The following is a 60948-nucleotide window of genomic DNA, read 5'->3' as shown; positions in this document are numbered from 1 at the left end:
CTCTCCTTTCTGTGGAACAATTGTGCAACTTTCTTTTTTCTTAATATAATACTGTATTAAAATTAGCTTCAAGACTAAAAAGAGTCCTCTGTGTAGGAAGGTAGCTACCTTCCTTCCTAGCACTTCCCCTGGATCTTCCACTGGGATTTTGTTCCTGTTCGACGCGGGTTGCTCGGGTGTTTGCTGCGGCGTGTAGCTGTGCTTTCCCTGGCTGATCTCCCCTCTGCTCTCCCCAGCAGTGAGCATGCAGAGCTCAGAGGGTGGATCAGACCCAGCTTCTGTGGCACTTCACACTTCTGCACCAGCCCAAGCTCCAGTAGTGCAGCCAGTGCCAGCGTCTCAGCAGGTAACGTATGCACAGCTGGGAATGCCGTTTCCATGGAGAAGAGACCTGTCTTACTGGCAGATGTATTTTAATCCAGGGTTTTTATATGGGGGAGAGGATTGTTAATCAGCTCGTTGCGGTAGTGGGGAGAACCTGTTCCTGGACTTTGTGTTGATAAAGGCTGTAGATATTTCATGTGTTAGCCCTACGAATATGCAAGCTTTAAAACGTGGGATTTTTTAACTTAGCTACCCAAGGAAGTAATTTCATGCCAGTTTGGTGTTTGCTTCAGTATAATACCCTGTTGTCATTATTTAGTGTGTCAATAAAATCAGGAGAAAATGAAACTGTCCTTAAAGGCATCCCTGCAAATAGGGTACCGAGCTCAACAGAGAAGAGGTGGAGGGAGCGCTGGTGCGGGGAGAGGGTGGAGGAGCCACGTGCTGGTATCTTCCTTTGGTAGGTGGATCCTGACGTTTTAAATTGGGGAGGGGGGGTGATTCATATACATGAATACGATGCACTTGGGAGGTCTCTTGATAGGAGAGAAACGATAGCTTCAGCTGATGAATGAAAACTACCTAAAGCAAAACGGGAAGGGTTAAGTAAAACTGGTTCCTTTTTATGCCATTTGGGGAACTATCGAAAGAAGTTTCTGTTGCAGGAAGCTGGAGGGATAAGACGATGGGTGGGTATAACTTAGCTACACCCTTCTCCAACTCCCAAGTGAGCAGAAGTAGCTGCCATTGGATGCTGATGAAAAGGAACGATTAAAAATTGTGAATTGGTAGGAGCATTCGATTCACCAGGAGACATGGACATTCACATTGTGTGGTTCGGTGCGTAGCTGGCCAGCCCTCTGTCATCTTTCAGCCTTCCCATCTTCGATTTCTCTGGGTGACGTTTCTCGTTCGTATTGCAATGATGTGGCTATTGCTGATCAATAGCATCAAGGATCTTAGGGCTCATCAGTCATTAGTGTGAATTTGACTGGGACAATACGTTAAAGAAGTTTAGAAAACCCATTGGCTTTGGATTATGAAATTACCTGTCCAGCCTTTGCTGGTGCTGCCACCATGACACGGAGTATTGAGTGGAACTCCATGGATTAAGGAAGACCCAGATGATTGTGGAAGATTGCTGAAGAGGAGGAGTGTCCGGAGCCTTCCCTTCTCACCAGCAGCACAAAGAAAATACTAGGAATGAACTACTGGCAGCGTGACTGGTGTGAAGCTGAAGCCTTTGGTGTTGTTGATCACTGGTCTACCTTTCAGTGTGAGAGAAGGCTGTATGAACAGGATGGCCTCACCTTACAGGTTGGGGATGATTAATTTTTTTGGTTGGAAGGTAGTAGGAGCAACCGTACAGGCTGTGACAAATCACACAAGTAGCTGAGCTGGGCAGCTGTGCCAAAGGAGGAGATGTGTCGTTTGGTAAAAGCAATGACAGACAATGGGTAAAAAGTAGGAAAAAGGAACAGACCTTCCTGAGACTTTGATGTAGGCAGCATTGCCAAGGCCTGACTCGAAAAAGGGCTTTTAATGCTCCCATCGTGCACTGGTTACAGCCTCTTTTGGAGAGAAAATGGATGAAGTGACGGGTGGTATAAGTGTACGTGTCCGTATCGCTAGCTCAGCTGCAGGATCTCCAAGGTATCCAGACTTGCTGAAGGTCAGTCTGGGGACTGGTGATGTAAAGGCTGCCTAGAAATCTGGGCAATCATCATATTCCTGCAATTCTGCTAGAATAGAATTTCTGGCTGGTTACAAAGGGCACGTTGAGAGGGTGTCAGAGGGCTAAAAATCGTAAATATATATGTGTAAGGTAGCCAATAATTGTCAAGGTCTCTTCTAGGATTCATATGGGATTGTTTTGCAGCTTTTTGTTCGGTTGGCCCAATCTGCTGGGTATTTTTAAAGCCTCAAGCCACAGAGGATGACTGTCTCCTTGGAGAAGGTCCTCATCAGTTTAGAAGGCCATACTGATATTTGGCTTGAATGTTTCCTTTCTCACTCTCATGCTGGTACCCAGGCTCTGTTCCCAAGGGCCTCACTGAATCACTTCTTTCCATCCACCACCTTCCCGTGCTTGTTTTGCTGGATCTGCAAGGTGCTTAGCACTTTACGAGACATGTGTCCAACCTCAGACTGAATGCCGAGCGTGACACAAAGAGCAGGGGGACGATGGAAATGACAGTGGAGAGGTGGAGGACAGAGTGACCACCGCAAGGCAACGCAAAGCGTTTTTGTGCCCTTGGTGGCACTGGAGGGAGATGCAGAACCATCTGAGCTTTGGGGCTGTTAGAAACCGTAAGGGCTGTGGCACCTCGGAGAGTGCAATTTCATGTTGCGGGAGGCAGAGCGTGGTTTGGCATGGCAGCCATAAGAGAAGAAACTTTGCAGCCCTAGGAGGAAAACGTGAATGTGTGAGGAGCGGTTCTTGTTTAGCTGTGACTGAACCTCATGTTGAGCTCCTCTCGTCAATGAGCCGTTTGCTGTTACTTCCTTGCGTGGAGACTTAAAGATGGTCCATGTCAGAAAATGTGGATTCAGCTCTCTGCTTTTCCCAGGTTTAGGGTACTGAGTTCAGGCTGGTGTCCGGTGCAGATTGCCTTGGAAGGATGGGAACCGCAGGGACACTAAGTAAGGGGTACTGCTGCCTCTGGAGTAGGAGGCAAGCTTTCCATGAAAGTTTGAAAGAGAATACCTAACTGACCTGTGTTACAGACTGAAAGTAAGTGTATGTTACTGTATCTTCTTCTTTCAGAGGGTTTTGGTCCAAGCAGCAGGCTCCGCTCCCAAAGGAGCGCAGATGCAGCAAATCTCTGTTCCCAGAGTTCAGCAGGTTCCACAACAGGTAATATCTCTGGGGTGAGACACCACGCAGGGACCCCCGTGTCAGCAGGACCCCATGTCCCACACGGCATTTGAAACTGTGCCAGATAGCTGCTTAGAGAAACCCATGCTCTTAATTAAAGAGTTGTGTGCAATTAGAGAGCTGGAGATCACTGTGAGAGCAGCCTTCTCCATCTCTCTCTTCCTTTCTTAGACTGATGGCAAAAGAAACTCTCAAGATATTTAAAGTTTAGAAAGAACCTTTACTGTAGCAGGTGTCTTTCATACATTGGAAGATTTGATGGATGCTTTTAATTGCCATTTAAAAGCAGTCCTCCTCTGTAAAGATTTTTTTAGAGGCAAAGTGTTTGGGACTTTTTTTAATTACGCAAATAAATGTACTGACTGCATGTGGCTTCATAGAAAGGTTAGGTGACACAGAGCCGTGAAAGTGCTTTTGTTTATCTGAACTTTGCCTTTTGCAGTCCTTGTTTCCTAAGAGACCAGGCATATGTGGTGCTGCTTCATGAGGACAGTGAGTCTGGACTCTCTTGACTTTCTCCTTGAGCAATTTTTTTATTTGGTTGCTCAGTTTCAGAAAAAAAACTTGACAGAGGGCAACTACGTCCCTCCCAGACCAATGATAAAGGGCGCTGGGGTGCAGATGGACACTCTCAGCCTCCTCTGTGAAGGAAAGGCTGCGGCATGATCTCACCCTTATTAGTCAGCGGAGAACCAGCCCTGAGACATGTGTGCAGAGGAAACCCAGCTCCATTGTTTCCACTGCTCATGGAGCAACTATTTTTTATTTATTTTGATTTGACCTTTTAAAATAAATACATCCTTTGGGATTCCTAAGCATGTGGGGTTTTTGTTTGTTTTGCTTTTCTTTTTCTTTTAAAAAGAAAGCCTAAATGTCAAGGTAAGGTTGAAAGTTGTTTAAGGATGTAATGTGCAATTTCTCCCGCTGTTCCTTGGCAATAACATATCCGTAACTCCAGTTTATGACGCTTGTTTCAGGTGCAATCCGTGCAGCACGTATATCCATCCCAGGTTCAGTATGTGGAAGGAGGAGAAGCTGTTTATACCAATGGAACCATGTAAGAGTCTCCTGTTGGCTGTAGCAGAGCCCCTCTTCCCCTCCCGGCTGGGTTGAGCCCTTCGGTCCTCCCAGGCTCCTTCCACCCCGCCGCTGCTGTGGCACTGCCCGCTCTTAGAAGGAGGAAGAGGAGGAACCGTTTCATGTGCTACCTTGTGTGCGCGGGGGTAGTTTCAGCCAGACTCCGGCCTTGGGGGAGACGTTGCCCTCATGGAGGGACTGTTCTCCAGGGAATCCCGCTACATAAAAGGGTCTGGTATTTGCCTCTGCCCGGCCCATTGTGTGGTGAGGTGGGGCGCCTTTAGGAACCGCAGCATAACTGCTAGAGAGTGAAAGGGGTTTTCTAAGGTTTCCTCTTCCTCCTCTCTGCTGTGCCTCCCGCTTCGGGCCTGATGTCCCTGCTGCTCTCAGCCCTCCATACCGAGGTCGCCTACAATGGCTGCAGAGCGATGCGGGGCTCTGCTCTCGCTGTGGCTGTGGGCCTTTGCTCCAGGGCCGTCACAGGACTAATTAATATTGTCGGGAGTGACTTTAACAGCGCAGGGTTCAATTTCAATGGAGCAAATCCCACCGACAATGGAGACGAGTTTTTTTTTAAAGGTGGTCCAGATTGCGGAAACTATTGTCCACGGGATTAGCTCTGCAAGCTCCTCTCTCCACCTGAGGTGCGCTCCACCTCCTGACCCTGTTGTTCCTTTGACAGACGAGCCGCCTACTCCTACAACACCGAAGCTCAGATTTACGCCCCCAGCAGTGCAGCATCCTATTTCGAAGCGCAGGGAGGTGGAGCTCAGGTGACTACAGCGGCATCCTCTCCTACAGCCATTCCCTCTCACAACATGGTGGGCATCACCATGGACATTGGGGGAAGTCCGATCCTCTCCGGCTCGGGAGCCTATCTCATTCATGGGGGGATGGAAAACACTAGACATTCTCTGTCACATACTTCACGCTCCTCTCCAGCAACGGTATGTAGCCCTGCAGGTGTTGCAGCTCGGGGGCCAGGAATTATTCCAAGGGAACTGAAAAGCCTTCAGAAAATAAAACTTCCTATCATTATCACTGTATATATGTCTGTATAATGTGCCATGCAAATGCAAGCGAGAGAATAGACACTGGTGTACTACAGGTATTTTTCAACGGGAGTTTGGGATGTATCTCTTGCTGGTGGGCAGAGGCTTGTCAAACTCTCTGAGTGGATCGCTGAAATTATGTAGCATGGAGATAAGAGAAAATTCTAGGGGATTTTGTCTTTTTTTCCCTGAGCAAAATGTTTTGGCTTTCCAATTTAAAATAATTGTCTATATTTACATTTTCTGATAAGTATAACATCTGAACATGGGGCTTGGCTTACCCAAAATAAAGAAATATATAAATATATTTTTAATTATGAAGAGACCTGAAAAATCCATTATTAACACAGTAGATAATTAGCACATAAGGTATGTCAAGCTGATCATGCCAAATGCACAGTGATTGAAAAGCCTTCATATATATCTCCTACACCATTGTGTATTCTGTCCGTGCCATGTGTTACAGAAAATGTGTTTTAGGAATAATACTGATCAAACAGAAATGTTTTAAAGGTCTAATATTTTTAATCATGTCCCTCCAACTGTCATTCGAGGTGCCAGGTTGCTAGGAGCACAGCTGTACAGCTGTGTGGGACTCAGGGGGATGCAACTATTAACCAAAACCAGCTTTTCTGCAGCTAGAATCTGCCAGGGCTTTTATCCGAGAATCTACCAGCCCTTAGTAGCAGCTGCAGCCAGGAGTGGGTGGGAGCTCCGCTCACCTTCCTTTTCAGACTGACTTCTGTGTGTTTATACGTTTGTATGTAAACACAATTACAAATGTAGGTGTAATTCAGTGTATATGGCCAGATTTTAAAGTGTGAACAGCACCACCCAGGGAGAAAAGCAGGAGCCCTTTGCTCCTGAGTACTCTTGAAGATCTGGCCGGTTAGGTTGTACTTTCTTTTCCGACAGAGTTTTAGAGTACAGACCTCACGGTTTTTTGAATCTTTGTGCCTTGAAAGGTTGCCTTTGATCCTGGAGTAAATGTGCTCTGTCTTAGGTAGAAGTAGGGGAAAAGTCCTTAGTTTTGGGTGGAAGAGAAAATGGCAGATGCATCTGGATTAGCTGGGGGTCGTTTCTTGTGTGAGAATTGTGCATGTGTGTATTTTAACTGTTCATAGTTAAAAACGACCATTGGACTGTCTTCTGATTTTTGCTCAAGCTTGTTATTTTGAAGGAAGTAGCTGCTGATCTTGTCACCTGCGTGGGACTGCATCTTGCAAAGCACAACATTACTCTTGGTTGTGTTTTTTTTTTTTTATTTCCATGGTGATGGGCACAATGTAAAAAGCCCGAGTAGAATGTGTGTCAATAGAAATGTCCCATGAACAGATTTAGTTTGTAGCTGTCTGTCACATGAGATAGAGCTGTTCAGCAAAAAAAGAATTTAGGAAGTGACCTTTATGAAAATGCATCTGAAATAAATTCACTCTGTTGCATGTAGGAATGAACTTTCTGAAGGTATTTTAACAGAAAATGTCTGTGGCTCTTGTAGAGGGGCTCAAGAGTGTGAAATAGTGCATGGAAGACAGTATAGGGATGTGCCTATGTGTGGCTTTCAGTTCTTCCTGCACAGACCAGAGTCGGAGGGGGATAGAGCAGAGCCATGGTAACTGCTTTGAATTTCACATAATCATGGGTGAACAGATAGTGGAAAGCTTAAGGAGAGCAATGACTTAATGAAGTCAACAGGTAGGAACATTATTTTTTGTTGCAATGTCTTGCTTAAAGAGAGAGTAGGAAAGACTGGTGTTAAAGAGGCCGGAGAGGCTGTAGTCCTGGCAAAATGTATTTGGGGCAGGATTGAGAGCTTCGTGGGGAGAAAGAAAAGAACAGCTCATGCAGATGTAGACAAGGAAGCTGTAGCGTTTGCATGTGGCCTTGGGGGTGTAGTGGAAAGGGGATGGATGTCAAAGTGGCCAGCAATGTGAGGGCTTGGCAAGGCAAGAGGCAGCTGCAAGGCATGGGGAAGCGAGAGGGCTTGGAGGGTGTTGAATGCTTGAGGCAGAGCCGACACTAGGACCTCGGAGGGGAAAGCAAGGAGAGTATCTTAGAGGAAACTGGGAACAAGGTAGCGCTTCAGAACTAGGAATGGTGTAAGAGCTGCCTCAGGAGGTTGAGGGATGTTTAGTAAAGACTGTATGTACAGTAAAATAAAATCTTCAAATATTTAAAGAAACCCGTACTCCATATCTGCTGGAATAATGATGTTCTGCTCAATTTAATGGGCTGAAACGGCACATGAAGCAGTCCCATTCAATGTCTGTGCCAATAGAGCGCTATTAATCTTCATTTAAATTAGGCTATACCAAGAGAGGAAATCCTTGAGACCTCCCATAAGGGTCCTCAGAGCTCCTCACTTTCGTGCAGGGCTGTTTAAGAGCTTTTAGTCTTTCCCCTGTAATACTTTTTTCTGCAGATGCAAGTGGTCCATTTGTATGGGACGCTTACCAAAATGCCAAAAGGACAGGCGGTGTTTTCTGCGCTTGCCTCAGAGGTGTTGCTCAACGGGCACCGCGCTGCTCCTTGAACAGAGGAAGGAAATGGTGTCTCCCTCTAACACTGACTCATTTCCTGAAGGCTGCATCAGCGATCAGTCTTTGGTTCCTCACGGCACATCACGGTGTGCTGCACAGTTTTCTCAAGAACCACTGACATATAGTCTTAGACTGACCCTTTTTGAATTCAGTGGTAACTGCTTGAGAAGTGCCACTTTTGGGTGGAAACAAAGGAACATGTGCTGGAGGGGCTTGGACAGACATGGATATGGCACAGACTGTGTCTTTGGTTGTTGAATGTTATGTCAGAAGTTAGATCTGATTTGCTCTGTCCTCCCACCTTTCTGACAGAGCTTGGTTTTGTAAATGGCTGGTTTTATCACGACCTTTATCTTCACCATGCTATGAGTCAGTGCAAACTGGAGTGCAGGGAGCTAGCTAGTGTGTGAAGGAGGCCATTGACGATCATTGTGCAGATGCTTTGTGCATGTGCCCGCAGATGAACGCACAACCATGCATGTTAAATGAGGACAGATGCTAGAGGTAGCTGCTGACTACAAGTTTTACTGGCTGACGTGTGCTGCCTTGTCCTGCCTGCACTAACAGGTCACAGACTACAGGGTTTTGAGAACATCTACTGGAGAGAAACAGTGGGTTCTGCTCCTGCCACTCCCTCAGTGTGGGAGGGGTTTTTTAATTTGTTTTGGGGTTTTTTTTTAACTTCCTCACTTGCAAAAAGCTTGTGCTCAGGACCACTGGAGCTCTGGGACCAGCAGCCATCTGCTAAGTAGTTTGCCAGAGATTGCCAAGGGAGCCCCAGTAGCAGAAAGGAGAAGACAAGAAGGGTCCAGGAGAGGGTCAGGGCACAAGGCAGCAGCCGTAGCTGGGTTGAGTGTAGAACAGAAGCTAGACAGAAGGAAGCAAAGGGACTCTTCAGGGGCCAGAATGCCTCACCACCGCTCCGCTTGCAGAAGCTCTGAGATCAATGGAAATGAGCACAAGCAGTATCAAGATATGCCAGCCTGTCTTTGCGGGAAGAAGCTCACTTAATTGAAACCTGTCTTCTTCCTTCAGAGTCTCTTTGCAGTTTTCTTCAGTAGCAAAGAGCTCTTACCCATTCCAGCTTCTGCATTCTGTGTGTCAACCCTCCTTGTGTCCCTGTTTTATTTAGTTGCCATTAGTTTTTTGTCAAGATGTTAAGAATTAATAATAACTGAAGTCATTACTTCCAGTTTTCCTTGAAAGATCTGGGTAAAATGCACCTTCTCTGTTGCATATCTCCTTTGACCTGCTGCAGCGTAGCTGTCTGGTGGTGTTTTGGTCTAGGCATGAAGGGGAAAGGAGAAGGAAAACTGCTTCTCTTTTATAAATGGGCAATGCATATAGTGGAAGATCAAAAGCCCCCTGGTCTCGCTCTTTCACCCTAATAGGGATTCTTGCTGTGTTGTTAGTTTGCATGCCATACAATAACGCCTCTGCAGCTTCATCCCATAAGGACTGTGCCTCATCTGTTTGCCTCTTTTTCACATGCTTTTTGATATAAAGCATTAATCATTCAAATATTAATAAAGAAATAATAATCCTGGCTGTTGCTAACTTTCTGATTTCCTTTCTTTTTCTTTTTTCCTTTTTTTTTTTTCCCCTGTGCACATTTTCTTTAGCTTGAAATGGCGATTGAAAACCTACAAAAAAATGAAGGGATTACATCACACAAAAGCAGTTTGCTCAACAGCCATGTAAGTTACAATCGGAATTTACAACCTTTTTCCTGCTTTGGTAGGAGCATTATTTGTAGCCCTTTGGTGTATTCAACAGCACGAGCCACTCAGAGCAGCCTGTGATTCAGCTGTGCTGCCCAAAGCAGCCCATTCCCAAGAAACAAGAATCTGCAAAAAGTGCCAATGTTAACGTTTGTTTGTGAGATGCTCTGGATTCTGTTAACTGCCTCTACCCTGTGTTTATTTATTTCAGCAATGGAAATTGCTGGCAATTAGATAAACACATTTGAGGAAGTTCTTTCCTTTCACTGGAATTGAAAAATGGCTGGAAAATAACTTGCAATTCTACAGCAATAACTTGGCATGACTCATGACAGATATCCCTTAGATAGCGCGTACCAAAAGCCTGCTCCTGTGAATGCCTTTATTGCCTCTTTCTGTGCCTTGGAAGACCATTACTGTTACAATGCTATGCTAAATCCATTTGCTGGACCTCTCTCTTCTCACTATGCCAACAATTTCCCTGCTTTGTGTGAAGTTCCCACTATTCTACTGGGCCTTCTGCATCATGGTTTATGGCTCCCATGCAGTAATGCTTAACGGTGAGCACATGCTTGCGTGAGATTTGAAGGGTCTAATTCAAGTCCTGTTGAAGTCATTGGACTTGTCTTGACTTCATTGTGTTTTGGATTAGGCTGAAGCATGTTCTGCACGGATAAATCACAGTGCACAAAGTGGTACTTCTTTATTCTAACAGATTTCCTTTTTCTTTGTATTTGGGGGCAGATCTGTTGTCATTCTTAGGTCCTGCAAAAAAAATCTTTGCCCTCTTCACGCTAGAGAAATAGCCTGAGAAAATGAAGGGAACATTAAACCTAACGGTCTGATTCTCTTAAGCTGATGTCGAACTCCAAGCCAGGGCTCTTGGCTTCTAGAAATTGAAGGTTCCTTGTTGTAGCTGGGGAAACACAAACCTGCAGAATCAGGCTGGTAGTTCCTGTTGTGAGCATCTCTGTGCATCCTTCCTGTCCCAGGCTGTGGCTGTGCTCGCACGCCCGTGCTATGCCCCGAGTGCTGTGCAGATTTGTCTAAGGATAATGTTGCTCTGCAGAGTTTCTCTTGTTCGTCCCAGTGCAGAAAGGGGCAGAGCAGAGCAGGACAGGGCAGGTCATGGTGTGGTATTAAAGGAGGTTTGAAAAAAAAGCAGGAAAGGGGCAAAGGAAAGAAAGCAAAGATAGAAAAGAGATGTCATCTGACCACAGGCTGCGCAGGATGGAGTTGCGGTCCGATCCAGCCTCTGATCAGATCTTCCACACCCTTGTCTTGCAGGGTAGAAGAACTTAATGTCTCTCTTCTCAGATCACGGCATAAGGCTTAAGTTCTCTTACAAATTCTAAAGCAAATAAACTACTTCCTGAGCATGTGTGTACACATCGCCTCTCCGCTCGTCCCTGCTGAAGATGTCGGCCCAGGCACAAGCAATGTGCTGCCCTGGGCAGCTCCAGGGCTGGGATGGGTAATTCCCTCTGCCAAGGCACAGAGCCTGAGCCAAGGAAACTTGAGGGTCCCTTGCTGCCCCGTGACCCTCCAGTGTCCTTGCTCTGCCTTCCTGGAGCACGGAGCGATGTCTGCAGACATGTGGGAATAACGAGGAGGAGATGGTACGAGCAGTGCCTGTAGGAAACGCAGCACGTTGCAGAACCGCACCAGGCAATCTCTTTCCAGAGCTGGAGGAAGGTCGGTGCTGTTGCCCGGGGAGGCTGCGCAGCCTCTGCCTGGGGAGGCTCTCAGGGCTCGACTGAATGAGCCATTTGACTGCGCTGAGGGACCTGACTGACCTTGGAAGTTAGCCCTGATTTGAGTGGGAGATTGGACTGGAGTCATAGAATCATCATCGAATGGTTTGGGTGGGAAGGGACCTTTTAAGTTCATCTCGTCCAACCCCCCTGCCATGAGGATGGACATCTTCAACTAGAGCAGGTTGCTCAGAGCCCCGTCCAACCTGACCTCGAATGTTTCCAGGGATGGGCCATCTCCCACCCGGAGACTGGAGACTGCCAGAGGTTGCTCCCAGCCGCGGGGTATGGGACAGCCCGATGAACGTGCAGTACTGAACCTCTCTGCTCGTCTTCCCTGGCACGTGCAGTGGCACAAGGGTTTCTCCCCTCCAGGATGTTTCAGTTCCCACCTCTTTATGTTAAAAAAACAAAACAAAAAAACAGACAGAGGATTACCTATCCCAAATGCTTGTGTGACTGACACACGATGTTGTCAAGCTTGCACATGAGAACCAGAAAGTGAAGCAGCAGGTGACTGTGATTTGTCAAGGCTGAAAGCAAAATATGAGCTTGACAAAAGCTAGTAGCCGAGGAAGTTGTGAGATAATGCTAATTGCACTATTAGTTGTGACTTAATTGCTTTTAGTCTTAAGATTGTAGAGTTTTTCATTAAGTCTTCTGTCCCTCATTTCAAACTTAGCATTTTGCAAAACTGTAAATTCTTGGGATAATGGTTTATTTTGTTACAGTCAGCAGATGTTTCATGCCAGGAATCTTTGGTTTTTTTTTTTTTTAAAAAGGGAAAACAAAAGGTCTAAAAGTATCTCTGTCAAGAGGAAATTTTTTACATAATGCTGTTTAAACAAAGTCAATGTGAAATGGAGCCACACTTGATAACTTAATTTAGCTTCAAAAACCCTCTGAGAGGTTATTTAAGTGCACTTGAAAGATCAAATTTGGAAGCCTAAGCTAATGTTAATACCCCAGCGACACATGATGTTTCGAATGAAATCATGTCCATCTATTACTGTTACTGAAAAAGCTCTGCTCACAAGTGTACTCCAGAGTCGCGGGGTCAGAGGATTCCTTCTTTGCCAATTGTGAGCTTGCAGGTGATGCAAAGAAATTTGAGAAAAATTACTACAATTTTTGTACACGAGTGCCTAAAGGTAGGCACATCAGGAAATAGTTGGATGCTATAACCTGCCCGAGGCCCTGCGGCTCCTAGATATCCATAGCACTCATAGGAGGAGGGGGAAAATGTATTTTTTCCCCACTGCCTGTAAAACAAAAACCCAAAAAAACCCCAAAATAAACCCCCCAAAAACCATTGGACTTCTTCCCTGTGGGTGAATGGCTCTGAGGTAGGTGCTGATGGAGTTTTTCCCCTGAGGCAAGGATCTTACCCCAAAATGGTGTTTAAATGGTAACATCTAAAATGAGACTGAACAGAGAAGTAGGAAAACTCTTAAAGGGTGTAATTCTCCCTTGGCTGGGGGAGGAATGTAATGACCTAATGAAGGATGAATCTCCTTCTCGGTGGAGAAAGGCGGGTGATGCTGGAGCTTGTGCTCACGTACACGGATGGCTCAGGGCTTAACTACGCAAGGGACCAGAGCTGACAGGCACTTGTTCTAGAAAAGAGGCTTTTCAAGAAAATATATCTTTTTTGATGAAACTTTAATTGCAAAGGATCCGAGGGGTTGAGCAGGGAACTCCTGGCGCTAGGGAAGCATTTCTCCCCGGCGCTGAGCTCGGGGTGCTCGGCGGGCACGCGGGTGGTCCAGGGTCTGTCCTAACTCTGAGCTGGGCTGAGCGGGGACTTAGAAACCGGCTCCTCTTAGTCTCAGATAAAAACACCTTAAATATGAACCACAAATGTGTGTCTTCATTGGTTTCTTTTTCATAGAGGTGCCCATAAGAAAACCTCTCCAAACCTGGACCTTCACAAAAAATAGGGTTTTTCTTTTCTCAGACAGCCCTGTGTATCACTTTTTCCATCCTTAAAGAGCCATCCTTGATTCGAACAGGACCAAGATTTTTGCTAAAGATTATTTTTAAATCAAAACAAACAGTCAATAGAAATAAAGTTAAAGTAGAAATGAAATTGAAATGTTCCCCTGTAGTGCCTATAACAAATAAAGCGGCATATGGCTGCACAGTGATTTTATTGGAACCTGATCATATATAAACAGAAATGAAACTGTAGAATATCTTGTCATTGTCAGAACTGAGCAAAATTCAAAAAGTAAACAGAATAAGGGATATAAATGGAAAGAATCTTGAATGTTCTCATTTTAAGTGCCCAGTCTGTTATTACTAATGGAGGAAGAGCAAAAAATCGTGTTTTGAAAATTGTTTGTATTCTGATAGATTTCTTTTTTAAGCTCTTTTGTGCATTTCATAATAGATTTCTAATTCAATAGTGGGAGTTCATATTGTGAAACTCTGTAGTGTTTAAAGGAATATAAAAAGACCCTTGCAGAAAAAGAAAGCTAAAAGATGAAGGTAATATTCTAGAAATATCTGGGATTAGACTAAAAATGTCCAGGATCAAATTTAAATGAGAGGGTTTTACCTATATCTGAATTTTACATAGAAACATGCAACTTTTTTTTTTTTAAAGGCTTGGAATTAGAACAGGTTTAGAAAATAAATAGCTGATCCACATTCAGTATCTTCCATCGGATAAATAATAAATCGTTAAGAAAAAAAAAGAACCTTCTTAATCATTAATCTTTTAAACACAGGGGATGGACCAAAATTAGCACAGATGTGGAGTACTTAAAAACTGAGCTCCTGCTGGTCTTTTATGTCAAAAACACCGGGCTCCACTTTTGTTAGAGAGAGCTTAATGGGCGGGGGAGGCTCAGGGCTACAGAACGGCTTTTTGGGGCTTCCCAGGGATGTCTCTTCTGGCGGTGAGAGCACGAGGGGCTGCGGATCATTAGCAAACACCACCTCTAAGGACTGGAGGGTTTGGAGGACAGAAAAATCTCTGGAAGAACATGTCAAAGAGTGTCTTAGGTGGTGTGTAACTGGAGGAGGGTGGGAAGGTGACAAGCAGCTCTGTGAAAAGCAGGACAGAGGGCAAATGGCCAAGGGGTTTTTCTTCTTCCAGCTGTGGCAGCCCCTGGTCTGCTCCAAAGGCCACCAAAACTGATGGATCTGGTCATTTGAACTTGCGGTTGCTTTGGATCAGACCCAACTAATGAATGAAATAGTTTTAACTGTACAGCTTTGGATTCAGCTCATTTTAAGCAGCAGAAGTTTAAATTTGGATAGGTGAATGACAACCACAGAACATACGTTCATAGGTGCTGAAAAGCCTTTGTGAAAGAGCAAAGTCGGATATGGAATACATAAACTGAAAATAACTCAATGGAGTGAGGTGTCAGAGATGTCATTGCACATTTTCAGATTGTATTTTCACAGAGTTATTGATATAAAACTGGAGTAATATAGTGGTGAATTGGGACCCCAAAGTTTCACCAATAGAGAAGAGTAGGGAAGAGCCAGATACTGGAGTATGAGTGGAGAGGACTTAAGCATAGGCCGACTTGTACATCCATGTGCATGGTTAAATCCCGCTGATTTCTAGACTAAGCTTGTGCTTAATTCCAATATGTGCTTGAACTGTTTGTTGTAAGGAGATGATGCAGCTGGTATTTTGGCATCCATAACCTGAGTCTGTTTTGTCACCGATCTGGTGTGAATGCAGCTGCTTCTGGTGGAGCCGTGCCTCCTACGCGTGTAGGGATGGAGGTCTGGACGGAGAGGGAAGTCTTGAAAATGTTAATCCCAAATGACCCTAACGACAATGAAAGGGTTCTTACCAAAGCTATTGATTTTAGTCCATTTGTACATCTGGTTCTTTCAAAAATTCACTTAATAGAACACTTACTTTATTGATGCTGAAGTCATTCAGCCAATTAAAGGAGATTGGGGTTTTTGTCTTTTTGCATTTTAATTCCTGCGCTGACATTGTGTGCCAGGCCTGCCCTTTCAGAGCGGCTGGGCATAAATAATTTATATTAATTGCAAACTTTAATCAACAGAAATGTCAGAAGAAGTTCAGACAGTAAATTTTGAAAAATAGATGGACCCCCTCAGATTTTTCAGGTTGCTTTGGTAACCGTTAATTTTATTGTTAAGGGAACAGTTGCAGGCATGCCAGTCTTCAAATTAATAAAGACTTTGCAGCATATTTGCTTCCCCTAAAATTTATTCCTCTTAGGCAGTATTTTAACATCTTTATTCTTGGAAAACACGAGTTCTTACAGCTTTATTTTGGCTCTGCAGGAATTCATCCGAATCCAAGGTGGACACTGAGATGGCAGGCGGACTATGCTTTAATGCTCTTGCAAAATCTGACAGCATTTTTGTTTGGGTTATTAGCTTTGGGTTGCGGGTTGCTTTGCTTTTATAAAAATACAACTGGCATAAGTTATATAAATTAACTTCTATAAATTAACTACCCAGCGTTAAGTTCTCTTGAACTCTTAATGTCGGATGGGCTCTCCTGACATTTAAGTGTTGACACTGTTGCAGCCCGTTCCAGCCCTCTTTAGACTTTCACGTGTTCTTTATTTAATTATGTTTTCCATACATAAAGCTCCAGTGGTTGCTGGACAACTACGAGACGGCGGAAGGCGTCAGCCTTCCCAGGAGCTCGCTCTACAACCATTACCTGCGGCACTGCCAGGAGCACAAACTGGATCCAGTGAATGCCGCTTCCTTCGGAAAACTGATCCGTTCGGTGTTCATGGGGCTGAGGACTCGACGCCTGGGAACCAGGTTGGTATGAATCTACATTTAAATAAAAAAGCCCACCTCCTACAACTCCTTTCACGCATGCTAAGAACCTACCGAGCATCATTTAGCAGGCGCAGGTCTTTCTTCCGAGATCTACAGAAACAACCAACCATGATCTTGTGGGGAAAAATCAATTGCTAATCTGAGGCACAGAAGTAATTTCCATGTGTTGGGAGGCAAAGCTGCTTTCTTACCGTGGATCAGCGGTGTGAGAGGCTTGACGATACAGTTAACTTCAGACACGCTCCAGGTCTCTGGTGACAGTGCCTTGTCCAGCCACACAGTGGAATTTGGTCTAAGTCCATTTCCTAAGGAGTCTAAGAATATTTTATTTGAACTTAGGCTTCTCCTCATTCCATTACTGTCTCAAAAAGATTAAGTAACTCGGCTTCATGATTGCTGCTGTCAGCTGCAGAGCCCATAATTCTGGTGCAGTGAAACGGTTTCTCCCCTTGGGTCCAGTAAAGTTCCTCCATCACGGATGAGAACAGAACCTGTGCCCGCATCTTTGATGCAGACAAGCTGTACAGATGGAAATGGCTTATTTCTTAAATTCCCAAAGCACCAGGCTGAATCTGGTATCAAATTTTTTCTTTTAAAACATCAAAGATCCATATGATGTTACAACAAAAGCATAACGTAAGAAAGTATACTTGCTGTAATTACATACGTGTCCTTCAAGGGAGCATCCAAAGTATCTGCGCAGCTTGCGCAGCTGAGTTTGCATTTTATCCCAGCTTCTAATTTCAAAAAAGTAGCCAATACACTAGAGAAACAGTAATTGCTCTGATTGTGTAAGATTTCGTAATAAAATTCAAGCTTAGATATTTGGGCTTCTAAACGAGAACAAAACCAGATGTGTCCCAGGCATTCCACAGCTGGAACGTGGAGGCAACAGTCGTAGGAAGAGCAGCAGAGAGTTTGGATTTCTGTAGATTGGTTCAAGTGCAAGAGCTCTGAAATAATTTCTTTACAGGAGAGAAATTCTTTAATCCCATCAAGGATTAAAGAAAAAACAAACAAGCAAAAAACCCACTTAAAATTACAAGTGTGCAGGCTGGGAAGGATACAGTAAACCTCAATAAATATGGAAATAGCTGTCCACCATTATTTTCTTATTCATTAATTTAGATTATAAATGCAGCTGTCATTTAATTTGCAGGCACTTAAAATCACTTAAGACATGGCCAAAGCATACTTCATACCTGAGCACTCAGTGTGTGTAAAACCCTTTGGTACAGTGACAAAGGCTGAACGATTCAACCGTCCCCTTGAAAAGAGAAAATTCCCCCAACAAGGAAGAAGGGGTTAATTCTTTGACAAATATTCCTCTTTTAAATTTCTCTATGTAATTTTCCAATGGGAAACATAGTTGGATTTAAGGTGCCTCCAGTCCCTGTCATAGTGACACAGCAGATGAATTTTAGGCATCCCCAATAAGGGCTCTGGAGACCCTGCTGCTGGTCTCCCCTGGCTTGGTCTCCTCTCCCACTGAGGACTCAGCTCTACCGCTGTTAGTGACAAATTGGCTAAAGCCAAGCTGGACATACTGTCGTCATGTATCCATGGCTGCAGAATTGTCCTTCTCGCTCCCAAAAGCAGACGCTTAGGGATTGAAAAATTCCAGTTTGGTGGAAAAACTTTAACTGACACATCTGTCTAATGTGATGGAAAGACATTCGCCTAAGGAGCATCACAGCAGCTTTACTGACCACCAAAGGAAAAAGAATTACAGTCTCTGTTGCTTGCAAAAAGCTTTCTGTTTTTACAAAACTACAAAAATAAGCAACTCCAAGAACAAAGCCACATCAAAGCCTGTTGCCATTTCTGTGAAAGTGCTGGCAGCAGAAAGACATTTTTCTTATCATAGTTGACTCTTCAGTCAGGCTGGTTTTATTCAAGTCTAGATAAAGATGCAAGTTTGTTTTTATGGAAAAAACAAATCCTTAAACCCCAATCAAATGGCAAAGTGTCCCCTGAGGTCTTTCTGTCATTCTGTTTAATAACACTTTGTATTGTAACACTTGTCTCTTCTTCTCCAGTTACCATGGGTTACTTGGAACAAACCTTGCCGGGTTTTAAATGTGGATGTCACTGAACTTTGCGACATGTGGTTTTAAATTTTATAGGGGATGATGGCATTCATTAGTTCATTAGTTCAGCCATTCAAACAGCGCTTGGCAGCAAACTGACGTGTGCTGTAAGAAGTAGGGTGTATTGTCAAAACAAGCCTAAGAGTAAATTGCAGGGCTACAACATCCCTTCCATTGACTGGCTTACATTGAGCAATTTCGATGCTGATATTTCCAGGGGAAACTCCAAATATCATTATTACGGCATCCGTCTAAAACCAGAGTCTCCGCTGAACCGTTTGCAGGAGGACACCCAGTACATGGCAATGAGGCAGCAGCCCATCCACCAGAAGCAAAGGTAGGTGCTCCCGGCGTCTTGGGGCTCGCTAGCGGTGCCCCGGAAGGGTCCTTTCCCAAAGAAGGCGGCAGACCCCATCTTGGGACTTGGCTTCACTTGGGAGCAAAGGGAGCGTGTTGGGACAGTTCAAACCCAAGTGTTGCTGAAGTGCCAGAGCTGAGCTGTGGAAAAGAGGGCTGCAAGTCACTGGCTGCTGAGTAGTGGATCGGTCCAAAACCACTTCTGGTAGATGCCCCATCCCTGGAAACATTAGAGGTCAGGTTGGACGGGGCTCTGAGCAACCTGCTCCAGTTGAAGATGTCCCTGCTCATGGCAGGGGGGTTGGACGAGATGACCTTTAAAGGTCCCTTCCCACCCAAACCCTTCTATGAGTCTATGATTCTATGAAACAGCATTTATCTGCCTATTCTGTTTGCCAGCAGCTTGATTCAGCACGCTGCTATGGGAAGTACCACCGTATGTGCCACTTTTCACTGCCTCCCTCTGACCGAATTGTTTTAGGACCTCAGCTATGGAGTTATTTGTGCCAAATCAGTGTAAAGGACTTGGGGGCTTGTGTTGTGCTTGGGTCGGTTTTGGGGTTTGTTCAGGGGTTTTTTTGTGCAACAGTGCAAGTTAAATAGTGCTGTGTTTAGCCTTGTGTCTGAGTAATTTTGAATATAAAACACAACGTGCAAAGGAATTTGAAATTGTCTCCTAGAAGCACAGACACTTCTGGTTCTTGCTGGAGTGAAGAAGGAGCGGAAGAGTTTATTTCTTCAGCTCCCAAACAGAAAGTAAATGCAAAAGTCAGCTCCCGAGACAGTCTGCGCTCCAGCACCCACTTGTGCTCTGCTTCTTGTTTTCTTTTTTTATGTCACCTTGGGCAAACTTCTTAACCCCTTTACTTCTGTCTTGGGGAGTGTGTTTCAAAAGGAGGTTTTCATTTTCCCCCTCCACTTGAGTAGGTGACATAAACGGTCACCCCTCAAAATGCTGACCTTCAGCGTAACCTCATGTATTACATATAACACAAAAGCCTGCATGACTGGGTTGCAAATGTTGTATACGTGTTTGCTGTTGCCTGTGTAAATCCCAAGCCACACTCTCAATTTAGGTATAGACCAGCGCAGAAGATGGATGGCATGGCAGAGAGTGGGTCCAACAGTAACCCGCACACTACGCCGGAGCAATCGGTTGCTGCTCAAAGTCAACATCATCAGCAATTCATAGGTGAGGAGACTGCTTTAATGTGTTAGATATCTTACATCTAGGCTTATAATTTGAAGAGGAAGGAAGGTCTTGTCCAGCAGGCCCCATCTGGTCTGCATTTGTTTGCTTTTCTAATAAATCTACAGTATTTTTTATACATATAAAATATATATATTTTATATATAGTATATATTCTAGTAAGCTCTTGTAACGTCACACTTGCTAAGTTTATTTGCTAACTCCTGTACCCCCAGGAAGGCTTTTTGCTTGTACCATCAAGTCTGTCGGTTCCCTCTAAGTATGTTTTTAATCTGTCTGGTTTTATCCAAATTGGATGGAAGGAGTGGCGGTTCTGAAGAGCCTTGCTAACACAGGCAGCCGGAGGGAGAAGGGCGATTCTCTTCATTGCAAAGGCGGCAATATGTATCCAATGAGGTTGATCCATACGGACCTTGCCCTTGGGAGACAAGCTCTCTGGCTTTGCTGGTCATGGATCTACATGTGTCCATCATCTCCAGTAGACATACCAAATCCTGGCCAGCTCTGAACCTACTCTGAAATACAATTTCTCCTGATATGTCTGCTGTCCAATTATATTTTCCATTGTACTTTCAAAATACCAGAGAGACATTTTTCAGGCTTCGAGGAAAATCTAATGGGAAGCGCAGTAGATGAGGACAATGTATTCTTGTTTCTTTTATTACAGAAAGAAAGAAAACATTTTGCTTTCCACACTGAATAAAATGAGCTGCAGTGGTTCGCTTTTTGCCCAGTATAGCGCATGAATTGGGAAAATACATGCTTATCGGTCTCATTTCTCCTGTTTCATCCCCAATTGAAACATGAAAGACAGCCACCAGCGACAGCAGCACCTTGCACTCATCTGTAGTGCTGCGTAACTGAGTGCTCCTAACTCTCACTGTCTTTCCCAATCTTTTTTTTCCCTAGATGTAACCCATGTCTTTCCGGAGTTCCCAGCCCCTGACCTAGGGAACATCCTCTTACAAGAAGGGGTTACCATGAATGATGTGAAAGCTCTTCAGCTTCTTTACAGGCGACACTGTGAGGTGATTATTCGGAATATTTTTAATTGATTTATTAATTGATGTGGGACATAATTCATGTGCTCATCTCATATCATGCTCTTAGGAAAAGCTAGAATATAATAGGGAATGCTTCATTTGCTAGGTATTACAACTCAAATATTGTGCTTAATGTTATTTTTTTCATTGTGTGACCTGTTTAATGTTATGTTGATTATTGAAACAATGCCCTTTCCATTATTTTTCTTGTAAACTATTTAATCTAAATGGCAGCACATGAAATTTATGCTTACACTGCGTGACAAGATGCTAGCAGAGCAGCTAATGAGTTGTGTTCTTTGCTGTTAGGCGACTTTGGATGTTGTAATGAATCTTCAATTTCATTATATTGAGAAACTCTGGCAATCCTTCTGGAGTCCTAAAACACCATCTAGTGATGGCTCCACCGTCCTGCCATCCAGGTACACTGCTGTGCTTTGATTATTTCTGAATGCTCCATTTTTTGGTGGTGTTTTGTCTTTTAAAAATGCATGAAGTATTTTCAGCTTCATTAGGCATTTTGAGTGCTTTGCAGGACTTGAAAGTATTTACTTCCCTGCAGAATCGTTACAAAGAATGTCAGAAGTGTTTAATATCGTAATGACCACACAAAGGTCAGACCCCCGAGGAAAGCATCTGCTCTCTTTACGTACATCTGTGTGCCTTGTACCTCCTGTAACAAGTGCTAATCCAAAATGCAGAGAGCATTTGGATGGATAAGAACGGGATGATGCTTTTGTAAATGGTCAGCAGGAGCAGACAGTAACAATTCCGTGCCGTTAGGTATCGGTCTCGAGTGACATCTGAGGCTCTGAGGTTTTAGCAATATCTAGACTGACTGATTTCTTTGGATGGCTATCCAAATCTTCAAGTGCCTCGTATTTTGAGGCAGATAATGGCAAACGAAGCTGCTCTGATCTTTGTACTCTTGCCTGGCTTGTTGATATTGCCTTTTCTTCATCCTTTATGCATTGGTAGTCTGCTGCCAAGAGACCGGGGAATGGAAATAAGTGAAAATAGAGAAAATTGAAAAGGTGAAGGTTTCTTGTTAAAATCTGTATTAAAAGTCTGTACTGTCCACTTCTACAGATGATATAAGGACTTCCAATACTGACATTTTATATTCAGAAGAAAAATGGTAGAAGTTTGAGTAGTAAGCAAATACCCCATAATAATCTGTAGAACATGGCCCTCTTGTCCTCAGTAGATGTTACCCAATGGATGTTTTCTCACAAAGAATCACTTCAGCTTTGTTGGATTGTTTCAAAATCTCTTTTACTTAAGGGTATATCTCCAAGGCATATTGCAACACCACAGAGAGAGCTGTGCTGGGCTCACTGGATACTGGAGACCGCATTTCTGCAGAGCGCTCTCTAAACTAGCGTGTCCTGCTAAGGCTGTGTGCTCTAGTACCCCTCCACACCACTGCTAATAATCAAGACGGGTAGATAAAGCACTCCCTCCCCCTGCTTTATACATATACAAATATAAACCCAAAATATTATCAAAGTGGCAAACTGAAAGCATGATAAAATGCAGAATATGGTTCCACTTAACAGAAAGCTTAGGTACTTGATGTCCAGTGTCTCCATGTGAGTGTTCTAAGAGTATGCCTGTGGAGTTCATTTGCAAAAACCCCTCAGGCAGAGGGTATGAGTACTTCTTTATAGTATGTCCAAGGCTTGGTTGAATGGTTTTGATGTAATGTGTGGGGAAAGTCCCTTGCAAATTCCCAGTTCCCAGCACAGTGTCCTAGCGGCTCTGCTTTGCTGCTCTGACAATGTGTTAAGGCTTTGGTTTTCTCTGCTTGCTGTTTAACCAAATATCTTATGCCTTAATCGTGCAGAAAATAATGCAAGCTTGATTGCCCTCATTCAGTTAGAGGCAGTATGCTCTGTTGTCATTAAAACACCAAATCTTTTTCCTTCTGAAAACACTCAGCATTTGAAGGTGTTAAACACCTCGAAACCATTTGTAGGATCTGGCAATACCGGCTAATCTGCTCAAAAAACATTTGCTGCAAACATTTTGTCCCCACTGCTACAGCTGAGGAGGTTTAGAGCAGAGGAGAGAGGTATGAGGGTTTCGGAGATAGCTGGGTCTCTAAGGAGGCACCAGCTAAGCCTTTGCTTGCTGAAATGACTGTACTGAAGTACAATTCCCATGTACACATGAACATGAGTGTGTGAAAGGCAACTGAGGCTAAAGACGGAAGAACCAAAGGCCAAGCACCAGGAGATACGGATTTGCGGGAAAACTGTGGTCAGAGCGCTGAACCCATGGACAGAGAGGCGCTTGCAGAGTCAGCAAAGACTTGTACAAATGATCAAACATTTCCATTTGAAAGAATCATGAATGGCTTTTTTCTGCTGAAAACTGGGGTTAGAAATCGAGAAGAAGGGTGAATACACTGAATGCAAACCTGCTGCTAATGCTGCCTCCCTCCTCCTCCTCCCACAGCGATGAAGAACACGAAGGAACCCTCCCAAAAGATAAGCTGATCACTCTGTGCAAATACGAACCCATCCTCAAATGGATGAGAAGCTGCGATCACATCTTGTACCAGGCTCTGGTGGAGATTCTCATCCCAGACGTGCTCAGACCGGTGCCCAGTGAGTATCCTGCAGCATGGTCAGGAGGACATGGGCACGGGCGGTCCCAGCTCCTGCTCAGCTCCTGCTCCTCGCTGGGCTGAGTCATGTCTGACAAACAGCGGTCTGTGACTCACTCGCTCTGGCTACCACTTGCCACAAAGATTTCCATTGTAAAAGCTGATTTAGAGGTTTTTGTTTTGAATACAAGCTAAAATATTATGGCAACAGCAATATTCCTCCTGCAGCGTTGCTCTGCATCGACGGTACTTTGTGGCCCCTGGAAATTCCCATGCTTTTTAAAATTGGGTTTATTGCATATCACATCACCCGACTTTGGCTAGGAGTCAAGGTAAAAGCATAAGCTTAACGCACGAGTAAGCACGGCTAATCCTTGAGAGATGTTTCCTTGGAGATCGTATCTTTGTTTATGTAGGACCATCCTGTCCCCTACTGCACCTCCCGGAAATTTGGGGTCCACCTTCATTTGGGGGATCAGTGATGAGATATCAAGGGGTTTCTCTCTGATTTGGCTCCTCAGTGAAGCGCGTGCGTCAGTCTCCCCAAGGCCTCAAGTCAGCCCTAGACTGGGTTGAGCCATGTCCCTTTGAGCTGCTCTTGTCAGTCTACATGCTGGGGCACATGTGTGTCTTTAAAGGGCTTATTTCAACATTTGGAAAATGCTCAGAAGGACTATGAATAAGAAAAAAATAAGAATAAGAATAGGAATAGGAATAAGAATAAGTTTGAGTAACAACATAAGAGAATAAGAAAAGTTTGAGTGCATCTGAGGACCCAGTTGATTTCCTTGATGCGAAATCAAGATCACAAGTAACCAGATCAGAGGCTGTGCTTTCCACAGCAGTCCTCAGCTAGAAAGTGATGTCCAAAGATGACATGGAGCAGCCTTTCTAACTCTGCGGACTTCTTTGCAGGCACACTCACACAGGCGATTCGTAATTTCGCCAAGAGTTTGGAAGGGTGGCTGATGAATGCGATGAGTGAATTTCCCCCCCAGATTGTCCAGACCAAGGTAAGCAGAGGGAGCACGGTGCAGCTCAGGGGTATGAACTGAGTGTGTGTGTGTGCGTGTGCTGCAGTTTTCTACTGTGATTGGAAATCGCTGCTGGGGTTTGGCCACGTGTACTCCAGACTAGCACAACGTAATGAATAATTATGAACCAAAATCAGCAAGGAGTGGGAGGACAGGTAAGGCAATTCCTTTGTGCCAGCAGCTGATGATGCTCTGTCCATTGAGCCATTCCTATGTCCTGAAATTGTAGATAAAACTATCTGGAAGAAAATCTCTGCACTGGGATGAAGCTGTCCTACTAGAAAGTACAGGACACTTCATGGACTGAATGGCATTGCAGAGATTGCACCTAAGGCTCCTACTCGCCCTCTCCGAAAGCCATGGATTCTTGCAGCCTGTTCTCACCTTGCTGGTCTCGGCTGGAGGCAGTGTGTGAAAACCTGTTAAAGAAAAGAAATGCAGAGGCTGGTTTGCAAGGTGCAATAGATGCTGCAGAAGTGCTGCTCCGGAGTGCTCGTGTACGCTTTAGACAGCAACATGGGTGGGACTGCGCAGGTTACCCCAGCTGATGTGTGCTTGAGCTCAGCCTTGGGAAGAGTTTGCCTTCCAGCCCCGTGGCCTCCTACTCGCGGTGCCCTGCGTACTGTGTTGCAGGTCGGAGTAGTGAGTGCCTTTGCGCAGACGTTGCGGAGATACACGTCCCTGAACCACCTGGCTCAGGCCGCCCGTGCGGTGCTGCAGAACACTTCCCAGATAAACCAGATGCTCAGCGATCTCAATCGGGTCGACTTTGCCAATGTGCAGGTAACTTATGGGATCTTTTCCCAGGTCCTGTTGTCTAGAACTGAGACTCTATAATGAGGTTGTCTGCTGGTAACCAGCATCTTATTTCCAATACTTAGAAGCAATTAAATGAACGATTTAACGGGTTTGGTATTACTTTGCCAGGTAAGTCTGCCATCTCACTGTGAATAGTGGAGAAGGTACTAAGGAACTTCTGTAAGAAGTAGTGCTACCAACAATAATACAGTTCTAATAATAATATTGTAATGTGGTCTGGACAGATCGGAGGAGACATGATTCAGAGCTGGTTTGGAGTCCTTGTCTATTAGAAATGAAGTTGAATTCTTGGGTTGGGATGCACCAATCATGCAGGCTTGGCATGAGTAACTGTCAGCCCTTCTTCCCGAGCAGGAGCAAGCCTCGTGGGTGTGCCAGTGTGAGGAAGGCATGGTACAGAAGCTGGAGCAGGATTTCAAGCTCACTCTGCAGCAGCAGAGTTCTCTGGACCAGTGGGCTAGTTGGCTGGATAATGTTGTTACTCAAGTCCTGAAGCATCACGAAGGCAGTCCCAGCTTTCCCAAGGCAGCCAGGCAGTTCCTGTTGAAATGGTCTTTCTATAGGTACATTTTCTTTCTCATTTTGGAGATATTTCTGCATCAGGCTTAGGGCACATAAATAGCTCCTTGAAAAGCCAAAGCCAAGTTCTTTACTCGCATGAAACCCTGGTTAATTGTTGCTCTGCTCAGTTCTGGTACAGAAACGAGTGTTGTGTCTCCTGTATCCTTTCAGGATGAGGGTAGGATGCTCCATCGACTAATCCCTTAAAGTGCTTTGATACTCTTGGGTTAGAGGTAGAAACAGAGCACGGTGTCCCACAGTACCTTCAGGTTTAAAAATTCACATCAGCCGTGATGCAAGTGTAAAACACAACCCAAATATTTTGTTTCCCGGCCATTTTCCAGCTCCATGGTGATCCGTGACCTCACCTTGCGCAGTGCTGCCAGCTTTGGTTCCTTCCACCTGATTCGCCTGCTCTATGATGAATACATGTTTTATCTGGTAGAGCATCGTGTTGCCCAGGCAACAGGGGAGACGCCGATTGCTGTAATGGGAGAGGTGAGAATTCGTTATTCCCTAGAAACAAACCCAAACTAAGCAGCGCTTGAAGAGACATGAGTGGTTCACAAACCACACTGTGTCCTGAACGTGTTTTTATAACCGCTTTTGCCAAAGGATTTACGGCATTTTTTGAGTGCCTGGCACAAGGGTCCCGCTCCTTGAGCGTCTTCCATCCTGGCTCACTAATACCTGAGCTGGTGGGTTTTGGGGCAGTTGAGCATTAGCTGGGCTTCGGAGGCCTGGAGGAGGGCGGAAAAGGATCTCCCCACTTCTCTCCATAACCTGTGGGTACCAACCCTGACTTTGGGGTTCCCGCCAGGGCGAAGTCCCATCTAACACAAAAACTAAACCAAGCAAAAAAAGGACCAGAAGTTCCTTTCCCTGCAACTTTCAGTGGTACTGTTCACTGAACTTCTTCAGGCCTCTGCAAGCTCCAGAGTTACATGCACACTCAGCCACTCTCTCTGTTTTTGACTGGAAGAAGAGAAATGATGGGTTGTTTGTGTTGTGTGTGTGGGGTTTTTTTTTTAACAAAACAGACAATAAACCTGGTGCCTGGCTTGCAGGCAGGTCCTCTCCTGCCTCGCTGAAGCCACTTCCAATTTTTCACTCTGAAACACACAGATTTAAAAGGCCCCGATCAACCTGTGACAGCAATATAGAAACTACTTGTTAGATTAAAAGTGATCTTGTTTGCCTCTTGAAGCTCATAACTGTTTTCTTCCTTCCATGGAACTCACGTAGGGGAGCCAGACAAATCAATTGCATGCCTTTTGCTTTCCCTTCCCCTCCCGTTAGACCCATAATGTTGCCCCAAGGCAGGAGCGCTGCGAGTTCCCACTATTCCCTGCAAAACTTCTGTCTTTATTGATATTAAAGGAACACTTAAGGCAGAGAGTGGCTTCCAGCAAAACCTAGCTGTGGGAGACTTCCATCCTTCAGGTTTTGCCTTTCCTTCTTCAAACTCTTGCAGTATTTCTGTTCTCCAGGAGGAGGCTGATTCTCCCCAGCAAAAGAGGATGGATTGTGTCCTTCCATTTCCATTGCTCGCTTTATAACTCCTGCTCTCCTCAGTTCCTTCTGCTGCCCAACTTTGCATGACTTGTCAGCATTATTGTTACAGCAATTATTGTTACAGCAATTCAGACCTTGTCACAGAGCGAGACAACACATCTCCAGAACCCAATATATCCCCAGCTCTCTGGGTACACTTGGCACCGTGGCCTTGCAAGCCAAAGCGCTTTCCTGATGTGAATGCAAAGGCTTTCCACAGAGTTGCAGAGAGGTGGAGTGATGGTAGAATCCCAGGAGAGATGAATAGCTGGCATGCCTGAGCAGCTGCCCGACAGATGCAGAGGGCTGGAGAAAAGGCACCATCCTTTGGTCTGTGGCAGCACTTGGTCGTGACTTGGGAGATGGAAAAATTTCTCCCTTCGTTCCAGAGCTCGATCCTGCCCTGGATTGTTGTGTGTGGTGTTTGCCCAAGGGTTTAAATGGCAGCGACAGACTTTTCCCCAAAACATGTGGTTGGTTTTGCTTTCTGCTCTTCACCACCGGCACTGCTGATGCTTGTGGTTTCTCCTGAGCGCTTAAGCTGCTTGTTAGAATTGCTTGGAAATAGATGCCAACTTGCAGGTCTGGTGCCTCGGGTCTCCGTAAGCCTCACTTACCTTGTAACTCCTTTTTCTTTCAGTTTGGTGACCTCACATCCCTGTCCCCAACACTGCTGGACAAAGGTACCTCCTCTCCCTCAAGGGCAGTCCTGCTGGGTCGGGGATTGAATTGCTGTGGGAGGGGGAACCTCGTGCTGACTCTTCCACCTTGCTCTGTTGGGAAAAAGGACCTCTTCCCCTCCGGTCCCCACTCTAATGTAGAGACTTGTCCTTTGCAGATGACATTAGTGACTTGGGCAGTGAGGTGGACACAGACTCCCGGAGCGTGGGGGAGCCGCTGGTGAAACGGGAACGCAGCGACCCCGGCCACTCGCTGCAGGAGATCTGAAACGGGGACTCGGCTCTTCTCCAGCTGGACGAAGACATCTGGAGCCAGGTTTGATGGTTGCAAGCCTGAGTCTCCCCGTGTCTGCATTATTAGTGCCTCTTAGTTTCTCTTTATGTTTACTTGTGTTTGAGGAAGGGCTCCGGGGGTGAGTCCAGGCGGGTGGTGGGACGGGGCTGGTTTGTCCATCTGCTTTCCCCCTGCCCACTGCCAGCAGCACGACTGCTGGCTGGAGGGTGAAGGTCCAAAGTCTACTGCCGAGCGATGGAAGCCTCTGTGGTCAGCAGCAGATCGGATGTGCGTGGCTAGGAGAGGCTGTCCTCTCCAGCCTGAGCGAGGCGGGCAAACGAGGCTTTCTCTTTCAGGGAAGGTGGTTTGGGTTTCTTCCCCGCTTCTCAGACTTCACTGTGATACAAACTTGAACCAATCAGTGCCCAAGAAGAAGGAAAAATACCTGACCCTTCTCCTCCAGCCTCTCAAGACAAGCTGTCCTGGCTCTGACTTTGCCAAATCATTCGTGCCGGGGAGTGCAGGACAGTACGTCTCTCTTGTACCCGCCTGGGGAGAGGGCTCCAGGCTGCACATCCATCTGGTCCCAGCGGAGTGGTGCACGTCCATGCTCTGGGACTGACACGTGCGCACTCTGGGACTGACACATACATGCTCTGGGACTGACACGTGCACGCTCTGGGACCACAGGACATGTGTTCCCACCTGCTCCTGTGTCTCCCCAGCTGGGTTTTTCACCACTGATCTGCGAATGCTCCTGGGACACTCAAGATACCAAAGGACTCTGAGGAAGTGGCAGCTGGTCGCAAAGCGTGTTCGTGCCCCCCTGCGCTCTGATGCCCATGGGCAATCCCACGGGCAATCGCATTGCCCGGGCAATCCCCATCCTCGCCAGGGTATCCAGGCAGAGGGGAACTGGTCCCATGTCCTGGGTTTTGTAAAATTCTCACCTGATGTCCTGCTAATATGTTGAAGGTAGGGTGCAGCTGCCCGCAGGGCTGCATCCGGAGCATGGGCGAGAGTGTGCGACTGCAGTGCCTTAGGGTGGGCCGGCGTGCCCGCTTCCCCCCCCGTTCTGGGCGAGCCGGTGCAGCGGTGCCTGTTGCTCAGACTGATAATAAAACAGCCCGTCCCATGTAGCAGCGAGGGGCTCTCTCGGGCCCCGGCTATGCTCAACACTACCGGGGTGTTTCCCCTTGCTCTGTTGTTTCGCCCTCTCCTGCAGGGTCTTTGCGGTGGCGGCTCCCTCGGGGCTGAGCTGGGGGAGCTTCTGCCCCAGGGGGGGGTTATTCTCCCTTTCCGTGTCCTGTGGGGTCTGGGCTGACGCGGACTACAGGGCGGGGGGGCGGGGAATCTGTCGTCAAGCCAAACTGCAAAAACAAAGCCCTGGGGCAAATCTTTCTGTGAATAAAGGCCGTGTCACAAATAGCTTTTATTATTATTATTATTTCTAATGATACAGTATTTGATGTGAGCTGTTCCAGGGGCCTCGTGTACATTTGCATATCAGAGTATATTCTATCCAAATATATCATTTACTCATTCTGAATGGTACTAAGGTAGCTGTGACACTTGAAAAACTATTGCTAATGGAAAGTAAAAAGAAAGCGTGTATAGTGGCACATCTTTCCCTCTTACTGTCCCGTGCTGTTGTCTGTCAGGGTGATGTTTGTCTGTAAATGTCTCAAATCGAAGTAGCAGGAGACAAGTGAGAAAGCTGGATTTATTTGTAAATAACGACAAGGAATACTCCCTGGGTCAGAGTCAGCACTTCAGATCCTGCTGATGAGATAAGATGGTCTAAAAAAACAACTGAGCAACCAAGTCTTAAACTCCCCTGCTCCCACTGAGTGTGATATTAACTTCAGCTGGTGCATTGGCTCTTCTTTGCAGCCGCTACCGACCCAGCCCAGCCACCTTCTGCTTACCACGGACGTGCAAACGAGATGCTCTGGAGCTGTGCAGCACTGTGCAAGGTGTCTGGATAACCACCTAAACCCAATATGCACAAAATTCCCAGCTAAACCTGAATAGCAATAAACATGTATCAAATGCTCAGGCCTGTACAATAATTGTTGTCCCATTTCTTCTTTAATCACTGAAAGGAGATGTCAAGGCAGATGCTGCAGCCTTGCAGCGTTGGGGGAGATGCAAGATCTGCCCAGTGCAGTCTAATAAAAGAAATTTTGGCCAGGGATGCAGTGTCTGCAGGGAGGCAGATTCACCACAAAACAGCGCCCGGTTTGTAGGGGTAATATGCCCGTTACACCAGAGTTCTTGGAGAGGAGAAAAGGCTGAAAGATGAGGCTGCTGCTAAGCACGGGGCCGCAAGAAGCATTTTCTAATTATGCATCCAGACTAATTGTGGAGGATGGGAGCAGTGAGACAGGGATGTGACAAGTGACAGATCGTTCCTGCTCTCACCCCTCGGGAAGGGGAAGGTTTAGCCTCAGCCTCTCTCCCTCTGCGTCCTTCTTGCTCGTTTCATTCTCCCTCTGGATTATGCCCAGTCTTGCAGGGATGGCTGGACCAGCCTGAGCCTCTTCCTTCGGATACTGAGTCTCAGGCTGGAACAAGGGGGTTATTTCCCCCTGGGGAGCTGAGCAGCACCTCCTGATCCCCACCATACTCGTCTGCAAGTGGAAAGCGAAGCACAGCTCAAAATGCTCCCATTAAAACACACACGCAGCCCAGCTTCAGCTTGCCTCTGGCTCCATCGCCCCTCCTAGGTGGGCAAATCCCTGCAGAGATTTCGGTGCGAGCGTTGCTGCGGGGCGGGCTGGCAGGGTGGGAGCTGCGGGGCTCAGGCGATGGGACCCCAAGTGACACCAAGTGCACCAACCCCAGGGAAACCAGGGGAGTGCAACATCCCAGAAGCTGTGTGGCGATCCCGGTCCCTGTGACTCGTCCCAGAAGGATGAGCTCTGAGCTGGACAGCACGGCACAGCGCAGGGATTCATGGGGAGCAGCCCTGCATGGCTGAGGCGAGGTGTTGGGGCAGGGCAGGCTGCAGTGCTGCCTGCGAGCTGCAGCCGGGGACCGGCCTGCCCGTGTGGGAGATGCTGCCGGGCTGGTGACAGGTTGTTTTGAGAGCTCAGGGTGGACGCGTGACAAGCCCTTGGCCAGTCCTTGTGGCCACAGGGCACAGAGCAACATCAGCTAAACCCCATGCCTGGACAGACGGGCTGAGGGGGAGCCGGGTCGGGCTCCCAGCTTCGAATTCTCCAGCCAGCAGCTCTGGTTCTCGGCCGCCTCCACAGCCCCCATGCCCTGGCATCGCCCCCCACCCGGCCTAGCCCCTGGCTCCTCTGACAGCCCTGTCCCCGTCTCCACATTTCCCTCCCGCTGCTGCCTAATGCGGTGCTCCAGCAACAGGGCTGAGATTCATCTGGGACCTCCTTCCCCACCTCGCACTGAAGCTATGGGCCGTCCTGCCCTGCAGCATCACCCCCTCCCAGGGGGCTCACGCCCTTCCCTGGGCTTCACCCCCTTCTTGGGGCTCTTCTGCTCCCTCTCGTTGGGGTGGGGGGTGTTTCTGCAGGAAGAAGGACCTTGGCCTGTCACTCTGGCAGCCCCGGGAGCCCAAACAGTGCCCTGGACTGAACCCTCCCTCCACCTCCATGGGACTGTTACTGTCCCTGCGCAAGAGAGAGAAACTGAGGCACAGACCAAGATGCCTCATGGCAGCAGTTCACTGCCCCACTGGGTACCACTGGGTACCGGTACTGGTACCAGTACAGCTGCCTCTGCCCCTCCTCTCCCTGCCTGGCCTGGCTCAGCAGTCGCGGCAGGAGGAGCCCGGCTGCTCCCGGGGCTCAGCTGGGGCCGTTTGAGCTGCAGACAGGTTTCACCTGGAGCCTGGTGGGTCTTGGTGGGGGCAGGTCCACAACCGCCCCGCTGGGTCCTTCCTGGGTGGCTGCTCTTATAAACCAGCAGCCAGCTTGCCCTAAGGGCTTTTTCTTTCTTTCTTTTCCTTTCTTTTCCCTTTGTCTTTTGGGAGCCTTAGTTTGGAGGTGGGGAGGGTTGGGGTCTGCTGCCTGTGGGGCTCTAGGATGTAGCACCAGGACTTTCTACCCCTCCCAGCACTGCCAAGCAGGTAAGGGCACAGCACCGAGCTGCCTCTGCTCCCCCAGCCCTGGGTTGGGGGCTACAGCCCAGGGCAGGGCTCTGTCCTGGGACTGGCCGCAGTCAGGAGGTGTCCCAGCACTGTCCTTCTCCTGTGTGATGTCGCAGATGAAGGATGATGTCATCACGTAGCTCTGGGGTGACCTTAGGGCTTGGCTCCCAGCCCAGCTGCAGCACCCCTCTGCCTGTGCAAAGAAATTCCCTCCTGGCACCGCATCTCCTTCCACCGCGGAGCCGCTCGCTTGCCCTGCTCAGCCAGGAGGACTTCTTCAAGAGCGTCAACGGGTACGTGGCTGCTGGGATGTGTGTGAGGGCTCAGTCCTGGTCTTGCTTCGTGTTTGTCCCCAAGGGATTCTGTCCCTTGTCTGGGATGGGTTTAGGTTCATGGTCTATCGCTGGCTGTCCCAGCACCAGGAGGCTCGCAGCGGGCAGGCTGGCGTTGCTCCCCTGGAGCTGGGGTGAAGCTGATAGCCCTGGCTCTCCCTGGTGTCTCTGCCATCCGCACCGTTGTGGCTGAGACCAGGCAGTGCTGCGTATCCCAAAGGGTGCCATCTCACGCCCGTGTCCCTGCTGCTCTGCCAGGAGCTTCTGCGACATCAGCGATGTTTCGGGGGCTGATCTGTTGGACTGCAACTACTCCATCCCCGACCTGCAGCTGGTCCGGAGGATCGTGTCCCAGGTGGAGTTCTACCTCTCTGACGAGAACCTGGCCAAGGACGCTTTCCTCCTGAAACACGTCCAGAAGAACAAGATGGGCTTCGTCAGCATCAAACTGCTGACGTCCTTCAAGAAGGTGGGCAGCCCACAGCGCCGGCCAGCTGGGGTGGGAAGTGGCCTTCATGTGGAGGATGTCAGGGTGTCTGTGTGTACTCTGGCCGTCTCCGGTGGGGTGTACGGGGAGGTCCAGGCTCTGCTCAGGTTGTCTGTGTCCTGGCAAAGCGCTGGTGGTGCAGAGCTGGGCTCTGCTCTCTGCCTTCAATGTGCTGCAGTGGTTCTCCAACCAGGGAGGGTGGCTGGGGAAGCGGTGAACAGCCCTGAACCCCCCCCCAGGGCTGGATTCACCTCCCCTGCCCGCAGTCCCCCTGGGTTGCTTTGGGCGAGATCATCCCTTAACGAAAAACTGCAGGGATGCGCAGGTGGTGTGACATATGGGGAAGCTGTAGCTTGTTGCCACAGTCCAGGGGGCACTGGGGACCTCCCGCAGACCCGAAGATGCTCACGAGAAAGGGGGATGCTGCCTGCCTGGATGGTGGGCTTAGGTTGGTCCCTGCCTGGGGAGACTCATGGGGACGCGGTGGCCCCCTCTCTCCTGCAGGTGAAATACCTGACGCGTGACTGGCGGCTCACGCTCTATGCCCTGCAGTTCTCAGAGCTGCTGGAGGTGAATGATGAGGGCACCAAAGTGAGGCGGCGGGTCCCCATCCCCGAGTCCCTGCTGAGCATCCCCCCCAGCAAACTGCTGCTGGCCTGGGAGCTGCTGCCCCAGGAGCAGGATGTGCTGCCGCCTCTCCAGAAGAATTTCCTCGAGACCATCACGAGGATGTTCAGCCCCTTCGGCGCCATCGCCTCCATCCGCATCCTGCGGCCGGGCCGCAAGCTGCCCTCAGATGTGCGGAAATACACATCGCGCTTCCCCGAGCTGCTGAGCAAGTGCTGCGCGCTGGTGGAGTACGAGAGCCTGGAGAGCGCCCGCAGGGCCTTTGAGGACCTCGGCCACCCAAGCCGCCCGGGTGGTGAAAGCATCAGGGTGGTCCGGCTCTGCGGGAAAGGCTCCAAGAAGAAACCCGGGGCTGAGAGGGAGGCAGCGGAGGAGCTGGTGGACCAGCCGGGTTGGAAGGCGCAGGTGGCAGCCGCTACGTTCCCCTACAGCCTTGGGGACTCCCTGCTCAGCAGCTCCCCGGAGTCGGATGGTGCCCCGGCATCGCCGCCCCTCCTCCTGAGCAAGGACACCTCGGCACCCGCTTGGCTCAGCAGCGACTTCAAGGCCAGCGACTTCGGCAACGCCTTCACCGGATCGCTCCTCGCCAGCAAAGTCTTCCCTCCGCTCGGGACAGGCTTGTGTGCGGGCAGCAGCTACGGCCTCTGCTCCAGCACCGAGAGCCTCCCCGGCTGCGGCTGGGGGAGTGGGGCGGGTGCCTGGGCGCCCTGGTGCAGCAGCCCCTCTCCGGATGCCAAACCTCCTCCCAGCAATCCCCTGGCAGCGAAGCGGGCGCCTGAGCCCGTCAGCCTGCGGGACAGGGTGCTTCGCCTGCCCCACGGCCCCGATGGCACCAAGGGGTTCTGCAGCAGTTTCGGGAGAGGAGAGCTCGTCCTCCGGCACTGAGGCTCCTTTACGTTTGGGTTTGGGAATTTTTCTTTTCTTCCGTTTTCCTCCTTCCCTGGAGCAGAAGTCTCTGTGGCCCCCGAGAGCTGCGGGCGGTGGCGGTGCAGCTGTTCCAGGGGACAGGAATTTTGGGGTAAGGAGGATGCTTGGGGAGTGTCAGCGTGCGAGGCGAGACGCTGAGCAGCAGTGGCAGCGGGAGCTGCGCCGTGCCGTGCTGACGCCAATGGGACTGTGCCTGCCCGGGGTCCTGAGCGGCTCCCACCGCCCCAGCGGCGTTACTGGGACTGCCCTAAGGAAGGGGCTTGTCCCGCCCGACCCCCGGCACTGGGGGACTGCCCCGATGGGGACCTCACCCTGCACCTTCTGCAAGCCAGAGCCGGAAAGGGGAGGCCGCTTCCCGAAGGTGCCGTTGGCTGCATTGGCCCCAGGTTGTGGAGCTGGGATGGGAAATGGGCAATAAAGAGGGACGAAGTTTCCAGGCACTTTCTGGCTGTTGCAGTGATTTTTTTTTTTTTTATTATTCTTTTTTCCCCCCTTCCTGGTCTTGCGTCTGCCCAAGGTGCAGCCAGAGAAGGGGAGGAGGGTCCCTGCCTGGCCTGCAGCTCCCTCCCTCGCCATTCTTGGGGTGATTTGGGGTGATTTTGCTGGGCAGTGAGGCAAAGCCTGGCTCCGGAGCGGAGCATGGTGGGACCGGAGGAAGGGCGCGATTGTCTTGAGGCTTTGAAGGGCTTTTCACTGAGCCCTGTCCCCACCGGAGGGGACCCTGGTTGTGTTCAAGACGAAGGCGTTGCAGCCGTTGTTGTTGTGTGTGTGCATCCCTGTGCTGGCCCCCAAGGTCTGTCCTTGTCCTGGGGGCTCCGTGCTGCTTTCTGTGTGGGGCCGTGTCCGTGAGTCCTGCAGGAACCCATCTGTCCTGGCTCCCTCGCCAAAGGGCTGCTTCCCTGGGGAAGGGGACAGGGCAGTCATCCCCCCCGCGCCGCCATTGCTGCCCCGCTGCTGGTGACTCAGCCCCGGGGCGGCTCGGTGCCCTTTGGGGCTCGCCGGCTCTCCTGTGGGGCTCAGCGGGGCTTTGGCACCTCTTGGGTGCCGTTTCCCGGTGCCCCCTGCGCTCCCATCCCCTCCCACACAGGAACGGAATAGTTTGGGAGAAAATGGCTTTTAATGAAAAAAAACAAGAGAAACAGCCTCATCGTTTCTATAACATCCAAATCGACTATAACACATCACACCCCACAATACACCACCCCTCCTCCCCCACTCCCCCCATCTCCATCCCACCCCTCCTGGGGCTCTAATCCCCCCCTGCCACCCCCGTGCTGCCTGCGAGAGCCCCGCGCTTCTTGGTAAGCTTTGGCGAGGTGCTCTTCGCCCGCTTCTTCCCCCGCTTCTCTGCCGTGGCAGGCTGGGACGGTGGCAGGTCCCTGCCCTCATCCCCCCACGGCTCCGCGGGCTCCAGCCCCATGACGAAAGCGTCGAGGCTGAGGATGGTGTCGGTGGTCTCAGGGACGCTGTAGTCAGGGGCGAGCAGCTCCTCGGGCAGCGACAGCGAGGCGAAGTCACAGGGTGTGGTGGCTGCGCTGGTGCCACCATGGTCCCCAGGCCTGGGGACGCTGCTGGGAGCATCCGGGCTGACCCCCACCGCGTCCGGGGAGCAACCGAAGAGCCTCAGGGCCTCTTCGAGGAGCATCTCTTCAGACACGGTGACGTCGCCTGCGGGGTCCCCGAGGTCTTGGTCATGGTGGGCAGCAGAGGGTCTGGGGGGGACGTCGCTGCCCGGGGGGATGTTGCTTCCTGGGGGTGGCTGCGCTGGAGATGTTGGTCTCTGCCGACTGCGCCTTGATGTGCTGGTAGCCGCGGATGGATGTTGGCAGGAGCGGGGGGGCTGGGGCCACTGCTCTGCCCTGATGGGTGTCGGGCGGGAGGTGTTGTGGTTGGCCCTGGGGGCTCCGAGGAGCTGCCCAGCACGGGGGGGTCCCGCAGCACCCGGCAGAGAAGCAGCAGGGTGGCCGAGTGTGGTGGTGGCCAGTGGCAGGTGGGTGCTGGTCCCCAGGGCCTGCAAGAGCTGCAGGTGGAAGAAGCAGCTGCATGGACCTCTCTGCAGACCTGTGTGGAGGAGAGGGAGCCGTGTTTGGCCGGGGGGACCCTCCAGGGGCACCCGCTGAGGTGGCCCCGATGGCCAACGTCCCCCGGCTCTGCGCCAGGGATGTGGGGAGCTTGTGGCCGGGGCGCTCCCCGTGGGGTGAGCTGCCATGCCAGCGGCACAGGATTGCAAATCGGGGAGGAGATTCGCTTCCAGGAGCTGAAATGGGAAAGACGGGCCCAAGTATTTGGGAAATTCTCTGGCAACGGGATTTAGTGGGCGCGCATCAGCCAGGCAAGGGCAGGGGATGCTGACCCGGGGATGCTGAAGGCTGTGCCATATCTGCCGGGGGGACGGGGGTGGTGGGGGCATCCTGGGAGTGCCTGGGGCTGCTGGAGGTGCCAAAGGTGTCGGGGTGCCCGATCAGACAGGGGTGCCATACCTGCTGGTGGTGCCTGGGGGGCCACCCCCACTGGGGGTGCCCGGGCTGCAGGGAAGGGCTGCGCCTGCGCGGGCAGTCGCAACGGGTTGGCAGAGCCTGCAAGAGAGACAGGAGCGATGGCCGGCGGTCAGCTCCGCTCTTGCCCCCAGGAGCGTCCCCGGGCTGCAGGGGTCGGGGTGGGTCCCTACCTCGGGGGTAGAAGGTTTCGGGGAGCACGTATGGCTGAAGGAGCCAGGGCGCCGGGGGGACCCAGGAGCCACGCGCTGGGAGCTGCAGCGGTGGCCGCGCCATGGTCCGTTGTGGCTGTTGGCTGCTAAGGACTCTCTGGGTCTCCCAGGACGGAATGCGGGGGCTCCCTGTGTTCCGCCCCGCCCCAACAGCCTCCCCAGCTCCTCCTGGCAGGGAAAGGGTTAAGGGGGGCTGGGCTGCCCCGGCCCCTGCAGGCGGCTCTCGGGGGCTGTGGCTGCAAGTGCTTTTTGCTTTAAATAATGCTTTAAATGCATCTGCAGCATCCTCGTGCCATACGGCAAATGCATTTGTGACTATTGCCCGTGCTTCTGCGTGCTGCATTGACTGGAGGGACGCAGAGGTAAGAAACAAGACCTCGAGGGCACGAGGGAAGGTCATGCAGTGTCACTCGGTGGTGTGCTTTCCCCCAGCCGTCGCTCAAATAGTGCTGTCTGGTCCTTTTAGTCTCCTGATTGGGAAACAAGCAGCGCTGGATCCCCCTCGCAGGTGGCCGCGCTTTCCCCGAGCGCGTGACACCCAGGAGGAGACGGTACACACCGCTGTGTGCTCCCAAAATGGGACTGGATTCTGCACAACATCCGACGATGAGATGCTGGGGCTGTGTGTGCTCTACGGGACCCCAGGGATTAGGTTAGTACATCCCCTCCTCCTACCCGGAGGATTTGGCACTACCAAGGACATCCTGGTAGGAACAGAGGCCTCTCGCTCCCGCTATGTGAACAGTGTGTGGCCTGGGGGAGCTGGGACAGCTCCTGCCGTGAACTGGAGGCCAAAGATCTCTCCTGGCCTGTATCCTGTTAATTAAACAGATTGCTCTCTGTTAGTGAGGCACCTCTGGCTGCAAGATTGTGCAAGGCCGTCTGCTGTGTAACTTGTGGCAGGGACCGATGCTGGGGGCGTGAAGGCAACCGCTCTTCTAAAAACATAAAACTTTATTTCATTTCGGAGTGCAGCTGAGCAACCCCGCTCCTCGAAGCACACCGTCCTAACGCCTCCCTCTTGACTCGATGCCATGGGAAAGGGCTCGTCAGCCCTATCTGTAGGAATTTGCCTTGTGTTTAGGCAGGAAGGTGAAGTTGGTAGGTACGGGTCCCAGAAGCAGCTCACTGGAAGAAAGAAAGACAGGAAAAAGAAATCAAACCAAAGAAGGAGAGGTTTGTGTTCAGTACAACACAGCCACCGGTACCCAGCTGCTGCATGGCCCTGTGGCTCTACAGCGATGGTGACTGCAGTCAGATGTGTCAAACCAAGCCTTTACCCTCCCAAAAACTGAGGGCTGCTGTACAAAACCACCTCTGGTGCTGAGCTTCGACCCTGAACCACAGTACTGGAGGGACGCAGCCTCCAGATATAGGCAATGCCCTTCTGGCTGGGGAGTCACCGAGAGTCGATGCCAAAATGGGTTCCTAAGTTTGGTGACCTGAATACCAGCCTCACTGCTGGCAATGACATGCCTAAAATCCGCATGAGCCTCTGAAAAGCTCCTCCCCACCTCTCGCTGTGCTCGTGCAGAGCCAAAGCCCTGTTCGTGCCAGAAAGTATTAAGGTCAGATCCTAAAATGATGTAAGCCAGTTCTGTTGTGATCAGATTTATCCTAGCTTAAGACTTCAACTATTTCACACTTTGGAACACACATTGTATTTTCAGTGCAGAGTAATTTTCTTTATAGTCAAGGAGGCTTAACTTATTTCCTGGGTGCTGGTTCAATACAGCATCACTAAAAATTTCCATAAGCCATGTCAGAGAGAGTATCCCAGCAGGGCATCTACAGCACAAAAGCAGAAATGGAGCGTGTTCAGAGAACCCTGCTTCTGGTTAGCGTCTCCTTAAAATGCGCTTTAATGAATAAACCTAAATCGCTTCAAAATTTTGAGTTCTTGTGGCTATAAATGTCTGTAACATGGCACTGTAAAGACCACAGGTTACAAAGCTTTGTGCAGCTTAATGCGGGCAGGTTCCGCTTGAAAAACAGCATTTAAAAATTCTGATCAAAACTTGATGTACTTGTAACGTGGTTTTAGGCAGCTGTTCCCAGTACTAACAAAATGAATGAGGATTAGCAAAACCAGAGAAGGCTGTAGCCATGCTCTGGTTTTGCTAATCTCTGTTTCCATGAGATGGGAAATCGCAGCTGGCTGCTCCAGCTCTCATTTTAGCTGGCTTTGAGCTTGTAAAGTCATTCCAAGCCAGTGCCTGAGGACTCGTAGATGTGGGGAAAACCAGTTCCCTGCACTTTGTTGCAGGAACTCAGAAATCAGATAATGAAAAATGGGGAAAATGCTCAGCTCTCATAACTTGGGGATGGAGAAGAGATTGCCTTCCTGCTGGGTGTCTGTATGGGCCTGGCGGGGTGGGACTGTCCGGGCAGAGCACGGAGGGATTCGATGCCGAAAGCCTGAGACGTCCCTTCGTTGCACTCTCCTCTATTGGTTCCTATGACTGTCCTGGGATGAACAGCGTGTCATGAGAGAGGTCAGCTATTCTCGATTTGCAGCGGGTACTGGATGACCTGCTGAAGCAGATACAGGGATTGAGAGAGCTCTTTATGGCAACTCCAAGCTCAGTTAAAACCTTGCAGTAAAGCACTGCTTAACCCTTGCTGCTTTCTTACAACCTCTTAAACTGATGGGAAAGAGTCATCACCCTCTCTGTGGAAGATGCATGCAGGCACAGGGACTTTGTGGGGCTCTGCGATGGCCCTTCCGAGCAATTTAAATGAAATTCAATGCTTTATTACCTTATTTTAATCCAATCGTCCACGTTTTGGCTCGCCATCAGTGTCTCCAGATAGTCTCTCCCCATGTAGTAAGGTGGCCGCTCGTTAATTTTCTGAGGTAGGTGTTCTAATAAGCCAACTGGAATATACCTGCAATGAAATGTAATGGTAGTGTGTGCTATTGTTCAAATGGTACAGGCTTGCTGCGTTAAAGGTCCTCTCAGTTGGGGAGGATTACCTGCACAGGAACGAGAGCCATTCCAGCAGGAACTTCCTGGTCTTCTCCACTCCCTGCGTATCTGACCCCCAGTGCTCAAGGCCATAGTTGGTGAAGTCTTTGAGGATATCAAATCTCTCGCTGGAGGAGATATCCCAGTGTCTCTGTTCCTTAATTTCAGTGAAAAGCCACGGTTTGATGAGTGCCCCTCTGTAGCCAAAAAAAATGTGCATTGTTATTTCCATGACTGCTGCTTCTGAAGATGCCAACTAATTTAAGAGACTTTCCAGCACTTATTTGCCAGCCAATGCTGCTTTAAATATTTTTTTCAATTTCAACAGGAAGCTGCAGTAAGTTCCCACAGATGCAAACTGATTTTACCAATTTTCAAAGAGTAGTTTCACCAAGAGGAAACTTCACATGTTTTGGGTTTCGGTATTTTTTTAATTCCTTTTTTACTCTTGCACCAGCAGAGCTCAGAAGCGAAGGGGAAACACAGGCACTTGCCTTGCAATCATAATTCCTGAAACGCCCATCTGCATGGCTCGATTAGCATCTTCGTAAGACAAAATATCACCGTTTCCTGTCCAGAAGGAAGGGAAAAGCCAGAGGTCAAAGTGATACACGAGGGCAAGTCAAAATGAGTTAACGCAGGCATGGGATAAAGTTCAGAATGGACACAGGGTCTAAGAGCCAGATTGTCCGAAGAGGCTCTGGGGCTCCTGTTTAGAGACTCCCAGGGATGTTTCTGATTAATGCTTCCCTACTAGGAAAAGGAGAGCCTTCTCCTCTCTTCTTCTCCACTCCCAACTCCTACCCTCAAGGTTTAGCTGGGACTGTCTGTGCCACAGTGCCCAAGGGAGAAAAGCACCTGCTAAAAACCAAGTGGTTTGTGTCCTGCCAGTCCCTTCTCCTCCTACTCTGCTCAATGTTCGTCACGCCTGGCCCCAAGCACACGGGCAGATCTGGGCTGCACAAGAGCTGCTGGTTACTCACTCTATCGTGTCAGCAGCAGCAGCAGGGATACTCTAACCCTTCCCCCAAGCTAAATGTCCTTGGAAGCCTGTTTTTTTCTTTTTTTAAGGATATTTCAAATCAAACATACAGCACTTTCAGTCCACATGACGAAACAACAGAAACACCTACCGAAAAGAGGCATGGGGCTTGCTATTTTAGCACATTCTGCTATGTAGTCCCAGTCAGCGCTCCTCGTGTACCGCTGTTCCCTGGATCGGCCGTGAAGCTGGGGAAGAAAGTCACAGTGAGACCTCACCGAATGGCCTGGAGGAGGCAGGGCAGAATGGCAGCGCTGGAGGAAGGTGCTTCAGCAAAGGCAATGACACCAGGCTGGGGTAACGGATCCCTCTGCACCTGCAGCCCAGCCAGTTGCTAACAGAGCAGGCTGCAGAAGCAGTTAGCAGAGCTGAGAAAGGGCTGGGTGCTTTCTGAGTAATGTTTCATCTATCTGCGAGCCAGAGCAAGAAGTGGCTGTTCACAGTGAAAAGGAATATTCACTGTGGGCAGAAACTACTCATCCCCATGCAAATGAGATGGTCCCATCGCTTTCCCAACCCTGCTGTAACGAGGCTTATTTGGCTGAAACCTCTGTTCCAGAGCACTGCAGGAACCATCTCCCTTTGCAATGGAGACAAGGCTCAGGAGCACCTAGGAAAATGTTCTCTGCAGCTGAATTTTTCTCTGTTACGAGCACAAAACACTGAAAGGTAGTACGCAGGTGGTCAAAGGTCTCTGAAAGAGCTGCTCAGCTGTGGGGAAGGGTAAGGTCACCTCCACATCATGCTCTAGGCTGACATGCAAGCAGAGTTCCCCAGCCACCAATCAACAATATCACACCACAGCAAGTATCCCTATACCGTGACCATGGATGCTCCCCACTCCCGGATCTTGGGGATTATTTTATGAGCCACATTAATCTTTTCTTGCACCCCCGTCCGTATCTTCACAGTCAGTGGGACGTCCAGCACCTGCAGAAATGGGAGAGTGAGGCCAGGCTGAGGCAGGAGTCGGCTCCATCAGCCCATCTCCCGCTGCTGGCAGGTGCTCTGACTCACCGAGTTCATCCCTCGGACGATCTGTTCAAACTTGTTGGACCGAGTCATCAGAGCACAGCCTCCTCCCTGGGGGACAAAAAGTGGCACAGTCAGGACTTTCTGCCCCCTTGCATAGTGAAGAGCCTCCTCGGAGCTGCGCAACAGCAGCCCTCTACTCAGGGGATGCAGGTAAGACCTGGCGCATCTCAAGAAAGGCGACTCTTCAACAAAAGAAACCCCAGAGCCCTTTTCCCTCCCAACCTCCGCCTGCTGCCAGGCAGAGACAGCTAACCATTCCCTGCTCCTTGAACAGCTTACTTGGCTTCTTGCTGAAGTCTAGTGCCCATAAATGAACTGGGAGTTCTGGATCAGGCTGGCAGGGATGAGGCAAAAGACAAGCATCTAATGACGGAAGCAAAACGTGCTGCAGAACATTTTCTTACCTTCTTGTAGACCAGGTCAATGGGACACCCGACATTGATGTCTACGAAGTCCACTTCAATTGTCTGGTTCAGGAGTTCTGCACATTTGGTCATTGTGTCGGGAAACGCTCCCTCCAGCTACCAAAAGGGGATATTTGACTGAGTTCAAGAAGCAGCTTTTCTCCTCAGAAGTGAGTTTTCATTTGTTTGGTTATCAAGATGATAGCACTCACCTGCACCCCAAAAATATCTTCGGTATGATGCCGTTTGAGGAGAGCCCACTCGGAGGACTGGCCCTGAAGCAGGTTTGTGCACACAGCCATCTCTCCACAGGTGACATCTGCCCCGAAGCGCTTGCAAATCCTTCGGAAAGGGAGGTTACCGCACTGAAAGAGACAGCAGAGAGATGGTTTGTTGGGAGATTTGCTCTATTCCAAATGTGGCAATGGCAAATTTTGACAAAAGGAGAGAATTATCTACCTACCGTGGTCAGTGGAGCCAAGTAGAGCTTGCCTTGGATTTCCAGCTGGAGAACAACAAGGATGGAGGAGCATGTTAGGAGAGCTGAACCAGCAGTGGTTAAACAGAAAGATATTCCAGTTAGCGATTTTATCATTTGCCTTGGGTAAAACTCGGTGGGAAACCCAGGAAATACACCAGTTTTGTTTGAGAACCCCACCTATTCCCTGAGAACGAAAATTTCTTTACTGAGGGAGTGGTGAAGCACTGGAAGAGGCTGCCCAGGGAGGTGGTGGGGTCACCATCACTGGAGGTGTTCAAAGAACGTGTGGACGTGGCACTGCGGGACATGGTTGAGTGGGCATGGTGGGGTTGGGTTGATGGTTGGACTTGATGATCTTACAGGTCTTTTCCAACCTTAATGATTCTGTGATTCTGTAATTTGGATAAAAGAACCAGAAACTTGAATCGCTCAATTTGTTTTCACTGCTTAGCTTAGAGAAAACTCAAAGCAGTTACAGACTGTATCTGTGGGGTCTTGTGGGGATGCAAGTCTGGCTAATGGACGCAAGGATGGCGGTGACGAGGAGGAGAGGAAGGAGGCAATGCTCTCACCCCAGGAGAGCACCGTGCAGTACACACAAACCAACCAGCCCCAGCCTCGGCTCTCCTTGCAGATCATTTCCACCCTCACTGACAGCTCAGCCCCTACCCTCCTTCACGTGCAGCTTCTCTTGGTTCTCACCCCTCCAAGGACACCACCACAGCCCCAAGAGCTCACCTTCCTGCATCCTTCCCCTCATGACAGTAACGTGGTCCCCAGGCAGCTCTGTCCTCTGCCTGCCTCTCACCCAGCTGAGAGGTCTCTTCTGTCTTCCCAAGCACAATCTCAAACCCTTGACAGGTACACGAGAGACGGCAGCCCTCGACCAAACTCTCACCTTCTTCTCACATGACCGCAGCTTTACAATGTCTTCATCTGTCACTGGGCCCACTGTTTTGACGGAGGAAGCCTCCTCACCACCTGTGGGGCCGGGGCTCTGCAAGGCATCTGGTTTGGGATCTTCTCCCCGCTCCGGTAGCACAGGACATTCGGGGCTGTCTCCCAGACCCTCCTGGGGTGTTGTGCAGTTGGACACCTCTTGCTCCTCTGTAGAGCACCCCTTGGCTTTGCCCCCCTTCCCACCATCACCGTGGGGCTTGGCCAGAGCACGGAGGTACTCGTCAGCCTTCTTGAAGATAAACTTCCTCTTGCGCAGCTGGTGCTGGAGGTCCTTGGAGAGGTTGTTCCTCACCAGCGACTTCCCTTCCCACTGCTTGGCCAGGTCCGCGTTGACGATGTTCTGGTAGCTGTTCCCAAGGTGGGCCTGGGCAAAGCGGCAGGTGACGCCGTAAATGCACTTGCCGAAGGTTTCGAAAAGCACGCAGCTGCGCCCCAGGTCGGCCGGCTTCGCGGCCATGTACTCGCCGACGTCGTGAAGGAAGCGGCACCGTGGGCCGAAGTAGCACTTCTCTGCACACCCCTTAATACAATAAAAAGGAGGTTAAAACCTCTGCCCTCCACTTCCCTGCCCAGGCATGCCCGTACCTTCCCGCACAAGTGAGCGAGCCTGAGTCTGCCCCGGCCCAGAACTGCTCTGAGCACCCATCGCTCCCCAGGTGACGTCAGGTGCCCCATGAAATGCTCCCAGGGAGCTGACTGCTGGAAGGTGCTGCAGAAGGGCAGTGACGTACCCGCTTGAGGGGCCATTTTAGCACTACCACGTTGGGGAAGATGACACTTCACTTGTCCTGTCCAGCTCATCCCACCTCACCCTCTCCCAACCAGCCAACGGAGGCGGTTTTGCCACCACAGCCCCCTGCTACGCCGTCCCTGCTGGGAGTTTGCCCCAGTGCGGCTCTACCTTCAATGTGCTTTTCTAGACTTAAAAATAAACGCAGGCCTTGAGCAGGAAGAGCCCAGCGGGGTCCCAAATTCCCCACCCCCGAGCAGCACGGAGCAGGGCCCCCACACCCCACCTGTGTTACCGACGGGCACAGCCTGCTCTGCTCGTAGTGGTTGGGTTTCATACAGGGCCTGCTCTTGTTCTGCCCACGGGCCCGCTTCCGCTCCGCAGGCTCCTTCTCCCCTGCTCCAGCATCCTCTCGCCTTTCCCCGTCCTGACCGGGGTCCTCCGACCTCGCCCGTTTGGCGGGGGGCTCCTTCTGGCAGCTGCCGATCTCCTCCTGCTCCTCCTCGACCTCCTCCAAGCCCCCGCCGCCCGCCTGGCCGCCGGGCTCGCCCCCGGCCCGCAGGTAGGCATGGAACTGCTCCTTGGAGGCGAGGAACCTGCGGGACACAGCACCCGTGTGACCCCGGTGACGGCGGGGAGCCCGGGGAGATGGGGGAGAGGGGTCTGCCGGGGTGGAGGTGGGGGGCAGTGGGGGCCGGGCACGTACCGGGGGGGTTATGGAGGGACCGGGCACGTACCGGGGGGGTTATGGAGAGGCTGGGCACGTACCGGTGGGTTATGGAGGGACAGGGAATGTACCGGGGGGGTTATGGAGGGGCCGGGCACGTACCGGGAGGGTTATGGAGGGACCGGGCACGTACCGGGGGGTTATGGAGGGACCGGGCACATACCGGTGGGTTATGGAGGGACCGGGCACGTACCGGGGGGTTATGGAGGGGCCGGGCACGTACCGGGGGGGTTATGGAGGGACCGGGCACGTACCGGGGGGTTATGGAGGGACCGGGCACATACTGGGGGGTTATGGAGGGGCCGGGCAGATACTGGGGGGTTATGGAGGGACCGGGCACGTACCGGGGGGTTATGGAGGGACCGGGCACGTACCGGGGGGTTATGGAGGGACCGGGCACGTACCGGGGGGTTATGGAGGGGCCGGGCAGATACTGGGGGGTTATGGAGGGACCGGGCACGTACCGGTGGGTTATGGAGGGACCGGGCACGTACCGGGGGGTTATGGAGGGACAGGGAATGTACCGGGGGGTTATGGAGGGACCGGGCACGTACCGGGGGGTTATGGCGGGACCGGGCACGTACCGGGGGGTTATGGAGGGACCGGGCACGTACCGGGGGGGTTATGGAGGGACCGGGCATGTACCGGGGGGGTTATGGAGGGACCGGGCACGTACCGGGGGGTTATGGAGGGACCGGGCATGTACTGGGGGGTTATGGAGGGACCGGGCACGTACCGCAGGGGCGGGACGGGCAGGGGCGGGGGCGGGGCAGCCCTGGGCCCGCACTCACCGGGCGCAGACCGGCGCCACCCCCACCGCCACAGCCGCCGCCGCCGCCGCCGCCATACTGCCGCACGCGGCGATGACGCGAGGGGCGGGGCGGGACCACGTGACGGGGGCGCGAGCCCGGCGGGGCGGGTATAAAGGGCCCGGCTGAGGCCTGACCGCCTCACAGCGGCGGGCGGGGCGGGCTCGGTGAGGGGGTGTGCTGCGCGGGCCGGAGCGGGGAGCCCGGGCGGGCTCTGAGAGCTCGCAGCGCTGCTGAGGGTCGTGTGTGTCCGGCTGTGGGAGGCCCTGAGCCCTCTGGGTTTGCTGGGGGGGCGGGCTGGGGCCTGTCTGTGAGGGAAGCCCTCAGGAAGGGCCTGGCTGTGGGCGCAGGCAGTCCTGCTGCCCCGGAGAGCGCCTGAGCTGAGGGCTGGTTGAGGGGCTGCCCGAGAGGAGGCCAGTGTGTGGGCCCTGCCCCTGGGAGAGCTGTCATCCCGTCTCGTGGCTCTTCAAGGCTTCTCTCTATTTTGGGGCACCTCCTGGTTGGCATCCTGTGAGGGATTGGGGATTAACGGGGGTTAACACCAGTTGCTGTCCCAGGCCTCGCTCCTGGGCGGGAGCAGGGCTAGTCATGGCTTGAGGGACAGGAAAAAACCTCCTGTGGGCTTTTGCCTTGTGACTTCTGAGGGGTTCACTGATTTTGGGGAGAGGGTCTGGCTCTTCCGCCTCTTCATAGCTGTCAGCTGGAGAAGATGGAGCTCTCTGCAGAGGTGCAGGGCATTTGGTGTGGTTTTCTGTATGTTTGGGGGTTTTTTTTGAAGCGGTAAATGCGAGTCTGGGTTGCTAGGTGCTCAGCCTAAAGTGAGGAATGAGCCAGCTCCTGTTGCACAGAGCCGTAAATCTGCCTTGGAGCTGTCCCACGGGCAGAATTTTGTTGCGGCTGCTCCGGCAACAGGATTTTCCATATTACCCTTCGGAAATATTTTCAAGCCTAACCCAGCTGAGGCACGGAAGGACTTTGTCTTTCCACTGCTGATTGCCCACGGGAAGAAGTGGTCTGTGCTCTTTGCAGTGGGCTGCATGCCATCACGCCTTCCTCTGCTGGGGACAGGCTGCGGGATGGATGGAGGGGCCATGAGACAAGGCCGCCTTGTCTCTGGGGACTGGGGTTGTCCTCTGACATGGGCTGTAGCCAACACTAAACTGACTCCACATCTGCGGTGCTGCCACTCATTCCCGGTAGTTCTGTTAATGAGGCTGTCCTGCTAACACAGCCAACGAGGGCTGGTGCTTGTGAGTCTGCCCTTGCATTTGGTCCATGGGTGGAAGTTCAGGCTGAAAAACAAACTGATGTGTCAAGTGTGGGTGTGAGATGGCACACGCTGACCTCTGCTCCCTCCTCTGTAGCTGCCACGTCTTCCCCATGTGTTTGGGACACTCGTTACAGCCTCTACTCGTCCATAGTCCCTGTACAAGAGAAACAGCCAGTGCCTCGTCTGTGATCCTCTGTGCCTGGTGAATGTGGGCCTCAAGCAAGAAAGATCTTGTAGCAAGGGGGCTTGATGTCTCACGGGGTGATGTGTTTGGAGCTCTCCTGGATGAGGTTTCTTTTCCAGCTTAGGCTCACATCCCTTCCTTTGCAGTTATGCTCCGTCATCTGCAGAGCCTTGTCATTTGACTCGTGCTTGGCCTGGGCTACCTTCTACCCAAGAGGGTGAGAAATAGCTGTGAAGTCCAAATGAAGACAGACCCATGCTCCATCTTTCCTGTCCCCCACGCTGCACTCAATCTGAGGGCTTTGCCAGGCCCTTTTATCCAAATAAAAAATTGCATCTTTCTTTCCATGAGCCCAGAAAAGCAGGCTGGAGTGTGGTTTCAGCCCTGCATTGTAGTGCAGGTACCAACAAGAGGAGGCAGAAGGTAGCTTGTGTGTTTGCCTTTAGGGGCTGCTGGAAGGTGGTGAAGACCAGCTGTGCTTGCGGTGTCAGGGAATTATGCAGCATGAGTTTGTTTATGGGCATGTAAGAGTTGTGTGTGCACATGGGACAGAGGTAAGACTGCACATGGGACTTTAATTGCACTGTTTTCCTGTTTTCTCTTGCCTTAGTGCAGTTCTCTCCAGATGCTCCATCAGAAATGTCTTTTGGGAGGAGCTGGGAGCCTGGTAGGGTGCTTTTGCTGTCGCCAAGAGTGGGCAGGTTGCATGATCAAGCCAGGCTGCTGTGAGAAGGGCTTTTGGCTGATTGGGTATTAATTAGTTTTGGAGTGAAATATGAGGAATGCAAAATACTATTTTAAGCTTCAGCTTGGCTGAGGGAAGGAAGGAAGGAAATGAGGCCCTGGGGATTAATGAAATGATTTCACTGATATTTTTGTGGGGCAATAAGCCTGAAGTCAGAGTGCTTTTGACTAGCTATACTCAGCTGAGGTCACAGACTTTCACATCTAATCCCTTCTCAGGGCACTGGCTCGGCAGTTTTAAGAGGCTGAGCCTCGGGCAAGCTTCCCAACAGACCCTGGCGAAGGGTCTGAGAGTGGAGCATGAAGCCCCTGGGGTTGTCAGCTCTGCTGCAGCCTCTTGGGCACTGAATCGGAGCCAGCTGCAGTCTGTGTGTTGTGCATCAGCACAGCTGCTCCTGCCCAAAGTGACGGGGGCTTAGCTGCATGCAGCTGAGCAGCTTGATGTTAACCCGTGGTTGCTAGAGGATGTATATGAATGAAGTCAGGGGAATCTCTACTAGGTATGGAGAGGTGCTGCTCTTGTTGGCTGCTTTAGCTTTTTCACCCCTTGCTGTAATCAGGTCATACTGAGGTTGGAAGCGGGGCCGGGGGAGCGAGTAGCTGTGAAGCCTGCATTGTGGCTGCCTGAGCTGGACAGCTTTTGTGGGTGAGTATAGTGCTTGGATCGCCAGAGCCGTCACTTCAACATCCTTCAGCAGCACTAAAGCAGCTTTGAAGAAAATCAATACTCAAGAACTCACTGGGAAAGGCCAAGTCAGGAAAAAAAGGAAAGGTTGATTACAGGAAAGTGTGATATATATATACAGGGAGAACTAAGTCAGAAAAAGTTCAGCTACTTCAATGTCCAAGTTAAACAAGACACATGCATTAATGAAAATACCCCTTCCACAGGCTCCTGCACAAAAGTCGGATGTGTCAAGCCCCTGGTTCTGGCTACTACACCCAGGCGTTAGCTGAAAAATGAGGTTCTGTAGCAGCCCCAAGAGGTCACCTCCACAGCTGCAGCAGGGTGAGAGCAGGGACTGAAATTCGGGCTGGTCACATTTGTTTGGATGCCTTTCATAGCAGTGCAGTAATGTTCTGACAACCATTGCTGGTTAATCATGTAAATGGGCAAATGCCACAGAAGGCAGGTGTGAGATTTGCCGCTGATGTATGGGCAGGGTAGCTGGAGCTGGAAGTGAACCATCGGGTCCTATCCATCTTCTGGTCAAAGCAAAATCCATTCCTCATGTCTATTGTCTACTCTTTTATCCGGTCTTGTTTTTAAAGCCCCGTGCAACAGCACTTCCAGCCTTCTGCAAAGGAGACTATTCCCACTGCTCATAAATCTACTATCAGGAAGCTGTTTCCAAGATTAAAGCTTAAATGTTTCCCCTCTCTAGTTTCATGCCCCAGCTCCCAATTCCCTCCCTGCCGTAATCACCAGGTCTCAGTCTCCTCCCAGCAGTTGGTGGTTCATGTGGACACATGCTGGGGCTCCATACCCCACACCAAGACCCCAAAAGCCACCATGCCATGTCTGTCCCAAGAAGACCTGTGGTGGGACACTTTGGAAATGGGGTGTGCTTCTCAAATGCTTGTAAATGGCTGAGCCAGGCTTTGGGCAGGCAAATGTAATGGCGTTTAGAAAAATATCTCTTGCTGTAGTTCCCTCCTGGCTAGTTTAAGAGCTGTTCAGAGCACTGACTTAGCGTTTGGCACATGGATGGGGTAGTTAAAGGTCGTTATCTGGGCAAGGCCAGTGTGGTTTTGGGACAAGCTGTCAGTGCACTGGAAGTGGACTGGAGTTCAGGGTCTGTTGTGGATATCGTACCACCTATGGCAGGAATGATCATTCCTGAAACTGTGATAATAAACCGTGGTCACGAGCCCTTGGGTCTGCAAAATGTACATGATGTATGGGCAGGGATTTCTAACAGAGGAGGGAGCGAGGGAAGGAAACACACAGGACATCTGGGCTCACATGGGAGTGGTAGGGGTGAGGGAGCAGTGTGGGATCCTGAGTCTCTTGGCTGTGGCACTCAGCCCTTCATTAATAAAGCTTGGAGAAGACTCCAGGTCTTTTCATCAGACCCTAAAATAAGATGAAGCCAAGGCACCAGTCACGGGAGAGGCTGATTTCTTGGCAGAGGCCGCTCTGCCTGACGGAAGAGGCAGGATGTGGCTTTCCCCAGCGCCCCTGGGCATGGGAGCAGGGGAAGGCCCCAGTTCTCCCACTCTGGGAGGCTCTTGACACCAGCCTTTGTTCCTCCCAGCCTTCATTGCCCTCAACCCTGCCGTTCCCGGGGCTATTTTGGGACAGCTCCTTGGGTTGGTAGGGGGAGAGGCTCCTGAGAGGGACCCTTCTCTTCTGACCTCCCCTGTCACCTGAGGTCACCGCATTGCTTTTCCGTGCAGGTTGGCTAATCCCCCGTGGCTCGATCCTCTGTTGGGACTTCAGGGGAGTTGAGGATCTGGTCAGGAAAGGTGCTTGCCTTCAGCCCTTTAGCTGGCCTCTTCTAATGCCTTGTACCACCGGATAAAATCTTTTGTACATTTTTTATTTTTATTTTTACATGGAAAAGCAACACTGAGATTTCCTCCTGACATTTAACTCAGTCAGTAAGTGACAAACCGAATAAACATTCCTGTTTCACTGGGACAAAGGCTCCAAGATCCTGCTGTGACTAAAATGTTTCATCATTTCCGAAGTGAAATGTTTCAGTTAGAAAAAGTAAGAAAAGAAGAACAACTAAAAATGACATATTTCAATGTTTTTCTAATTATTTTCTCAATTTTGGCTGAAGCTATTAGTCAAATCTGGCCCCATTTCACAAATAGTTTTGGAACCTTCCAAAACTTCTATCTTGGTGACTTTTCCCGTCATTGATGAATAATAGTTTGATCTCTGCCCTGCTCGCCAGCGCAGTGCGTGTTCCCCTTCGCTCCCAGGCGCTTTCCTTTCAGGTTTGCTGCTGGGACCTGCTTTAGCACCCCAGCACGGTGACTTCCACAGCTGCCTGCCTTCTCCCAGGCAGACTGGGGCTGCCTCTACCCTTTCCCACGCTGGATGTATGTCGAAATGCACGTGTGTGCATGTTGGGTGTTCTTGCGTGCTCAGGCCATAAGCCTCTTGCTCATCTGTATCTCTCTTACGTGTGGATGGAGCCTCGGTGCCACGCGGTGATGGAGCAGGATGTTTTTCGCAAGACCGATCCCGTGCTATCCTAGCAGTTGCACCCTGTAACATACCTGGGCTGATCCTCTGTTGCCAAGTTCCTCCCAGTCGCTGGCACATGTTTGTTGAATTCCAGGTGAGCCATGGTTTTTGTCCCCAAAACCTGCCTGCTATGAGCACGTTGCCTCTGCAGCTCAGCAGCAGTCCTGGAGATGAGCTGGGGAACTTGCAAACCGAGGAACAGCGAACAAGCTGGGATCTTCACTGTTGCCTCTGTTTGTCCTCATGCCTGCTCTGCCTGCATGAGTCAGAGAGGAACAACATCTGTTGATTTTTAGGGTCACAGATGGCTTTGTTTAGCTTGTTAATCGTGATAGCATGGCCTGAGACTGACACATGGCTGCTTTCAGTGGTGGGTACTGAGGCTCAGAAACAAAAGGCTAAAGCATGTTCTTGGTCAGTTTTGGACCTTACCTCACCTCAACCGTGGTTCACTCCATGCAGTGGCCCAGGGAACTGCCCTGCTCAAGGATGGATGTTGCTCCAGGGCTAGTGGAGAGGTGGCAGAGCCTCGTCCCTCTCCTTGCACTTCTGCACTGCTCAGCCTCAGGAGGAGGGCTCTGCAGCTCCCTCTAAAAGCACAGTGCTTTTCAGAGCTCCCTTATGTTGCATTTTGGAGCCAGTTGTTTCTTAGCATCCTTTTGTAACCTTTTGTTCACCTTTCTTCCCAAGGCACCTGAATGAAGGGGCTGCTTTGAATCGCTTCTCTCCTGATCCCTTCTACATATGAGTTGGTTGTTGAGGCTGTAACTTTGGGACAAGCAGATATAGCTAAAGATAAGCAGGGTGGGTCACTCACGCCATTTCCTTCACTCACTTGGTCCTCTTCAGCATCCTGCTAGAAATATGGATTTACAAGAAAAAACCCTGCAATTTCATTTGGTTTTGGAAAAATAAAATCTCAGTGCTAGTTTTATCCAAAGCCCTTCCTAGCATCTGATTTTTTGCAGACTAGGGTAGATGTATTTTTTCTTCCTCCTCCTGACTGAAAGGTAGAGAGGACTGATGCAATGTCATCTAAACATGGAGCAGCCTATGCTGCAGCAGCTGATGAGGTTTTGCAAAATTAGAACCATCCACAGTTTTCCCCTGTCTCTTGGTATGATGGTGTGCCAGTTTCTCATCCTGTCTTTGTTCTGGAAGACTCACCATATGCCTTAAAAAACAAGTAATTGAGGCAGTTGCCCTTGCCTGCCTTGAGTGCGAGATACTCCTGTGTGTGTCAAGGACCTTGCCCAACTGCTGGAGGGTCCCCTTTGTTTTAAGGGGTTTGTAGCCAGACAGTTTCATTTCTGTGCCCTACATGGCTGTGCCACTCCAGGCTGCTCAGAGGTGCCTCAGGGGGATCACACTAGCGCAGTGACTGCAGCGTTCCTGCACCGGTCGCTTGCGTTCAGCTCAACTGCAGAGCATGAGCTTGGCCGGTATCACCGTAACTTAAAGGCTAGCTCAGCCCTTTCGTGAAAAAGAGGCTGCTGTCCCTATACTGTGGACGTGGTCCCACACAAATGAGTGGGAAAAGGGGCAAAGGAACAGGCAGTATTGTCCCCAGAAGATTTTATTGCTTTTGAGATGAGAAGATGTCACTTCACTCTTCCTTCTCACAGCACAAGGGAGAGAGAGTGAACCAGCTTTGGTTTAGCAGTCCTAATAAATATCGTATGTGAGCTTTAGGATGCTTATACAGGACAAACCATTCCTTTTGGCTTTTTGCTGCACTTGAGCAGCTGCTGGCAGCTCTGCTTATGCTGTTGGAGGGTGACGGAGTAGCAGCACTGAGAGCAGCCATTAGCTTTTTCCAAGTAGACCTTGGCAATCCCTGGGATGTGAAAAGTCCAGAAGAAAGCAAATGGGCTTTGGCCGGGGTCTTGGAGCCTGAACGTGAGCTGCGCTGCCTGAACGTGAGCTGCGCTACCAGAACTCACTGTACTGGTAGGGAAGTGAGGAGTTTGTAATGTTTGCAACGAGCGTTGACACTCCCCTTCCTGAACTGGAAAACTTCCTGCCCATTTGTTTCTCCCCCTCTACCCCCGTATCCCTTCTCAGCGGGGACTAACACACTTGCTTTCTAGGCTGGCTTAGTGCTGACATGAGATTGCATCTGCGTGTATCGGTATGCGTGCTCCCTCCCCCTGCTAATGACAGTTGAATCCCTTGGCTAATTTCAGCAGCGTTTGGCACAGAGGGGATGTCTCAAAAGCACTGAATTCCTGCAAGTTTCATAGAGGTGGGTGGTTTGGTTTAGGACCCAAATTTGTGCCCCCTCTAAGGGAGGTCTCGGGCGGTTGGCCAGCTGACAGAGTGGGAGCTCGGTGGCCAGTCGGCACATACAGCTCCCAAGCCAGCTGCAGCGTATTCCAGTTCCTGCGCAGCAAGGTGGGGAGCAGATATAGGGTGATGGGGGGCACTGCAGGGAAGAGTAGGGGACACCTGGGGGGAGTATGTATGTTGGAAGGGTGTATGCATGTGTGAAATCTGGCATTACTGCAGCACAGGGGCTGTAACGGGTATGGGAAGGAGCTGTGACTATTGATGTGTGAGGAGAGATATAGGAGCTATAGGGCATCAGTCCATAAGGGCTTCTCCCACTTCCAGTACAGCCCCTGCTCAGCAAAGCAGTAGAGGAGAGGTTCCACGTTAAAATGTGTAAATGGCTCTGTGGCAACACTAAGAATATGACCTTGCTTTAAATAAATCGCCAAAAGCCAACCTAAAGTGAGTCAGGGATGGGTAGCCAGAGCCTGTTCCTGCCGGTTTTGACCTACAAGGCAGGATTGCTAACGCAAGCACTCAAGCAATGCAAGTCTGTCCAGCTGTAAAACTGCTATTCCGTCGAGTCATTCAGTTTTAAGAATAGGTGAAGCTTTTCCCAAAACTTTAATTTAAGGAATGGGTTGCCCTTTCTTGACTAAAGGTAGGATCATGATCCCCTAAGCGCTATTGAAAAGCTCAATCCGTTTCTCCCCACCAAAGCTCCGTGTTTCCCCCTCCTTTCTCCTGCCCCAGGAGGTGTTCTGCACCAGGCAGCGTTTGCTGAACTTGGCTCCGGAGGGTCTGTCTCCCTGCAGCTGCTTTTTCTGCTGCATGTCTGCAAATCATCAATATTCATGTGCTTCATCGGCAGAGCCTCTAAAGGGCTCTGGAAATCAGGAGCGGGATCCAGTGTTGGAAAAGTCTTTCCTGTGTGGGGTCAGGGAGCAGTGGGCTGTGTGTTTGCCACGAGAGGGGGTTATGAGCCTGTGAGAGCCCGGGAGGAGTGGGTGCTGAGGGTGCTGTGGCTCAGGGCAGGGTGCCCTGACAGGTCCTGGCTGGAATTGGCATCACCCTCCGGCTGCACCCAGCAGCTTTGTTGTGTGCTTCAGCCTACTGGGGCCACCCCGGTGTGCAGTCTTCCCGTGGGTTGCAGAAGGCGCCTTTATCTCGCTCTGCAGACTTTCCTGCGGCTTCATCCCATTTTCCCTGTGAAGGATGGGATGACAGTGGATTAAGATGCGATAAGGCCTGATAAGCGCTGATGGATGGTTAAGTGGGACGGTGTTTAGCAGGAGTTGTGGCACCTGCTGCAAGGCAAATGGTGAGACAGAAGCACATTCGGCAGGGAGGAGCTCAGTCCTTCTTGTTTGCCCGCAGGGTCTTGCTCCCAGATGACCTAGTGTGGGAAAGCTAAAGCGGAAGGTGATTTTCCTGACTGCAGTCTGGGTAAGAAATGCTTCGCACACCCTCCCTCCTCCTCTAGTCTGCTTAAGCATCACTTTTCCTGAATGTATTTTCCTGTGAGCTGCCTCCACTGCCCTGTACCGTTCTCTCCTTTGCACTGATGCAACTATTTCAGGCTGGATATTAGGAAAAATTTCTTTACTGAGAGAGTGGTGAAACGCTGGAATAAGCTGCCCAGGGAGGTGGTGGAGTCACCATCCCTGGAGGTGTTCAAGGAACGTGTGGACGAGGCATTGTGGGACATGGTTTAGTGGGCATGGTGGGGTTAGTTGATGGTTGGACTCGATGATCTTACGGGTCTTTTCCAACCTTAGTGATTCTGTAATTCTGTTTCTGTGATTGCAGAAAGCCAGTCTGAGGAACTGATCTGGCTGATTCTATTTATTTTTTCCCCCTTTGCCATGACAGGAATATTTCCATTGCAGGCGTTGCTTGAGCATGTTGTGTTCCAGGGTCTGAGCTAATCTACCTGCAGCCAATAGAACTGAAACTAAATTATCCTAGCGTGTTCTCTTGTACATTTCTCTGCTGTAATATAAAAAGCCCTAATTTCTCCTGCTGCATGATCTCCAAGTCATTGAGGTGGACACGCGTACAAGGAGCTTAGAGAAGTTGTTTGGTTTCAGCTTGAATACTGAATGGGAATTGAGAGGCCTGGGGTTTATTCTGTTGTTTTCTGGGGTTTCTCTGTTGCTTTCTTCCACTATTTTGCAGCCTTCCTGCCCATATCCAAAGACTAAAATGCTTGAGCAAGGGCTTTGACCTGTGAATATCTTCCTGGGTGGGATATTCTCTGCCACCATCAGAGAAGGTGAGATGGAGAACGTAGAAAAGGACATTAATTAGGAAACCCTCTCCTTTCTTTGAGGGGGAAAATACTTAACATTTGTGGACTTAAAATTTTGGGCTCAGTTTTGCGGTTTCCTGTGATCTATGCCTGTTATGTGCCTTTGTGAGCCCATTTTCAGCTAACAAACCACCTTACAGCAAGGGCTAGTTCAGGGAGCACTATCAATGGGATCAAAAACCAGCCTAGCCCATGAACTTCTCATTCTGCAACAGTTCCCATTTAAACCTCCTATTTCTGCCCCGAGGCCACTGACAATGGCCCCAATACAGCATTAAGTGTTTGGAGGCTACATGGTGAACTGGAACTGGTTCAGAAGAAAAAGAAAGCTGCTGCCAGACAGGAATTATTAGCCCCAACAGTGCCCAGCCTTGGTCACCAGGCAGCCTCACGGGCAGTTGTACCGAGGGGGGAGCACAGACGTGAGATGCTCCATCAGGTGGGAAGAACCCATAGAGGCTTTTTAAGTATTCAAGTGGAACAGGAATTGGGTGTCCTTGGCTTTATTCAAAAGTCTGGTTTTCCCTCCTCTCTGCTGCAGCCTCTGTGTGTTCTTTTGGCTCCTGTGTTTAATTAATTTGCTCGTGCTCCAGAGCCTAGGTTGCCTCCAACAACGTCTTACTCTGTGGCCCTGCAGTTCCTGCCACAGCAAGGTCCTGGTCTCATTTTGGATGTCAGGACACTGATTTGATATTTGCCCTCCCCACTCCGTGGCCTTTTGCTCAGGTTTTGAAGCCTTGGGAACGGTAGAGGTTCTGGGTCTGTGGAGTCAGGCCAGGTACATGCTGTGCAGTTGCAGCATTTGCAGTTGAATTCTTCTGTGAAGTATCCTTTATGGTCTGTCTGCTGCACAGAGATGAGTAATAGTCCCCAGTTCCCATCCATCAAACATAATTAGGTCCATTTCCTAACGACCCTTCGGACTGCTCAAGTGGGAGCTGAGAGGAAGACAGAGCGCCTTGTCAACAGGCATCGCTTCCAGGAAAGAGAAGAACCAACAGCCTCTTCCATGGTGCCAGGGTGGCTCCAGGGTGGGTTGCAGAATACCAGTTGCTGGACCAACAAACATCAGGAGCCCAAATAATGGCTCAAAGAGGAGAAAAGCCCCAAGTGATGAAAACCTTAAGGGTCAGGATGAAATCAGGTACTCACTGGTGCTTTGTGCTCTTCTGCACCAGTGTGCTCAGTGTTGTGGTCCTGACCAGCGACCTGGATTCCTGCCTCCCATAAACTGGGGGATCCTGGGCAAATCTTACAGTGCTTTTCCCTGAAGTGGCTATGGTTTATTTTTCCTGAGAAAGCATTTGTTTTTTAGAAGATATCAATTAAAATAGAATCTGAAGCTGTTCCAGAGAGGGTGTTGGTCAGATGAGTGTCTCGATTTATTTATTTTATTAGTTTTTGTTGGTTTTTACATTGTTGACACATCTATTAGGCCACATACCAAGGAAAATGTGGAGGGGAGGGGTTAGACTAAAGCAACGGTGTCTTTTGAAGTGTCCATTAATCTCTATTTAAACAAGGAAACTTTTTTCCAAAGATTGCAATTAAAACATGTTCCAGTTGACCTGGTAAGTTGTCCCCCACTCTCTGATTTAGTACCTTGACAAAAATGTCCTGAATTTGACTTCTCCTGTGATTTGGGGTTTGGTGAGTTGGTTGGGTTTTTTACATCAGAGATGTTGAAACAACTTGCAGGGTGACAATTGTGTCCCCTCATGACTGGTCATGCGGTAGCTTGGTACTGTTAGGGTCTCTGCACATTCTCCACCTGTGCTTCAGATCCCGTGTCTTTCGGCTCTCGTTCGTCACCGTCACCTCCTGGCCAAGGCTCGTACCTAACGCACATACCGTGTTACCATTCAGCGGGTCCATACAGGCTCTGCGGAATATACCCTTTTTGGAATAAAGTTTTTGCCGAACTGCAGGGGAGCTGAAGTGAATTGTTTTTTGCCAGTTTAGCTTGCTGAAATGGTTTGGCACAGGGTGTGATGAGTGCGTGGGCCAGGGCAGACGTCCAGCCAAGAGGGCAGGGCTGGGGCAGCAGCAGTTGCACTGGTTTAGGCTTCCACGGAATCAATGCTGTAGCTGCTCAGGCTTGAGCACCCTGCTTTGACCTACCTCTGGGCCCAAACAAGAAGTCAATGCCATGCATGGCATAAGAACCGAAGAGTCCTGGGCGTCCAGGTGTAACTTTTTTCTCGGGACAAGTTATTAGTGAGCCTGACTTTCTTCTTTGGCTTTTGCTGTCTTGGGACTCTGGCTGGCAAGCATAATTAACAAGGGCTGGGGTTTGTAATTCCTGGCACAGAAACAGCATTAATGGATTTGCTCAGTTCCCTTTTATCAGCCTTTCCAGCCTGCCTCTTATCTCATTACTTTGGGGAGGGCTGAGATGGGATTAAAAGAACGTGAAGGCCTGATAAATGGAGATAGAAGCCTAAGAGCTGGGGCAGATCAATACAGGTCCATCATGAAGACTTGCAGAGAGCTTGCAGGACTGACTAATTGAATGGACCCAAGCCCTGGGGAACGAGGCTGCCATGGGACCGTGCTGGAGCTCGGGGACCCCAGAGGAACGTGTCAGAGCAGTCATGAAACCTGTTGGGCTGGGTGAAAGTGGAGCGCATGTGAAGGCATCTGGCACTTTGCTTCCTGCAAATCAATCCTGTGCTTCTGTTTTCCTGACTCAGCAGTTTGCTGTAGTGCTGATTAGCATCTTGGCTGGATGAAACTTTCCCAGGCTTCACAGCACTGTGAAGAGTTGCTGGTGCCTCCTGCATCTAAAGAAGCCACTTATGTTATTTGTGCTCTTCTCCCCACAGAGGTGAACTGGGATATGTGGAACATATTAGTCACTGTCTGCAGAGGGCTCTGGATGGAGCTGGGATCTGGAGGAAAGAGAGGCAAATAGGCAACTGCTGTTTGGTATGGGAATATGGATGCAAAGTTTGGAAACTTCTCCAAGCCATCTAACACACCTGAGGTTGCCAAGGGAGTGGAATACAGATCTTGTGGGAGCAGGTTTCTCTGCACCTGGAGCAATACCATGAGACTGACTTTTATCCTGAATGCTGGGCAAGCCGGTGCCTCCTTATGCATCCGTCTTTTTTCTTATCCTCAAAGGCTGAAGGGGAGTATGTGCTTATGGTGGGGTTTGTAGGCAGCTTTGTTGTCTTCCTGGGGGCAAGGAGCAAGTCTCCCTCTTCAGCACAGAGCCACCCACCAGCACATGTCGTGGGTTTGGGAATTTTCCTTCAGCAGCCTGGTTCTGGCATGGCCACTGACACAAAAACTGGCTTGTCCTCTACAAGCAGGAGAGGGCTGTAGGGTCCTGTCCCTGCGGGGCTGCTCTCTTTCTTGCTTTGCCTGGGTTGGTGAGGCTCCTAGCCTGTGGAGAGGGGGGAGTGCTGTCCTTCCTTCATGCCTGCTGGGATCAGCGTGGCAAGGACTTTGTGGTGGATGTGGACACTGAGTAATTTCATGTGACAGTGCCATGTTCCAGCTGAGCTTTGATGCAAACCCAGCCAGGAGTCAAGACCCAGCTTCTCAGATTGGCTTCTGGGGCATAGCCCTTGTCCCTGTCTCCCTTTAAACCAGTTCTTTCACTTCTGCTTGGAAGCTCTGAAAAGCATCCCAGGACTCTCCTGGGGACCCCTCTTTTTCATGCCAGCTCTGCCCTCCTTTGCTCATTTCTCCACACGCTTTCTCAGGCTTCTGCTTCCCATGCGTCTCCAGCAAGAACCTGGGAAGAGCTTTCTCTTCACCTGGCATTGGTCACAGATCTCTGGTCAGTCTCTTTCTCCTCCTTGCTGTCTTTTCCTTCCCCGATTCCCTCCTTTAATTTGCCTTTGCTTATTTTGAATACAAAGCTCCTCCATCATAGTGTTTATAGTTTGTAAAGCCTTGGGCCCATTGCTTATTCTCCTTCTTATAGCCCTACTTAACCGCCTTGGCTCCCTGTGCCCTTTCTCTGCTTCCAAAGTATCCAGGATGAATCACAGTCCCTGTCCCCAGCTGTCTGCCGCATAGTTCCCATATCCCAGGAACCCGGTTCCCAGACACTGCAGCAGTTCAGTCACAAAGTCCTCCTCTTTCTCATCCCATAAAAATTGCTCTCTCTGGAATCAGCAGCAGACGTCTTTGCCTCTCTCATGAGCCTCCCAAGCTAGGAGCAGCCTTGAGCAAGATCTCTCTCATCTGCACGATGCCCAGGACGTACCCAGCGTGGGC

The 60948-nt window shown here is 50.2% G+C and overlaps 3 protein-coding genes across 6 annotated transcripts; 2 read left to right on the top strand and 1 right to left on the bottom strand.

Moving 5' to 3' along the window:
• Positions 1–241: 241 nt before the first annotated feature.
• RFX2 (regulatory factor X2) lies at positions 242–28373 on the top strand. Of its 4 annotated transcripts, none has more exons than XM_059831751.1 (17): positions 242–346; positions 3092–3181; positions 4180–4259; positions 4962–5226; positions 9494–9568; positions 15944–16125; positions 18454–18573; positions 19670–19785; positions 20713–20831; positions 21156–21268; positions 23307–23458; positions 24373–24470; positions 25125–25274; positions 25665–25873; positions 26216–26369; positions 28066–28108; positions 28264–28373. In XM_059831751.1, exons 1-17 carry the CDS (start codon positions 245–247, stop codon positions 28371–28373), a joined length of 2178 nt encoding a protein of 725 aa, XP_059687734.1. In that variant the 5' UTR covers positions 242–244. The 4 variants fall into 4 exon arrangements, with proteins under 4 accessions (XP_059687734.1, XP_059687733.1, XP_059687732.1 ...); XM_059831748.1 differs by lacking the exon at positions 242–346 and adding an exon at positions 1528–1641; XM_059831750.1 differs by lacking the exon at positions 3092–3181 and having other exon boundaries at positions 245–346.
• Positions 28374–32622: 4249 nt separating this feature from the next.
• Positions 32623–34827, top strand: LOC132319941 (la-related protein 6-like). Its single transcript, XM_059832015.1, has 3 exons — positions 32623–32789; positions 33087–33297; positions 33820–34827. The coding sequence occupies exons 1-3, from the start codon at positions 32623–32625 to the stop codon at positions 34825–34827; spliced, it is 1386 nt and encodes a 461-aa protein (XP_059687998.1).
• A 3773-nt stretch (positions 34828–38600) lies between these two features.
• DUS3L (dihydrouridine synthase 3 like) lies at positions 38601–45549 on the bottom strand. Its single transcript, XM_059831859.1, has 12 exons — positions 45484–45549; positions 44400–44987; positions 43490–43531; positions 43239–43391; positions 43027–43143; positions 42605–42670; positions 42407–42517; positions 41679–41775; positions 41040–41115; positions 40554–40742; positions 40337–40465; positions 38601–38704 (listed from the first exon to the last, which is right to left on the bottom strand). Exons 1-12 carry the CDS (start codon positions 45532–45534, stop codon positions 38632–38634), a joined length of 1692 nt encoding a protein of 563 aa, XP_059687842.1. The 5' UTR covers positions 45535–45549; the 3' UTR covers positions 38601–38631.
• Between the last annotated feature and the right edge of the window lie 15399 nt (positions 45550–60948).

Source organism: Gavia stellata, chromosome 32 (genome assembly GCF_030936135.1).
Source record: "Gavia stellata isolate bGavSte3 chromosome 32, bGavSte3.hap2, whole genome shotgun sequence".
Classification (NCBI taxonomy): Eukaryota; Metazoa; Chordata; class Aves; order Gaviiformes; family Gaviidae; genus Gavia; species Gavia stellata.
Note: the sequence above shows the minus strand (reverse complement) of the source record. Positions and strands in the feature narration are given on the sequence as shown.

What these genes read in the sequence shown, in the direction of transcription:
- RFX2 (XM_059831748.1), top strand. Translation starts at nt 1,528, where the DNA reads ATGAACTACTGGCAGCGTGACTGGTGTGAAGCTGAAGCCTTTGGTGTT. An exon ending in AGGATGGCCTCACCTTACAG is followed by an intron (nt 1,642 to 3,091) that starts GTTGGGGATGAT and finishes TTCTTCTTTCAG; the next exon opens with AGGGTTTTGGTCCAAGCAGC. An exon ending in CCCAGATTGTCCAGACCAAG is followed by an intron (nt 24,471 to 25,124) that starts GTAAGCAGAGGG and finishes ACTGTGTTGCAG; the next exon opens with GTCGGAGTAGTGAGTGCCTT.
- DUS3L (XM_059831859.1), bottom strand. Translation starts at nt 45,534, where the DNA reads ATGAAACCCAACCACTACGAGCAGAGCAGGCTGTGCCCGTCGGTAACA. An exon ending in AAGATATTTTTGGGGTGCAG is followed by an intron (nt 43,144 to 43,238) that starts GTGAGTGCTATC and finishes CCCTTTTGGTAG; the next exon opens with CTGGAGGGAGCGTTTCCCGA. An exon ending in GGGGAGCATCCATGGTCACG is followed by an intron (nt 41,776 to 42,406) that starts GTATAGGGATAC and finishes TTTCTTCCCCAG; the next exon opens with CTTCACGGCCGATCCAGGGA.
- LOC132319941 (XM_059832015.1), top strand. Translation starts at nt 32,623, where the DNA reads ATGTCATCACGTAGCTCTGGGGTGACCTTAGGGCTTGGCTCCCAGCCC. An exon ending in TTCTTCAAGAGCGTCAACGG is followed by an intron (nt 32,790 to 33,086) that starts GTACGTGGCTGC and finishes CTGCTCTGCCAG; the next exon opens with GAGCTTCTGCGACATCAGCG. An exon ending in TGCTGACGTCCTTCAAGAAG is followed by an intron (nt 33,298 to 33,819) that starts GTGGGCAGCCCA and finishes TCTCTCCTGCAG; the next exon opens with GTGAAATACCTGACGCGTGA.